The following is a 72,089-nucleotide window of genomic DNA, read 5'->3' as shown; positions in this document are numbered from 1 at the left end:
CTAGTGAGATGGGGCGTGGGTGGAATGGAGACAGTTTCATAGTGCAGTGGGACATTGGCACCCCAAGGGACACATTTTGGCTAGGGATGTCTATGTTTCTCTCCACGAACTCTGCACACTCACATATATGCATACGCTTCATTTGCAGTTCAAAGGATGTTCAATTGTGAGATATTTACACTTGCTGTTCATTCTGCTTAGAACATTCTTTGCCTCCTTTAGTTGTGCAAAATATATCATCTTCTTAGAAAGGTCTTTCTTGATCACCTTCTTCAAAATTGTGCCCTGTGCACACCGCTCCCCCCTCCCCTCCCCACCCCCCCCACCCCCCCACCCCCCCCCCCCGCCCCAGCACTTTCTATCCCTTACCCTGCTTTATTCTTCAGAGCAATTACCATCTGGGTTACCATATAACCGACTATGTTATTTCCTGTCTGTCTCTTTCCACTAGGATGTGAATACAAGAAGGGCTTGTTCTGTTGCTTGTTTTTTTTCACTGCTGGATGCCACTGCTTAAAGCAACATCTACCACAGAGAAGGCATGAATAATATTAGCTGAATGGATGAGTAGACAGACTCCTCTAATTCTCAGAAGCATGTCAATTAAATCCACATTCTGGTTTGCCTTAATGATGGCATTTAAGCTTTCGTGGACTTCTTTGTCATTCCACATGACCTGTAATCACAGAAATCTCTGAGCATTCTGTGCTAGTCACAGGCATGCAAAGAAAAATCAAGGACAAATAGTCAAAGAATACACAGTCTGACCACTGAAATACACACATTAATGGCACTTCAAAATAGAGTGTATTCGTGAGAGGGAGGGTTGTTTCCATTTAAGCAGCAAATTCTTTCATGTTGAAGAGCTACAAGGAGGCATGTCTTTGAAATGAAAGGTGGCCACGATTTGGACGGTAGTCCAAGCAGAGACAGCACTGGGCCTTTGGGCTGATGACAGGGATTCAAGTTTGATCTTACTGCTTACAGTTGTTGGAAGACCTTACACAAGTTACTGGATTATGCCAAACCTTGTAAAACAAGACTTTTAGATAGGGCTGTTGTAAAGACTGAAGAATATAATGTTTTTAAGCTGGTATTGGAAGGCCGGGCACATGAAAGATGCTTATGATGTCAGTGGCCCTCCAATTCAGAGAACTTAACTATCAACTCCTATAGAGCTCAGCTATAGTTTCTCTTAGACAAATTTTAGTAAGTCAGCTCTTATTAGAATGCCATTATTAGAACTTACTAGAACTGCTATTAGGCCAGCAGTCCTCCTTTACAGAGCTGTGAAGATGAAATGAACTAATATATATTTGTGCAGAGGCATTTTGCAGGAAAGCATATATGGGGAAGCAATATGGGCTCTTGAGCGTGAAATACGGGGTCACACAGACTTGAGCTGAGTTCTAATTCCAATCCTTTATAACCTGGTCACCTTTGAACCCTTAGTTAATCCTCCTGAGAATCAATTTCTTCATGTGTCGTATAACACACTTTTTACCTGAAATAATGCATTTCTATAAGATTATGCAGATATTTCTGAAACACAATGTATTTTTAAGGAAATTAGAAGGACATCCGATAATGGCTATTAGGGGTTGAGCATTAAATATTACATTGGTTATTGATGTCATATGATTATGAAGTAGCAGAATTGTCAATATTCTGCAAAAGAGTAAAGAGAATACAATTGGTGGCAATATAGCCCCTCATTACCTTTGCTGTTTTCCTCTGCTAGTCAAGCATACTCTCCTCGTGCACAAGCCTCTCTTGGTGACTCTGGCTGTCCTCCCTGTTCTGCTGACTTCTTTATTTCTCTGTCTTACGCACCATTGCTTTAACAATAATTATGGATGTTTTGGGTCATTGGTATCTTTGGGAACCTGAACTCTGTGGATCTTGAAAGTACTCAAACCTACAACACACACATGTACAACAAAAGAGTGCACATATTTCCATTGTGTTTCCCTGGAGACTAAACATGGACTGTATGTAGGTCACAGGTTCAAGTTTTACTTTAAGAAAGGACTTCTCTGCTGGCCAGTCTTATGCAGAGGCTATGGCAAGCTGCCAGTAAGCATAAGCTGTTATCTAACATTCTTTTTAAATGGATCTTCTGTCTTTCCATCCCTTGGGAAAAACATAAATTTTAGAAGAAATTACACTTCTCATGATTTGCTTTGAACCTGAGTCTAGGGGGTTCTCTTATTCTGCCTCTAGGGCTCTTGAGGGCCTCACAAAAACTTACTTCTTTGGGAAACAGTCTCAAAGTTATTTTTTTTCCACTTTTGTGTCAATTATATAGTTTTATTTTTCCATTTCTTCCTTTATTGCATATTTCCCTTTATCACCACAAATAAGAGAAAAAGCTGTCTTATTTATTTATTTTTTTTCCTCTAGCTGTTTCAGAAATTGCTATAAAATGAAGATAGGGCACGAAAATGAGGCTTTGGACTTCCTACCATATATAACAGAATGTAAACAGCTATTGAACTGTTGTGGGAAAAAAATAAATTTCTATGACAGCAGTAATCACTGAACTGCACAACTTATCAAAATGCATGGCAAGACCCTATTCCAACATTCTAATATTCAAGTCAGCTAGTTCTCGAATTTTCTACAATAGTTGGTAGATTCTGTTAAAAGAAAACCATAGGCCCCAAATGGAGTCACTTATGTTAAGACCCCATGTCAGCAACCAAGATTCGATACCTAACCTAACTACAGTTTCAACTCTACTCCCCCTGCATCAGAAGGTAACCTTCAACTAGTCAGCGTGAAATTACCTGGTCAGCATTAGTGAGATACTCCTCCGGATAGACTCCTTCTTTCCATTCCCCATAGGAAGGTGACCTTGCCTAAAACAATAAATTCTTTGCTAATAGTTTCCCTTTTCTACCTCCTTCCTACTTTTAAACACTTCTTTTCCTACAGCTTGACAGAGCTCCTTTCTATTTGCAAAGTGATATGCTAATTCATGAATCATTTAAAAAAGCTGATCTTTGATCTTTCAAATTACTCAGCTGAATTTTTGTTGTTTCACAATCTCAAGGGGTTTATATCCATGGAATTCCTCATGGTTTTGAAGCTTGGGGGAATGGCAAACAAAGCAATTAAAACTATGCATGGGCAAAGTCAGGTCAACCTTATTTAATAAAGACTCAAAAATGTTTTGTTTAGAGACTGTAATTCCCCAGTGATAGATTTATTTGACCATAGTTTTTCTTCACATTCTATATTGAGTTTTTCTGAATCCATCCATATATGTAAAACAGATATGATCCATATATAAAAATATAATATATATATTTATATTATTTATTTATTATTTATTTTATATTTTTATATTTATATATTATATTTTATATTTTTATTTATATTTATATTATTATTTATTATTTATTTATTATTATTTATAAAATATTTTTATAAATGTAATATTTATATTATAAATATAAATATTTATAATATTTTATAATATTATATAAAATAATATAGTATAAATATATTATATATTACAATATATAATATAAATATATTATATATTATATTATTGTATTAATATTATTAGTATCAATTATTAATATCAATTATTACATAATTATAAATATTAATTATTAATAATTAATCATTAATATTAATTATTAATATTATATTATATTGATACATTATTATATAATATAAATATAATATAAAATAATATTTTATATTATATTTATAAAATATTTTTATAATTTTTATATTATAAAATATAATATTTATATTATTTATAAATATATATAAATATATATAAATATATATATATATATATGGATCGACTACTGATAAACACACAGGTACCGATTTTGTAAGCAGCAGAAGTTAGGTCCCAAGAAGATGAAAGACACATAGCTTTCTGGACATAAGAAAAGTCATTTTGGGCCTCTGGCCATCTTGTGAAAGAATCTATAAGTCATTGTGTTCTGCTAAACAGTCATTATCAGGCCGGGAAATAATGTAATCATGCCAGAGACAACAAATCAGTGGTAAAACTCCCAGTGCTGATTCAAAAGTGAAGACTGCCCTGATATAGACTCTTGAATTATCTTTTCCAGATTTGAACCCCTGTGAGCCCTCAGATACCTCAGATACCCAAGCAACTGGAGCCAGTATAGCGATGATGCAGACCTTTGCCGGCGGCTCTTGTGACTTTGGCAATCTTATGATTGCCACCTGCCCCAATTCCACGTTGGATTCCCCATTGCATAAGCCCCTTGGTGAATGTGTAGGCACCCTTAGCTTAGAACGTCTCCATTTTTATAAGTCCAGGAGGCACTGCTTTGGCAAAGACACCTGGTGTTCTCCTTTACTTGTTACAAGTAAAACCCTTCCTTTTGCTAGTCTTCCGCTTTGCTGTGTTTTTTGGCTTCACATCCACCAAGAGGCTGACCCAGTTTCGGGTAACAATATTTCCGTAGGCAGTATACTAAGTATATTTTCCATTTTCCCTTCTACACGGACTGCCATCCTTTGCCACTCTATCTTCTGCTCCAGGAGACCACCCTGTATGAACTGTATCAGTCAATTTGGCCACTGGGGGAAGAGCTAACAGGAGAAAAGAGATGGTTTGGAACGTGTATTCCCAGACTCTGTCCCTGCACAGCCAATCGAGGCCACATTAATCCCTAGATCAATGCCACAGCTTTTATCCCATCTTCCTCACGAAAAAATCTTTCTCTCCCTCTCTCTCTGTGCTCTGATAATGGCTCTTTCCCCTTCTCCTTTCAGGCCCACATGTGGTAAAATTCTGTGTCAAAGGACTAGTCTGTCCTTTGTGGCTTTTCCATACTCCATTCACATCTTTATAAATAGTCCCTCTATTAAGTCCTCTTCAATTTGGGCCATCTGATTCCTGATACGACTCTGACTGATATGGTAATTAATATGAGGAGTAGCCTAAAATGATACCCTTAAACTGGTCACTGAGATTAGTTTGATTACATATTTAAAGAATGTGCAGATACATCATTTAATAGGGAAATGAGACTCTGGTAAGCCATGGCATGTAGTGGCATCATGATAATTTTTTACGTTATTTTTAATTTAAATTTTAGTTATTTACCATAAACAATGTTGGTTTCAGGAGTAGAACTCAGTGGTTCATCACTTACATTCAACACCCAGTGCTCATCACAACAAGCACCCTCTTTAGCACCCATCACCCATCTAGCCCATCTCCCACCCCCCTCCCTCCAACAACCCTCAGTTTGTTCTCTATCATTAAGAGTCTTTTGTGGTTTGTTTCCCTCTTTACCTTTCCTCGTCCCATATGCTCATCTGTTTTGTTTCCTAAATTCCACTTAATGAGTGAAATAATGTGCTATTTGTCTTTCTCTGACTGGTTTATTTCATTCTTTCTTAGAGCTGAGTAATATTCCATTGTATATGTGTGTATATATATGTATACATACAGACACCACATCTTGTTTATCCATTCATCAGTCGATGGACATTTGGGCTCTCTCCATAGTTTGGCTATTGTTGATAATGTGCTATAAACATCAGGTGTTGTAGGCTCTAAGTTTCAAGCTCTCTTTTGTGTAGCAAAAGAGCAGGACGCAGGATGAAAAGTGAGAGATGGCTAATGTCCCAGAAAAGATAAGAGCCCCGAATAAGGGTCTTGCCCCATATTTATTAAGATCAGAAGGCTTACAAACATGATGGGCATGCACAAAGAGACAAAGAAGCTGGGAACATTAAGTTGGGGTTTTGAATATATATGGTGTTTGGGGTTTGGGTCAATATAAAACAAAATCCTGGCACTGGGAAGATGGGCAGATGGTTCTTAATGGCATACAGGAGGCACCATGTCTGTTACCTTAGCTAGCCTAGGGGATAAGACAGATAGGGGAAATAACTTCAGGGTTAACAAGGCACCTTTTCTGTTGTTAACCATCTCCACTCTAGGCTGCTTTACCTTCAACCCAGCGGTCTATAACTCAATTTATCTGTTTACCTAACTTGGTCCTTCCCTCCTGTGAAAGCAACTTTCTGCTATGGTGCTAAATTGGGGTGGGGGGGCGGGGCGCTTCTGCCCAGAACGCCTAATCTTGCTTACCTCATATACCTTTGTATTGGGTGCCTTTGTGCCCCTCTCTATTCTGGGGCCTTTACCCCTCCCTCTCTATTCTGGGGGCTCTGCACCTCCCTATTCTGGGGTCAAACTCTGGGTTTGAGTTTACCCAAACTTGGGTGTGAGCATCCCATGACTTTGTACTTCTTAATGCCTTGTTAACCCATTGGTATAAGCCCAGGGATTCCTGAGCTTATTCCCCACAATCAGGGTGCATGCATCCCTTTGAATCAGTATTTGTGTATCCTTTGGATAAATACCTAGTAGTGCAATTGCTGAATTATAAGGTAGTTAGTTCTATTTTTAGTTTTTTTGAGAACCTTCATATCATTATCCAGAGTGGCTGTGCCAGTTTGCATTCCCACCAACAGTACAAGAGTGTTCCCCTTTCTCCACATCCTCACCAGCACCTGTCGTTTCTTGTGTTAATCATTACCAGCAACGTCACAGCTTGAAGTGCAGTAAAAGAGCAAAGCACTGAAAAATCAACTGGCGTTAGGATTGATCACAACCACAATAACATTGATTGGAAAAATCATAGGGTCTTTTGAACCCCAGACTGTGATTACCTGATTCTTTTGAACCCCAAACTGTGATTACCTGATGGTAAGCATGAAAGTGCATTTGGAAAGCTTCCACTGTGGGTTTCAGGGAGTTTCCCATTTCCATTAGTCCTTTAGGAAAGATATGGTTGAGGTCCAAGCCAGGGACTGATTGTGAGGACTGCAGAGAAACAATACCAATGACATTGACCTTTGAACAACACATGTTTGAACTGTGTGGATCCACTTAACATGCAGATTTTTTTCAATGAATACAGGACAGTGTTGTGAATATATTTTCCCTTCCTTGTGATTTTCCTCATAACATTTTTTTCTCTAACTTTATTGTAAAAATACAGTATCAAACACATAGAACATACAAAATATGTGTTTATGTTATCACTAAGGCTTGCGGTCAATGGAGGCCATTAGTAGGTAAGTTTTTGGGGAGTCAGAATTTATATACTGATTTTTGAATATGTGCGGGTCAGTGCCACTAACCCCTGTGTGGTTCAAGGGTCAACTCTAAATACTAAACACTGCCAGAGATTTTATGGTAAGCTAAAATAATTGATGGAGGGAAGAATTGCGACCATTAAGCAATGGGATAGTGATATTGGGTAGACAAGGACAGATCCCAAAACAAAAATCCTTGCTTGAAGAGACAGTCCCTAACTTTGCCCACTTGAGGGAAATAGCTTTTCTCTGGACAAGTTTTCCAATGACTGTGCTTAAGAAGTTGCCTCATGGGGGCAGCTGAGCGGCTCAATCGGTTAAGCATTGGATTTTGGCTGAAGTCATGATCTCATGGTTTGAGCCCCATGCCAGGCTCTGTGCTTACAGAGTCTCTCCCTCTCTCTCTCTCTGTCTCTCTCTCTGCCCCTCCCCCACTTGCATGTTCACTCTCGTTCTCCCTCAAAAATAAATAAATGAATGAATTAATTAATTAAAAAAATTAAAAAAAAAGTTTCCTTATGGACTTATGTAATTCTCAACACCCAAATTCACCATACCACATTGACTCTGCAATGAAATTAAATACCATTAGCCCAGATGAAGAAATCAAAGACTTTCTCTTAGAGGAAATTTACACTAAGAAATTTATAAGATCCTCCCTATCTGTATTGGCACAAATTCAGGAAGCATGTAGGAGATTGGGTTCTAAAAGTGATAAACCAAGGAGACTGAAACGTAAGGATTAATCAAGGCAAACTTATCACAAGTGGACCCATGAAGGATTCAGGAATTCATTGTGTTTCCTCAAGAACCCTAGCAATTTATGGTATAATTAAATACTCAATAGAATTGCTTTTTTTCCCACTGATTACTTACTGAAGATAAGACATTCCCAATGCAGTGACGACAAAATATGTGGTTAACATCAATACCATAGGTTTAGTTAATTTCTTCATAATGTTTATATTTAGTGTGCTAACTTCCTAAGATTACTTATATGCTTATTGTAATCTTTTCATGTTGTAATAAACTTATTTGGAAATCTCCTCAAGGTAAATTTACAAAACAAAAATGAATAAAAATATCTTCTCAGGCCAGCAGTCATTTCTTATTTGGAAAATAGAACAGTTTTCCTAAAGTAAATAAAACAGGAGAAACATGTCAAATGATTAATTCTCCTCTTTTATTATTAAACTTTTAATGTCAATATGACTTTTCAAACAGAAGTGTTTTTTTTGTCTTTTTTTTTGAAAAATGATACTCCTAACATTATTTTTTCAATTCTCAGCCAACATTAAATAACCTGTTTTATGTTATTATTTTGCATTAATTTAATACATGAGAATAATTTAAGAAAAATTTAATCTTATAACTTTATTCTAGTTAGTGAGTGTATTCAATCTTCATCTGTTAAATCAAAGATTGAATCTGCATAGTTAGCTTTTCATTTAAGAATTATTATCTAATTCAGAATATCAGAACTACCCTTTTTCAATTGGTTATTCTCTGGTGTTATAGCTGCTACTGATTATTATTAGTAGTAGTATTCCTCAGTGCTGACTATTTCTTTCTGATCTTTGTACAACTCCCAGTTTTACTGGCACTATTTGGAAAACATAGTTCTTTATAGTTATTATTTGCTGCTTATACCAATAAAACATGGACATATTGATATTTATTTGGATTTCTATATATTTCTATGTATTTCTCTCTCATATTTAATCATATTGCTATTTTTTAAAACCCAATCAAAATGAATATTTCCCTTTCTTTTGTTTTATTGCTACCTTCTTTTTTATTTTTAATTTTTTTAACATTCACTCGTTTTTGAGAAAGAGAGAGAGAGGGAGAGAGAGAGAAAGTCGGGGAGGGGCAGAGAGAGGGAGACACAGAACTCAAAGCAAGCTCCAGGCTCTGAGTGTCAGCACAGAACCGACCGTGGGGCTCAAACTCACAAACCACGAGATCATGACCTGAGCTGAAGTTGGACACTTAACCGAATGAGCCACCCAGGTGCCCCGATATCACTACATTCTTACACTCTCTCTATATACTTCTCTTTTTATGAGTATCCTGGACTCCTTGGATTTCATTGGTTCAATATATTGCAATAAAAAGTATACTATTCTGGTTATTATCATGATTTTTCTTTGATACTCAGAATGCCACAACTTCAACCATACGGGACCCTTTAAGTCGGTTCCTTTTGTTCCTGTCCTTATTGTTTTAGAAGCATCTATGTTTTCTAGACACAACAGAGTATTTCAGGCACAAGTTATTTATTTTCTCACTCTAAAACATAGACTGTCCTCTAAGAATTACTGATCCTTAAGTGGGCAGTAGTAGTAAGGATACAAATTTAGATCTTAAGTGTGTGAAAGTCATGCAAAATATCAAGCGGTACAATGGATTGTCTTCTCTGAGCATAGAAAGAGTGGCAGTCTGAGGTGTATCTCTATACTGTTTTATTAACAGTGACTAGTGGATGGACTAATTGAGCAGGGACTGGGAATAAGACTGGAAAGTTAGTGACAAGGAGGTCTGAGAGAGTATATGGATGGAGCTCTTGGAAAGGACAGTGTGAAAGTTCTCATGCTCCATCACAGATGTGAACTGCAGGGCACTGATTGCAGAAAAGGAAATCTGCACTGAGAATGTTGGAAGCCTGTTTCCCTATGTTTTCTCCTCATAGCTTTACAGTTTTAAGTCTTACATGTAAGTTTTTAATCCATTTTGAATTGAGTTTTGTATACAGTGGGTAATTAAGAGTCCAGTTCCACTCTTTTGCATGTGTATATCCAGTTTTCTCTATGTTTACTGAAGAGACCATCTTTCCCCATTGTGGGCTCTTTTGCACCTTTGTTGAAAATAGGTTGACCTTCGATGATCAGCCTTTTCTGGGCTCTGTATTCAATTCCATTGGTGTACATGTCTGTTTTTAGTCAAGCACCATACTCTTTAATTACAGAATTTTGTAATCAGAAAATATGATGCCACCAGCTCTGCTCTTATTCAAGACTGTTTTGGCTGTTCATGGCCTTTTGTGGTTCCATATGCATTAATTTATATATATATATATATATATATATATATATATATATATATATCTCTGGGGAAAATGCCATAGAGGTTTTGATAGATCGAATCTGTAGATTGTTTTGGGGCAGTATGGATATTTTAAAGTAGTATGGAAATTTTAACAATCTTTTTCTTTCTGACCCATAAACAGTGGCTTTCTTTTTCATTTACTTATGTTTTTTCCAATTTCTTTCATCAATGTCTTTTAGTTTTTAGCGTACAGATCTTTCACCTCCTTGGTTAAATTTATTCCTAAATACTTTATTTGTTTTGATGCTAGGGTAAGTGGGATTTTTGTCTTAATTTTCCTTTCAGATAGTTTGTTGTTAAGGTATATAAATGCAACTAATGTTTGCATGTTGATTTCTTTTACCCTGATGCTTTATTAAAATTTTGTAATAGTTCTAACATGTTTCTGATGGAGTCTTTTGGGTTTTCTCTATATAAGATCATGTCATCTTATCATCAATAGGATACCATATTGCTTCAAAAAACCTCCGGAATTTAGCGGCGCCTGGGTGGCTTGGTCGGTTGAACGTACAACTTTGGCTTAGGTCATGATCTCACAGTTTGTGGGTTCGAGCCCTGCAACAGGCTCTGTGTTGACCGCCTGCTCAGATCCTGGAGACTGCTTCAGATTCTGTGCCTCCTTCTCTCTCTGCCCCTCCTCTGTTCACGCTTTGTCTCACTCTGTTTCTCAAAAATAAATAAATGTAAAAAAAATATGAAAAAAAACCTCCGGAATTTATAATAGGTCTTTGTGCTGACCATGGAACCAGACAATGTACATATTAATGTGAGAAAACTTTCAGCGCTTTTCGTATCACTTGTAAACTACACAAACCTATGAAAGTAATTGCTCCTTCTGGATTTCAGTCTAGTGGAGTCCTCTCTGTTTCTCAGAGTTGTGAGGCTCAAATATACGATAACAGATATGTTCCATGTACTGATTTTCCTTTGTATACTGAGCAGCTTCAATTGCAATTCCAAAGCCAATGCACTCTGAGAGGTTGACACCTGGTAAGGATCTACTCTGGGAGTCTCCAGCTTTCTCAAAGTAGAATTGGACATTCCAAAAAATCTTGGATGCAGTACTTTTTAGATTGTTTTCAACAGTAGTTCTTAAAAGTTGGAATACAGTAGGGAAAAAAGTGGAAGCAACAGTATGAAACTCCCTAAGAGGTTCAATATCTTGGGCTGTTTTGTGTAAATCCACAAATGTATCTTTTTTTCCCACTAAAAATGTTGGAAAATCAGGTGTTAAGGGCTCACCTGGAGAGCTTTTAAAAGTACCTATATCAGAGTCCTATCTGCAAGGATTATGATTTAATTGATTCAGGGTAGGTCTGGGCATTGATGAATAAATTGATAAATAAAGCCAAAGAAACTACAACAGCCATTCAGGATTTGAGAATTACCAGATTAAGTGATATCATTATGTGAAGGCATGATTTGACTCAGCTGGCTCTTTGTACATTGGAAGGACTTAACTAATGTTAACTTTTTACTTCCCTCCCTTTCTCTCTTCCTTCCCTATTTTCTTCCCTTTTTTTTTTTTCACTTCTTCCCTTTGGTTCCATAACAAGGGAGCAATATAGTGGTCTAGACTTTTTGTGTCCGTTTTAAAGACGCATAAGCTGAGGCTCATGAAAGTGAAGTGATGTGTTTGAGGTCACATGTAGGAAGTCCCCACGCTGGCCCTACTGTTTCCCTATAAACAGTTTGATTTCATCACTATGCAATAGTACGTGGTTCCAGAGTTTGCTATGATCATGGAAAGGGGAACGTAGGGTTCACATTTGCTATGCGGATGGTTGAGAGTACACTAGCATCATTAGCATCCCTAAATTCCAGTAGGTTCCAGGAAATGACTCTGTGTTTGGTCTCCGAACCCTGGATTTTACGTTTTGCTCTTCTTGCAGTGAATGCACTCACTCATATTTATGATGACTGGTATTAGGCAGCACTGAAGGATGAGGACACCCTGATCACTTGGAAGGGTCACTTTAACCTTGATACAGGTTCATCTGCAGAGCAGGGAGGGGAGGAGGAGCAACCAACAAATGCATCAACCAGGAATACCTCGGAACACATAAGTTTTAATTGCCAATCTGGGACATTATCCCTCAAGAATCTCAAATTCAGCCAAAGGTCCCAGAGCAAGGATACTCAGATGACTTAGGGGCTGCACTCTGTATGCATTCATCATCTTTACAAAAGGGCTGAATGTGATTATAGCACCATCTCTCATCGGTTTTTGTGTACATGAGTATGTGGTGCGGAGAGGTATGAAGCAGGTTATTGCTTTGCATTGGTTATGGCCTTCGGGTAGGTTTTATCTGTTGTGCCTATGATTACAATTGTCTATTAGATGTAAAAGAAAAAAGGAAGAGTGAAATAAAGCTATCAGTTATTTAACTAGAAGATTTTGGAATTAGGCAGACTAAAGTACAAATGATGGCTCAGCTAAATGCTCTGAGAAAACGGCATAGTTTCTCTCATCTTCAATTGTCTCATCTTCAGAATGGATCTAAGTACATTTTGGAGTTATTGTAAAGATACGATTTAATACCAGCAAAGTACCTACAAAAATATTTGTCATGCAAATAGAGAATTATAATGCACAGAATTAATATCATTTTCTTCTTGGGTGATTTTTTTCCTTTTCCATAAAGAAGTTTTTGTTTGTTTTGTTTTGTTTTGCAGGTGGGGGTGGCGGGGTGCCTGTTCTGAATATCACAATTTGTTAGCTTGTGTTATTCATGTTTACTAACATGGTATTCTTGCTGGAGTGTGGGGTTGGCTCCCTCTCAGAGCATGGCCTCCTTGGACCCCTTGCTTTCACATTTTCATATTTGCCTCCTTCTCCTCCATGTTGCATCAAACCCAAACCCCCATTATTTGTTTAAAAGACTTTTTGAAATGGATGCCTGAGTGGTTCAGTCAGTTAAGTGTCCGACTCTTGGTTTCGGCTCCGGTCATTATCTCTGGGTTAGTGAGATTGAGACCCATGTCGGCTCTGTGCTGACAGCATGGAACACGTTTGGGATTCTCTCTCTCCCTCTCTTTCTGCCCCTCTCCTGCTTGTGTTCTTTCTCTCTCTCAAAATAAATGAATAAATAAACTTAAAAAAAGACTTTGTGTAGCTAATTTACACTAAGTGGTAAATTATCATCTACAGTGCAGTTCATAAACAATCTTAGTAATGCTTTTGCAAAAATATGATTAACTCTTTTTCTAGTATAATTTTCAAAACTCACCAATGGATTCACTGGCAAAAATATTTAAGGTCTTCCTGGTTAGCGTTTCCTAAAGTTTTTCCCTAACTAGGTGGGAAACAGGATTTTGATGCTATCTTTACTCTTTTGGTTAAAAATTTTAATGTTTATTTCTTTTTGAGAGAGAGAGACACACAGTGGGAGTGGGGGAGGGGCAGAGAGAGAGAGGGACACAGAATCTGAAGCAGGCCCCAGGCCTGAGCTGTCAGCACAGAGCCCCATGGTGGGGCTTGAACTCACAGACCACAAGATCATGACCTGAGCCAAAGTTGGATGCTTAACTGACTGGGGCCCCTATGCTATCTTTATTCTTAATTTTTTAAACTTCTTAGTCTTTAATCTTTAGCAATAAATTTTGTTGATGGATGAGCTGATAATGGATGCAAAGACATTACAAAGTTTGGCAATACCACACACATGAAGGGACTATGTAGGTTTGTGTAGGTTCTAAACCTTCCTATAGTGATGTATCAAAAACTTCCAATATAATTATGTCTAATAGTCTTTCCACTTTCAGAGCACAAATTTATTTATAGAAAATTGGTTACAAGCCTGGAGTTTATATTGTGAGCTATGATTTCTTAGGTTCGATGTGTCAGATACTATGCTAAAATTGCTAGATGGACTTTGTAATGTAATCATTAAGATAATCCTATGAATTAGATACTAATATAGTTCCCACTTGAGGTAGGAGAAAAAAAAAAAGGCTTAGAAAAGTTTTGAAACTTACCTGAATGACCCACCAGAGAGCCGGTAGAGTCAGAATTCATATTCAGATGGTCTTTTTCCAGAGTTGATTTTTACCCCAACACTACGGTGCCTTGCAACATTATCCCTGGAAAAGGAGGTATGGATTATGCAAGACCGATAATATCATTGCTACACATCAAAATCTATCCTTCAAACTTAATAAACAATTTGCAGCAAAAAATGTTTTCCGTTGCACACATGATTTATATGGCAAAGATTAAAGATGTAGCTTTTAAAAATCCTGAATTTATGAAGGAACAGTAGATTTCTCCAGCATGATGTAAAATATATTGTAGATTTCTTCCTGTGACTTGCAGAACAGAAAGAGCAGCCATTTTTCTGTGAAATATGTAACATGACTGATATGCTGTGTCTATATGAAGACAAAATAACCTGAGCTTAAGTAAAGTATAAGTTAGCACACGTTGTACCTTCTTGGTAACAAGTCACATTAACTATTTCTCTCTCTCTCTCTCTCTCTCTCTCTCCCCCTCTCCCTTTTCTCCAAACTGAATTAGGTGGCTTTTTGAGCCTTAGGCAGTATTGTTTAGAAAAATAAGTGATTTGATAGTAAATGATTTTGCCGGACTCTATTCTTCCACTAAAATTACGGCTCAGATTTATTCTTCATCTGAGCTCCAGACTTAAGAAAAATAAGAAATAAGAGGAGTTTATTTGAGTTTTATCAACATTTGAGAGTGCTTATTATGTGCCAGGGAATGGCAAAACATAAATAAACCTAACAGGATCCCTAGAAACCCAAAGTCAATTGGAGAGATAGACTCACAACTTTGTATTCACTCACATAAGGACAACAATCAAGTATGTTCAAAGGATGAAAAAGGTTCAGCAGAGGGTGCTCTCGTTAACTTTGTTCGGATGAATTAGATTAGGGACAGTTTCCAAGAGAATGTCATACATGCCTAGTATTTAAAGGGCTGAATAGAACTGAGTTTTCCAGGCAGAAAAGTTGGAAGGAGGCATTTAGCAACTGTAGCTTTTTGCCTTGAGAGGTAAGACGGACCTGCGCAGTCAGCTAGGGGGTTGGTTGCTTGCTTGAGATGGCTGTATAGAATCTACAGGTAATTACCAACTATCCAGGGCTTTTCAACCTATATCTAATTGGGTGAGCTTGCTTCCTATTATAGGAGGTACGTTCATCTGCAAAAGTGTCTTTATTCCTCTTTTCCTTGTAATGGACTTGCAACTCTGTGTTCCGATAGGAATAGAAACAGATTTGTATCCTGGAAAGTGACAATTGAATGGATTCTAACTCTCTTTCAGCAGCTGTAGCCATCAAGTAACCAAAAATGCTGTGTGTGCACGTAAAGGAACTAAATGTGGAGCGAGTATACTTATGTTCCTTTATGTGAACAATTCTACATATGCATACATGCCTAGGGAACCAGGACTGTTACATTTGCCGTGGTTTTCTCACTGTAGACACAGCTATATTAGACACATGTGTGTTGTATATATATTCAGTAATTCAGTGATTTAAGACAAGTTGTTTAGCGTCTTAAAGACTTAGTCTCTCTGCCATTTAGGGGAGTAGGTGAAGAATGCCAATAATTCATGATCTGTGCACTTGACGAGACTCTTTAGTGAGAATCACATGAATCATAATGATAATAGTTAACATATATTGAGTTCTTACTATATATGTCTGACTCTGTTTTAGGTGTTTTACTTGCATTATCTCATTTATCTCGTCCGTCAATTTTGAGGAGCGTGCTCTGCCCCAGTCCCACGGATGAGGACAGTTGGGCACAGGTCGGTGTCATGAATTGTGCACGGGCAAGTGGCGGACCCACACGCGTCATCCTGCTCTCCAGTGGCACACCCCATCCACCTCACTACTAACGGTGTGATCTCCTGAGTGTGTGTCACTTTGTCAACAGAGAAACTCACTGTGGATGTCATTTACTGTCATAGTCACTTCTAGAATCACCAAAACGTTTCTTCCTTGCAACAGAACTTTCTTAGTGCTGTTTGAAGGGCCTGGGAGGAAGCTCTGAAACTCCTGCTCACTCCGTTTCCTGCTGCTCCAGGTGAACACAGGACTGTGACCTGACTTCTCCCTCCTCTTTCCAGGTCCGCCCCTCCTGTATCCCTAGACTTCAGATTTTAGATAATTTAGTGTATCAGTTCACTGAATTATTTGATTTGAAAAGCCCTGATTCAAATCAAAATATAAGAAAGCCCTTTAAAAGACATTACACGTGACTCGATACTATTTGAGAAAGGATGTATTGCATAAAGTGGTCTTTTTCATGACCCACAACTACTTGGTTCTTAAAGGTCTTCCTGGTAAGATTCCCCATGCTCTCAGGGATGGGGCTGTTTTCTTCATCACAACTTGCCACTCGACTCTGAGCTCTGAGACTGTCGAAAATGTCTATTGGGTTTACCAGTGTATGCCCAGCATCTGGTACATACTAGATTATTATAAAGGCATTTTTGAAAAAAAAAGAACGAAAAAAAAAGGAAAGACAAAAATGAATGAACAAATGAGTGAATGAATGATTGTCAGTTCTTCTGGCTGCTATAACTGCACCTGCCTCTGGGACTCTTTCTTACCCTATGTATCTTCCTTAAGTCACTGCTTTTGATCTGCTCATGGCTGCAACTCAGTTAGCCAAACACGCTAACTTAGAGCATAAATAAATTTAGAGTAAGTAGGCACAGGGTAGGAGATGAGGAGCTCTCAATGAGTAGACCTGGTAACTTTAACTTGTCTGGATCTTTTTCATTCATATGACTTCTCTGAAACAGTTTTTATTACAGAAGTGAATTCTAGATAAATGTAGCTTCACTGTACATTAGTAGAACAATTACTACTGGACGTTATTTGTGGATTGGCTCTCGCATGTAGATATTGTCTTAAATTCTTTATACACATCATTTAATTTAATCTGCAAAAAATCACTTCTCCCATTTTTTTTACCTAATGAAACTATCCAAGACCCCACAATATGGAGGTGGTGAGGCTGGTAGAATTGGCCATTTGTGTGATCCATGACTGGTTTTGTTGGTGTGTGCAGTCTTCGTTCTTCGGGTGTCTGGGTGTCTAAGCAGGAGAAGGTTGCCTCAGAGTGATACAGAAGAATGTATCCGCCATTCTGTTCCTGCCATTACTTTTAGGTTAGCACAGGAAGCTATGACCTTCCTTGAGTTTTACTTAAGTTCTACGTCATGCTGCTCTGTTGTTGGATGTGGAGCAAGGACATAATTAGACCTTTTTAAAAAGGTAGGGCATGAGGAAGGCTTTGAAGAATGAGTAGGTTTTGAACAGATTATAAACCAACCAAAGAGCATATTCTTGGAGAAAATTCAAGTATATCTGCTTAACTTAAAAGAGTCATTGAGTTTGGAAATCTTAACCTCATCAAGAGAATGTGGCCTCCAAAAGTAGAAGAAAAGCTTTCCATTTGTAGTACAACTCAGATACTCAAGATATGATTCCAGATCAAGACTTTTCTTTGCTTTCCTATTTATGTCTTAAATTTCCAACACTTAGATATAGGACATTTGATGTTTGTCTTCAAGTGGATGCTTCTGTAAAAAGGGGGTGGTTTGAAAAATGGATATGATAAAAACAAACTTCACTGTGACTGAATTTGTGTTCCTGGGCCTCTCATCTCAGCCAAAGATGCAGCTCATTCTTTTTATTATGTTCTTGTTTTTCTATTTATTAACAGTAGTGGGGAATATTACAATTATCACTGTTATTCAGATAGAACCTCGTCTCCAAACCCCCATGTACTTCTTCCTCACTAATTTATCCTTTCTAGATATCTGCTATACATCCACCAATGTCCCACAAATGCTGTCCAACATGGTGGGGAAAAAGACCATCCCATTCTCTAGCTGTGCTACTCAGATGTACTTCTCCCTCTCCTTTGGAATGATTGAATGTGTTCTCCTTGGGGTCATGGCTTATGACAGATATGTAGCCATTTGTCACCCTCTTCATTATACTGTCATTATGAACCAAAGTATCTGTGTCCAATTGGCAACCATTTCTTGGTCCAGTAGCTTCCTTAGCTCCATGGTTATCAATGTCCTCACCTTGAGTTTGCCCTACTGTGGGCCCAATGTCCTGAATCACTTTTTCTGTGAGGTCCCTTCTGTCCTGAGGTTGGCTTGCACTGACACCTCATTTACTGAGCTGGTTGTTTTCATCTTCAGTATTATCATCGTCTTCATTCCTTTTCTCCTGATTGTTGTTTCCTATGCCCGAATCCTTCTATCAGTCCTCAGGATACGGTCAGCCTCTGGAAGGCACAAGGCACTGTCCACCTGTGCCTCCCATCTGACAGTGGTGGCCTTGTTCTATGGAACTGCCATCTTCATGTACATGAGACCCCAGTCGAAGTCCTCCAGGGCTGGGGGCAAGATCATTGCAGTGTTCTACACTGTGATCACACCTATGCTCAACCCCTTGATCTATAGCCTAAGGAACCAAGATGTGAAAGGAGCTTTAAGGAGAGCTATTGCAAAACAGAAGACAGGAGGGGTCTTAATGGGACATAAAGTTAACTGTTAATCTAAGATGGCTGACTTCTGGATATGAAGAAAGACAATAAATAAGACCTTGAACCGTCAATGTTTGTCCTGCCATTCATAAAGAACACATAAAGCCAGCTGCAAACTCAGCAGGAACACATATTCTCCAAGGGCAAATTGCAGCTTTAATGTGCCAAAGTAACTTCTTTCATTGGGTGACTATTTGCTTACTCACTATGAAATTTTAGTTCTCTAAAATCATAGACTATCTGAAATTAATTGCTTGACATTATAACAGTAAGATGAAACATCTTATTACTGCTGGAGGATCTAAAGCATATTCATATAGAGAAACATCCTGAATTTTTAACTCAGGTGGAGAAATTCAGATAAGGGATTTTGGACATAACATTTCACATCTGTGTTAATTTGGTAGTGAACAAGGAAACAAGACTTTGCATCTACTTTGTGGTTTAGACCAATTTTGACTCCTTTACATACATACAGGCTTGCTTTGTAACAAATATATCAAAATATTGCTTCATTTAAAGTTCATGAGGCAGCCAGATCATGCAGGGCTGAGATGACTAATAAGGAGTAATGATTTATTCTTAGTAAAATGTGACACACACACACACACACACACACACATTTGTGGAAATAAATGTTTCCTGTATTTTGAAGCTCTAAAAAGAATTGTTTTTTAAAATAATTATTCTTTGAATTAAGAGAATAGAATATAATTTAGCATTATTATGCTTAATAACCATATATATGGCCTTTGATTAACATGCCATTAAATTAGCTACTCTATTTCAAAAATTTCCTCACTTATTTTTTTTTACAATTTAGAAGAAAATAAAAGTGTAATTCCACTCTCAGATATTCAATAACTAAAATGCAACCATTTCGTCTACATAAATATGAAGGTCATATAAAATCAGTAAATGAAGCATTCTTGATGGACTGGTTTAACATTGATTCAAAAAGTAAAAGGCAAAATCAGTAACCAACTAGTCAAATTCATTACAAGCAGGGCGCTTTTTTTGTGTTATATGTGCCTTAATATATATAACTTTATATGTTTGCTTGAGACATGAATAAGGATTAGAAACATCTACTTCTAATCAACTTTCTTCTGAACAAAAGAAAATTTGAAATTCTCTCAAATATTACCAAATAAGAAATATAACAACATACTTGGTTGGCTATTTATGAGTTAGAAACAATATTAAATTCGTTTTGATAAAGGAACGCGAAATGCCCAAAGGTACATCAAATGGAAAGCTTATTTTTTGCTTCACAAAAATTACCCATCCATTTTACTCTTCGGCTCCATAAATGAGTGGCAAGGTTAAAAACGCAGAAAACATTTGCAAAACCATTCTCACAAAGGAACACATAGCTGAAACATGTAAACAAATGGAAGTGAGTATTTTTGTGTAGTTTTCCTAAAATTGTTTTAGACCAATTGTTTAGATCTAATCAACGTGTTCTGATTAGTTTGTTTTGATCAGTAGCTTGGAGTTGGGCGGACAAAGGGTGGTAAACAGTTCACACAGCCCACGCCTAATTTAGTTCCCATCCAGACCTTTTCAAGCCAACTTTCTTCCTTTCCTATGTTTGCTTCTTTTGACAGAAAAGGAAAATGTAACACTTAAAGACATTTAACTGATAATTCTATGTACAATAGGTTACCTCATTGCTAGAACAAACAACAATTTATTTTAAGATTAACACAAATAGGGGCGCCTGGATGGCTCAGTAGGTTAAACACCTGACTTGGGCTCAGGTCGTGATCTCACGGCTCATGAGTTCGAGCCCCGTGTGGGGCTCTGTGCTGACAGCTCAGAGTCTGGAGCCTGCTTCCGATTCTGTCTCATTTCTCTCTGCCCCTCCCCTGCTTGTGCTGGCTCTCTCTCAAAAATAAATAAATATTTAAAAAATTAAAAAAAAAGAGTAACACAAATAATCATGAACCCAGTTATTGGTCCTTCACAACATCAAATGTCCCATTGAATTACTTCCTCCCTACATTTGTTTGGCATGATGGTAACATGATGACAGCATAGCTAAGAAAAATACTAACTAACACTTTGTTCATATGTAAATAAAATTAAAGCCTAGAGTAAACAAAATAATCAGAGAATGTACTGTTATCATGAGCTACAGTCTCTCAGTACTTGATTAATCAGTGCTTAAGGTATTATTGTGTATTATAAGGGACTACACTTGGAACGAGAATAATGAAATTACAATCGCACAGTTTTAATTTAGCTACGTTAACAGGAACAAGCTATTCCATTGCTGTGAGCCTCATTTCCTTCATTTACCAAATGAGATTGTTGTGGGATTGGATCATCTTTAAGCATCCATCAATCACGTCTTATAGCTAGCTACCTCTTTCTCTCTGGAATACATGTATTCTAAATTTATCATCAAATTTATGTATAATAAACCTATCAGAATCTCTACTGCGATGACATTATATTTGCATTTTTTGGATTTGGTTGATTTGTTTTAAGGATAATAATGTAATGTTGAAAGACTTAAGGTCATCATGGTAAAACAGAGGATATAATAAACCCTGTTGTCCTACGTCATGTTACCAGCTTTCTTAATGAGTATCTTTTCTCTTTAAGTGAAAAACATTAATTTAGTGTTCTGGTTGGTAAAGGGCTGGAAGGGAAACACTGGAAGGGAAGAAGGTCACAGTGAAACTGATTATTCCTCCTTAATACCATTCTCTCAGTGTCATCCGAAAGCTAAACTATTTCTTTGACACCATTTCTTATTTTGCCTCTTTCCCTTGCTTATTTGTGATACAGCGACTCCTCCGGCCCATCTGACCTCGTGAAGATTCAGCTCACTGGGGTCGTAGGCAAATGTGAGTCTTTCAACAAATGCTTCATAATACAATCCTGTCTACATCCCAACTAATCAATCTCACCAACTCATCAGACTGCATGTAACCAAAAACCAGAGCTTTATACCGGTTCTCCAGTTCTAATTGTGCCTGTCACTTTCTACAGGGCTGTACGCTTCTCTATTTTATAAAACCCTGGACTAAGAATAAAAAAAACAAAAAAACAAAAAATTCCAATCTCAGCCACTACTTACTCGCTAAGAGCACATCGGCACACCATTTAAACGTTTATAACTCCAGTTTCATCATCTTAAAATATGAGGTCAGTAAAGTAGTCCTGTGAATTTCAAGATCTTATAGATAGTTTCAGTAGGTTTCCTGAGACCCAGAGTTGGGGCTCAGTTTTGGCAGTTCTCTAGTCCGGGAGGGCGTGGTCATTCATTTGTTCAATGAGCATGTGTTACTTACTTATTACCTTCCAGCATTTGAGGACAAAAAATGAGACTACCTTAAAGTTTCACAGGCTCCCTAGGAAGCCTTTATATTAAAGGACTATGTACACAGTACCACACTAGCACGGAGGAAAGCTATCATTTATTAAGCCCCAAAGTGCTTAAATACCCTACTTAGATTTTTCTTATATTTTAATATCTGAACAAGGGCATTTTTAAGAATGAGAAGTAACCGTATTGATACTTACTCCAAGATAAAAACAAAACTGCCTTGTGCCAGAGGGACAACTGGCCACAGGAATGCTATTCTTTTGTTCGTTCGTTCATTTGTTTTTTGAAATATTTTAAAATTTAAATCTAAGTCGGTTAACATATAGTGTAATAATGATTTCTGGGAAGAATTTAGTGATTCAGCTCTTACGTATAACAGCCAGTGCTCATCCCAACAAGTGCCCTCCTTAATGCCCATCACCCGTAACACTATCCTTCTTAATTCTCACTGCAACCCGATACATTATTGGCACCATTTTGCAGATGAGGAAAAAGTGAGTCCAGGAAAAACCTACAGAAGTGATGATTGATTTGTGACATAAAACAGTGTTTTCTAGGTGGGTTAGTGGCCTTGGAAGCATTGGACTGGTTTTAGTGAAAGTATACAAGGGGGGAAATTGTCTTCAAACTGAAGACACTGAAGAGAGGGGTCTTGTCAAAACTCACATACCCTGTTAGCAGCAGAGCCTAGGTCTACAGCTCTTATTCTCGGGCTTTGCATAGCTCTTGATTTGGTTATTGGTGGTGGCAGTTTCAGAGAGATAATATAGTAACTGGATGTATGATGCACTCCTCATTGGCAGATACCTGTCTTATATTTGTGTCCTCCAGAACCTGGCAAACATCTAGCACTTACAAGTTTTTGCTGAATATATGAAGGGATGGATCCCGGGCTGAGTTAAGTCATCCCTTATACCAGTCCCATTCCCTATATATTTAACTACATTTTCTCTGACTTGTCTTCAGAGTAGAGAAGCTTGCAACATTTGGACCTGCCATTCCTCATGACCTCGAAAAAAATACGCTTTGGTGCAATTGGCTCTTTATTTCCCCTTTCAAGTTTTGTCTCCCTTTCCAAGCAACATGTGAGACAATTTTAAATAAAAAACAAAGACATCTTGCTCAGCACGCTTTTAAAAAATATTAATTTATATTTCCTTCATATCAGAGCGTTAAAGGTTACAGATAACCCTACAGAATTTAAGATTGATGCAGCGAGTGGATGATAGCTTGAGTGGAGTCTGTTGGAATGGCATTTGCATTTTCTATCTCTCGTCGCCACCCTTTTACTACTGCCATTTACCTGTGGTAATAACAACTTTCCATGTTTTGTCACTACTGAGGTTTCCTTCCAGTTAGTTTTTTGAAAGCAGCTTTCACGTCCTTGTTCCGTAAACTGTAGATCAAGGGATTCAGCATGGGGATGATAATAGTGTAGAACACAGAGGCCCACTTGTCTTGGTCCAGGGAGTAGCTGGATGTTGGCCTCAGGTACATAAACATGACTGTGCCATAGAAAAGGGTGACGCCAGTGAGGTGAGACCCACAGGTGGAGAAAGCCTTATGGCGGCCTTCAGCTGAGCGCATTCTGATGATTGCTACGAGGATGAAGGCATAAGAGATGAAGATGATGAGGATGGTGCTGAATTCAATGAAGCCACACAGACTAAAAAGCAAGATCTCGCTGATGTAAGTGTCTGAGCAAGAGAGGGCTAAGAGAGGTGGGATTTCACAGAAGAAGTGGTTGATAATATTGGAACCACAGTAACTCAGACTGAAGGTGAGGGAAGTGTGGGCTACTAAACTCACCAAGCCAGCCAGGTAAGAGCCCAGCATGAGAGCCACACAAACTCTCTTGGACATGAGAGTGCTATAGTGGAGGGGTCGACAGATGGCCACGAAACGGTCGTAGGCCATGGTGGCCAGGACATAGCACTCGGCATCCACGAAACCTACGAAGAAAGCAAACTGGGTGGCACAGCTGGAGAAGGAGATAACTTTGTGCTTTGTTAAGAAGTCAGCCAGCATCCTGGGGGCAATGGCTGAAGAGTATCCCAGGTCAACGAAAGAGAGGTTACACAGGAAAAAGTACATGGGGGTGTGAAGCTGAGTGTCTGTTATGATCAAGATAATCATACCAATGTTCCCCACGACATTGACCAGGTAGATCAGGAGGAAGACCACAAAAAAGATGGTCTGCAGCTGAGGGTCTTGAGTGATGCCCATAAAGATAAACTCGGTCACCATTGAGTGGTTTTCTTTATCCATCTTTTATATTTTATGTGTGCCTGGATTTGCTTTACTGTTTGAAGTGATTTTTAGAAATCTTCCCAGTAATCAGGTTCTATGACCCATAGGGTAACTCAAATGACTTTAATGAAAGTGATGGATATGTGCTCTCTCCAGGTACCCAGTGAAAATAGAAGATGGAAAATTCTGCTTCTCTAAAGACCTTGGTGTTCTGAGGTCATTTATCACATGCTACCAAATGTTTGACCTAATCTGTTCAGTTATCTGTGTTATTAATTAGTAAAGAAGAAAAGTCTTGAATGTCCCTTCCTTCTTCCTAAAACAAAGCAAATATGGACACAGATAATGAATAAACATTAACACTCATTACAAATAGGCACAAAAAGAAACTGAACAACTGAGGGATCTCAAAGTATAACATATCACACACACATACACACAGACACACACAGACACACACACACACACACACAGAGAGAGAGAGAGAGAGAGAGAGAGAGAGAGAGTAAAATACTTGGAGCAGAAGGTTAGCAATATTAAAAAAAAGCAGTGGATAATATTTTCTAAAAAGCCAGGAGTTACTGAGTGTTAACCATATGCCAGAATGTTGAGTGTTTCCACACATTACAAAATTTCATTCTCACAACAGCTCTGTGAAGTAGGTACCTCTGTCATCTCTATCTTATACCTGAAAAGAATAAGGCTATATATTAAGGAACTTCAGCAAAGTCAGCAGCCAGTAAGTAGCAGAGCTGGGTCTGTCTGACTCTGGGGTTCACTTCACTTTATTGTGAACATGTGATATAATGTGATATAATGAAGTCACATCTCTTTATTTTTGCACCTGCATTTCTTTTTCCTGTCTTGCATACCATGCACAGACACAGAATTAGTCCTTTAGTCTCCCTAATATTTAGAAGCATCCAGAGATTTGGCATGGGAGTAATCAGGATGAAAACACAGCTGTGTCTGTGGACAATTCTATTGACTAATAAACGGGTTGTTGCATAGCTCAGTTCAGAGTTGAGATTCAAGGATCCTTCACTAAGGGGGAATGGAGAAAACATTATCCAACTCTGTGGTCAGAAAGCTGCACGTATGAACTTTTTGTGTATGTATGTAGTTGGATTTATATCTGGCCCATTGAAGAATTCTGAGAAGGAAGTGAGCAAAACCATACCAATCCAAACCAAATCAAGCCAAAACATGAGGCAATTTAGAAATAAGTAGGATTCTCTACTGAATGTGAGAGAGAAGTCAGAGTGTATCTCCTTTAGTTGGTTTACTGCTTAAGAAAGACAAGAGCAGAATAGTATAATGTCTTTCATTGGAACATGGAAATTCAGAACAGGTTATCTTAAATCCTAGGGTGGTGGAAGTAATGCCTCCACCTTTCAGTTTCTGCATAGAATATAATCAGTCACAATAAAGAAGGGGTCTAATAATGAATAATCAATACCATATATTTTCCTAAAAGTGTATAGTTTATCAAGTACTTTTTGATTCATTCTTAATATGTTGTTGAATGTGTGCATTGTTTCATACATTAAGCCAATTAGGAAACAAAATGAAAAGATAAATCTTGGAGAAATTATTTGAAAAATATATTTTCACAAAGAATTTCTTTTTCCTAAGAAGGCACCTGGGTGGCTCAGTCAGTTAAGCATCCAAATCTTGATTTTGGCTCAGGTCAGCATCTTATGGTTCCTGAGATGGAGCCCCACGTTGGACTCTATGTTGACAGCCCGGAACCTGCTTGGGATTCTCTCTCTCTCTCTCTCTCTCTCTCTCTCTCTCTCTTTCTCTGCACCCCCCCCCAACTTATGCATGTGCTCTCTCTCTTTCTCTCAAAATAAATAAATAAACTTAAAAACAAACTTGTTCCCATAATATAAAAGGAAACTTAAAATTCACTAATGAGAAAACAAACAACCCAAAAGTAATGGACCAAACACTTGAATAGACACTTCACCAAGCAAGATACATGGTGGGCAAATAAATGCATGGAACATGCTCAAATCACTTGTATTAAGGATACACAAATTAAAACCACAATGAGATTTTTCTACACATCTATTAGAATGGTTAAAATTTAAGGAGATGAACCATATGAAGTGTAAACAAGAAAGTAGAGGAACTGGAAATTTCATTACTGTTAGTAGGAAGGTAAAATAGTACAACAACAACAAAAAATAGTACAACCACTTTGGAAAACACTATGGCAGTACAAAATTAAATATACACATATCTGTTGTATGATCCAGCCATCTTCCCCTTGCAAAACAAAACAAAACAAAACCAAAAAAACACATGGGAGCAACCCAAAGCCCCATCCATAAGTAATAAGAAATAAGGATAAGCACATTTTAGTATTCCATAAGAGAATACTACTCAACAATTAAAAGAAACAAACTATTGATAGATTAAACATGATGGATGAATCTCAAAAGAACTAGGGTGAGAGAACATACTTGATAAAAGAATATACCTTATATGATTCCACTTCTAAAAGTCTAGAGACTTCCAGCTAATCGATAATGACAGCCAATCAATGGTTGCCTGGGTACAGGTGTGCGTGGGGAGAGACAGGAGGGAAGGATTACCAAGGGCATAAGGAAACGTTTTGGCGTGACAGATTAGTTGACTATGTTGATTATGATGATGTTTCATGGCGTATATACATATACTAAAACATTAAAATTTCGGCTTTAAATATATTCAATTCATTGTATGCCAGCTATCGCTCAATAAAGCTGTTAAAAAAAAAAAAAGTACTTGTCCTTACCTCAATTATACTCATTCTCATTACCTGCGGATGTGTATGTCACTTCGCAGGTTCTGTTAATGAGGAAACAAAAACAGGCAGAAGGGACCTGCAGTCACACAGTGAGTTAGGTGCAGAACTGGCAATTGAGTCTAGGACTGCCAGTTTCATACACAGTGCCATGTTCATTTTTTCCCTCTCTGCTTCACACTGGAAGGTGAAAATAACCCATCAGGAAAAGAATATAAGAGGTCTCTGAGTGCTCCCATTTCTCAGCGTATTCTTTTACTTTGGCAAAAGGGAAAATATTCCTATTATTGATACTGGGATGACTCATTCAGTCTAACCTCATAATTTTAGAGAGGAAACAGATGCAAATCAAGCTTGAAAGTGCAGGACGTTACCAGGAGTTACAGGGGTGAGGGATGCCCGCTCAGAACACAGCACAAGGGGCGGGGCTGGCTGATCTTCAGTTGGGCATGTGGAGACCAATTCATTTCACTCACTTGAAGAATGGGATTAGAAAATCATTCTGTGCTCCCTTACGGAGTCAAGGTTCCAGTTAAAAGAGAAGTGTGTGGGAAGGGGTTTCACCAGTCATAAAGTGCTCTACCTGTTCTTGCTTATAGTGGACAGACAAGTCCAGGCTTTGCTACCTGCATTTTTTTTTAATTTCTAGCACATTACTTATCTTTTTTAGAGTCTCAGTTTTTCATATATTGATGAGATTAATGCTATATTAATATCTTATTAACTTTCTGCAAGAAAAACACATCAGTTAGAGTGCATGTATATTCTATTATCTATCCATCATCTATCACCTATCTCTCTCTCTCTATCATCTATCTATATCATCTATCTATCTATCTATCATCTATCATCCATCTACCTACCTACCTACTTACCTATCTATCACCTATCTAGTGCTGAGATCAGTATCTGTCATATGCTACACGCTTAATGCATTCGGCAATTATGTCAGTGTTAATTAAGTTAATTGTGTAAGAGGATTTAATTCAGTAGATAATTTTGTGCTCACAACTCCCAGAAAAAGAGTTCCAATCCTTATCCACACAGGTGATGTACCATGGACTGCTTTAACTTCTAGTGAAGGAGTGATTTTTCCACAACACTTCCATTAAGTGCTAAACCAAGCAGAGACAGATGAGGCTATAAAATTCAAAATCAGAGTAAAGATCAAAGAAAACCATTATATATATATATATGTATATATGTATACTCTCATGAGAATACGTGAGACTATATATATATACCAGTCTATATATATATATATATATATATATATATATATATAGCCTACGTGAGACTGGTATATATATAGTCTCATGTAGTCTCATGTAGCTAAACTTCAACTGATCTGACTCTTGAAGAAATGGTGGAATATTGAATAAATACGAATATTCCATAGTTAAACTCTATTAACAAAAAAGACCAGCAAAAGTATTGTCTTATGCAAGGTAATACAGGTCAAATATATTTTAGACTTCTATGTATCATCTCCTTTTGCATGTTCACATGAAAAGAATTCTAGAATAAGAGTCTGGGATCCTGGTTGTTATCCTGTTTTTTCCACTAATTAGGTGCTCAAACTTGATGAATTGTTGCATTAGATGCAGCTTCCTTATCTGTGAAAGGAATAGGGTGAAGAATCCAAACTCTACGTGACTTTTCTACTCTAGTATTTTCTGAGTGCATACTTATTGTGAAGTATCTAAAAGCCAAACCCATAGTTTATGTCTACTTTTGAACATTTAAAATGGCATGGCCCCAATGCCAAGTAAAGCCATGCTCAGAGGAGCACGGGCAGGGTCATGCCCCATCCCTAATGGTCATGTCTTTTGGCCATCTGTCCCCATACTGACCTGTGCCCTGATTTGTTTTCTACCAGTTGGGGATAAAGTCTCCTCTTCATTTGATGGGTACAATGAGCAAATATTCTGAAAAGAATCCAAAGGTGGTGACTCACGCTGGCAGCGGTCCCTGAACTCCTAGCTCAGCCACCTTTGCTCCTGTGTGCAGGAGGTTTTATCAAGTTTCAGAGTCACACGCTATCCTCAGAAGAAAAGAGCTGACATGATTTCTGCAGTCACAGGAGACTGGAAGTTCTGATGAACGTCACCCCTAAGGAATTTCACTCCTTCCTCTTTCCATCGTAATGATAAAAAGAAGGAAACACAAGGGACTTCTTTTCTGCCGCTCCAGTGTGGTGACTGATTCAAGCAGAAATGCATGCACTATTTTTCCAGCCCAAAGCTGCCTACTGGGTATGATTTTGATGCTAACTGAGGTCTGTTTGTTGATGCCTAAAAGTCTTTTCACAGAGGATGATAGCTTCCATGTGATACGGATGGACCATCTTTAAACTGGACATGAAGACAGTCTGGCATAAGAGTGGCATACAAGTACATAAGATGCATATGAGAGTTCACACACAAATTGTTTCAGTTTCCCATTTATATAAAGAAAAAGAAAATGAACAGTTATAAGATTCTCACTGCCTACCTGATATTTTCAAAAAATCTGCTTTATTTGGAAATGCTATTTGACTTGAGATAAAGTTTCATCCTAAAAGAAGAGATTCAAGAATAAAATTTTTAAAAGAATTAAAAAAACCCTTTGTAATATCTTTTTCCATTTTTTGACTTTCAGCCCATATATGTCCTTAAACCTGAAGTGAGCTCTTATAGCCAGGAGATGGTGGATGTTGTTTGTGTTTGTGTGTGTGTGTGTGTGTGTGTGTGTGTGTGTGTGTGTGTGTGGTTTGTTTTTGTTGTTTTTGTTGTTGTTATTGTTATTGTTGTTTTATCCAGCTTTGTACCTGTATTCTTAAATCTCATTTTATGATTAAAATTTAATTCCTAATAACATTGACATGTTCACTTTTTTATAAGATTTATTGATAAGTCAAAGCTTGATTTGAAATAAATATTCTCTCATTTCTCCAACTCATAATAATCCATTATATGGATGTAACATTGCTTATTTAAAGTATCCTGTTGAAGGACATTTGAATTGGTTCTGATCTTTTACTATTAGAAGAAAAAAAAATGCAGCAATCAATATCCTTGGGCATATCCAGTTGTCTCAATAACATTTCTTTTCTTGGGGCGCCTGGGTGGCGCAGTCGGTTAAGCGTCCGACTTCAGCCAGGTCACGATCTCGCGGTCCGTGAGTTCGAGCCCCGCGTCGGGCTCTGGGCTGATGGCTCAGAGCCTGGAGCCTGTTTCCGATGCTGTGTCTCCCTCTCTCTCTGCCCCTCCCCCGTTCATGCTCTGTCTCTCTCTGTCCCAAAAATAAATAAACGTTGAAAAAAAAAATAACATTTTTCTTTTCTTTTCTTTTCTTTTCTTTTCTTTTCTTTTCTTTTGCTTCATTTCATTTTGTTTTATTTTATTTTATTTTTGAAATGTTTATTTATTTATTTTGAAAGTGAAAGAGCACAAGCAGGGAAGAGGACCAGAGGGAGAGAGAGAGAGACATAGAGAGAATCCCAAGCAGACCCCATGATCAGTGTGGAGGCTGATGTGGGGTTAGATCTCACAGTTGTGAGATCATGACCTAAGCTGGAATCAGAACTCTGTCACTCAACTGACGGAGCCACCCAGGTGCCCCAACATTTATTTTAAAACTTATCTTTTCCCAATTTTTTGAATTGAATTTTCATTTCATAGAGTCTATATTTGCATTTTTCTGTTCTATTCCCTTGTTTCTTCACCATTCTATACAAATCATTCTTCAATAATTCCTTTTTAAATTATACACTCCCTTATATATTTTACAACAGCAAATCTAGTCCCACCTCCACTTGTTTTCTTTTGTTTTTTTTTCCCAGGGTTGCCATGACTATAATAGAATTTTTAAAAATTTTTCTACATAAACTTTATAGTCAACTTACTTAGGGAAAAAGTCTGAGGATATTTTTGAGACTACATTACATTAATAAATTAACTTAGGGAGAATTGCCACATTTATTCCATTAAGTCTTATTATCAAATAGCGTGTATGTCTTCATAACTTGTTCAAGTCTACCTCTGTACCTTTCCATTACCCTGCTTTGAACATTTTGTACTTGGTTTATGCTTAGATCTTTGGTTCAGCAATCAAAAAATGAATATCTTATCTTACATATAAACTTTCTAACTGGAGGTTTGTTTGTTTATATGAGCTTATTAGGTTAATTTTACTTTTTACTAATTTACTAAATTTTATCTCTCTCCGTTTTTTTTTTTTTAATTGATAATATGATAGTAGGAGTAGAAGTAGTAGTTTTTGTGTATGGTGTGGTAGAATGTGGCTACATCTAACACTGTCCTAATAAAGATTTAGTTAAAATGAAATGAGCCTCCAAAGCTTAACAAGAGAATTCTTCTTGGTTTTGCCAGATGATATAAGATCTATTTAGATGAAACTTTTGGTGGCTTGTGAGTAGTATGTAGGTATCCTCTGGAACAATGGATATATATATTCTCTCAGACCCCAATGACATATTTTTATAGCAAGTAGCTTATGTTGCCCCCTCTATGTTCCTGAAATGACATTCATAAATAATTTACCTACACACATAATTTAAAGAGGAGAAATAAAAAGAAGAGAATTTGCAATTTACAATAAATAATTTAGCATTTATTTCGCCATGTATTTATTTATGTATTGAGTATCTTATACCTGAAATAAACTTGAATACCCTGGGACATGGAGAGTTCTTTTTTGTTAGGGACTGTTTTGCACTTTGCAGGCTTTTAGCATTTTTGCCCCTTACCTACTAGATTCTATCCCCTTCATGTGATAACCATAAATTCCCATAATGTCCCCAGAGGAAAAACACCACCGCCATTGAGACCTTCTTGATTCCAAGCATCTGATATTAAATAATAATTCTCAATTAAGGGGTGATATAGTTTACTACATTAGACATCTAGCTTTCCACTCTTCCCCTAATAACTGATGCATTCTTTCTTTTGGCAAACAACACCGCCAAGACTACTGTGCTGGTCAGAGTTCCCCAGAGAAGCAGACCCAATAGGAGATGGATATGTAAATCTAGATAAAAGGAGATTTAGTGTAGGAATAGGCTCATGTGGATATGAAGGCTGAAAAGTCCCACGATCTGTTGTCTGCAAGCTGAAGAACCAGGAAAGCCAGTGGGGTAATTCAGTCTGAGGCCCAAAGCTTGAAAATGGTATGGGGGTGTGGGGTAAGCTGAAGGTTCTGGTCTGAGTTTGAAAGCCTGAGATTCAGGAGTGCTGATGTTCCAGCAGGAGAAGATGGATGTCTCAGCTCAAGCAGAGAGAACAAACTCCCTCCTCCTCTGCAGTTTTGTTCTGTTCAGGCCCTCAAAGGATCAGATGATGCCCACCCACAATGGCGAGAGTGATCTTCCTTACTCACTCTACTGATTCCCATGCTAATCTCTTCCCAAGACCCCCCCACAGACACATCCAGAAATAATGTTTTATCAGCTTTGGGCATCCCTTAGCTCCGTCAAGTTGGCTCATCAAATTAGCCATCAGAAGTACCATATGCATTATTCCCGATTAGTCGATCTTGTCCAGAGGACATCAAATAAGTCAATCGTCATTATTGTAGTTTATATGTTATTTACATTTATCACAGAAGGATATTTTTCACAAACTCTTTGCTACTTTTGGTCTGCAATGACACAAAATGGTTAGCAGTGCTCATTCTGGAGCAATAAAAAAACATGTTTGAGTCCCAGTTCTGGTGTGTATTAACTATTTGGACAAGTCACTTCTCAAGGCCCCAGTTTACTTATCTGTGTGGGGGTGCTTAATAGAAATAAAAAAAATGCATGTGTTTAGCAGGACCCTTGGCAAATAATACACACTCAGTTAATATTAGTTGCTATTATTGCTTGGCTCTACTGTCTTCTGATTATGACCCAGGAGATGACCAGCTGGTTCATAATCCATATTAATATGTAAGCTCCTTTAAAGGGGAGGTCACATCTTTACAGGTTAGTATGGTCTCTGTTAGTTGATCAATAAATGTTTGTTGCCTGCTTACTAGGCTTTAGAGTCCCATGGTTCTTCATAAAAAGTTCATTGCAACCTTATCAATGGGTATCTTTTATGGCACCAACTTCACATTCTAGTATCCAGTGTTAGAATAATCTGAGTGCTCCATGGAGATCACTTTGCAGCCTAATTTCTGATGGTCCCCATCATAGTGGAAGAGAGATAGAGCATCATCTGGTACCTCCTTGAATGACAGTCAAGTGAGGATTAGAAATGAGTTCTGTTCTTATTCTGAAGCTCTTTGAGATTTCCTGCTCCATAGTTACCTCTGTGTGTTTCCTCCAATCAGCCCGTCACCATGATCCAGCTAGCATAAATTCCTGTAAGTACACAAAGTCCTTCCAGAAGGCAGAGGTAGAGCTGACCTACTATTTTGTGGATTCTTTCAATGCTCCTAAGGGTATCAGACCACCAGCTGTAGGGGGAGACAGAAGAAGAATGTTTAGTGGGGGTTAGAAATGCAGAACTGGAAATTCATTCTCCACTAGGCTTAGGTATCCCTAGGGCAAAGGAGAGAACTGTGAAGAGAACATATGATTTCCTTAGCTTCAGAGGGAAAAACAAGTAGATTAACATGAGATGACACTACACAAGGGATGCAGTCCCCAGAGACTGAAGAACAAGAAATATATCCTATTGAAAATAATTCAGAATGCTTACTCCAGTCTTATCCAGAGACTCTACAATTGGAAATAATTGCAAACAATATTACAGCCTCAGTGCAGCAATATATTTTATATTTTAAAATGTATTTTACCTTGATACAACAAATTGCAGTACTTATTGTTAAGGGAAAGTAGGAAAGAATGCAAAGTAACTCTCTTTTGACAGGGAAGGTTATAAAGGTTTTTTCTTATCTGTAATGAATGATGCCGAAAGTCTATTCTAACTGTGCCTACTGCTTAACCTGGGAGCATTGATGAATGTCTTCTCTGAGAAGGTTTGATGTGTGTTTCTTTTTTTGTTTTTGTTTTTGTTTTGTTTTGTTTTTGGAGAATTTAATCATTAGAAACAAGTAAAAGGACCAAATAGAAGTCAAGCAGTCCACAAAGGTCAGGAAAAGATACAAAGGGTTCTGACTGTTTAACTTACTGACATGAAGAAAAATCCACAACTTTGTACATTTCTCCAATTAACCATATACCCAAATCTCCAGGAGCACTGAGAAGCTAAGAAGGTATGTTAAATAAATTCTCTGTTCAAATGGTGTTTTGCTAATCAATAAAGCAAATTAATGAATGTAAATTCTAAGAAAGACAATTTTTAGCAACTATATTTTTGGCAATTATATTTTCTCTTCAGGAGATACACAGACTTTTTTTCTATATATAACTAAACATATTCTAGCATATTACTGAAGCTCTGATAATTACAATATCAATTCCTCTGTGTATTAATGCTCACATCTGTTATTGAGGAGGTCATTCTCAACGATCTCAAATGTTAGGAGAATGAGAGTCGCATTAGCTGGGTATAAATTAGACTCCATTGGTTTAAATCTGTGACTCTGGGAGAGTCACAGATCTTTTGCACCTCCCATTTCTCATGTAAACTGAAGATTATAATACTGCCTTCCTCATAGGGTTTAAATAAAATATTTCAGGAAAAATACTTAACACAGTGCCTGTAAAGCATAGGGAATGCTCAACACGTTTTAGTATTTTAGTACTTTGCTCGTCATTACCTTTCTTTGTGTCTCTGCTATGTGCATGCACACACAATGTCTATAACATTTTATTTACTTATTTTTACTGTTTCTGATATAATAATCCTCTCAGGGAAATTTTTTGATTGCGATAAGAGAAAAAGATCCATTCCTCTTTTTTTAAAAATTTTTTTTAACGTTTATTTATTTTTGAGACAGAGAGAGACAGAGCATGAACAGGGGAGGGTCAGAGAGAGAGGAAGACACAGAATCTGAAACAGGCTCCAGGCTCTGAGCTGTCAGCACAGAGCCCGATGCGGGTTCGAACTCACGGACTGCGAGATCACGACCTGAGACAAAGTCGGACGCTCAACCAACTGAGCCACCCAGGCGCCCCCCATTCCTCTTTTTTAATTCCTTCTGGAGATGCTATTCTTTGAAGTTTAAATAGTAAGAGTATTTCAAGGAAGAGGACCAGGGCTAGACATCTGTACCATGAAATAGGGAGGGGGCAACGCAGTGTTGAGAAACAGCAAGTAATTTGGCATCAACCCAGGGTCATTCTAAGCTCCAAATTCACCACCAGTTAGCTGAGTTCATTACCTCATCCAACAAAAGATAATCTTATTAACACTCTTAGGGTAATATCTGCTTATCTCCACTGATTTGTAGTGATGCAAGGATAAGATAATGGGTACAATCACAGTTAGAAACCATTACAATACTGTGACAGACAATGCCAGGTTTATCATCGAACCCCTATTCCTATTCCAATGGAAACTAGCTGGAGCAGAGCATGGATAGGCACTTCTGAGTATCGCACTATCTGTGAGGATGGGACCAGCTCCTGTGCTCTCTTCTCCCCAACTGTGCTCAAGAGATCCATTGTCTCCAGTGTTAGCAGAGATACTGGGTTACTTTCGTCCCACGTTTTAATTTTAGACAGTATCAAATAACTTCCTGCTGTGAGTGAGAAATGATTTAACACTTTGAACTATGATTTTACAGCCAGCCCAGCACAGTTTTATCTATTGTTTAATACTCTGAGGTCATGGAAGGGGTAGAGGATTGGACTGGGAGTGGGGAAGAATTCCACTGGAGCTGTTTGTTACCTAAACTTTTACTTGGAATCTCCAGGCTGGGTTTTCTTTTTCCTTCTCTTTTCCCTTTCTCCCTTTCTTTCTTTCTTCCTTCCTTCCCGTCTCCTTCCCTCTCTTCTTTGTTTCTTTCTTTCTTTGCTTCTTTCTTTCTTTCTTTCTTTCTTTCTTTCTTTCTTTCTTTCTTTCTCTTTCCTCCTTTCTTTCTCCCTTCCTTCCTCCTTTCTTTCTTTCTTTCTTTCTTTCTTTCTTTCTCTTTCTTTCTTTCTTTCTTTCTTTCTTTCTTTCTTTCTTTCTCCTCCTTTCTTTCTCCCCTCCTTCCTCCCTTCCTTCTTTCCTTCCTTCCTTCCTTCCTTTCCTTCTCCTTTCTTTCTTTCTCTTCCTTCCTTCCTTCCTTCCTTCCTTCCTTCCTTCCTTCCTTTCTCTTTCCTTCTTTCTTTCTCCCTTCCTTCCTCCCTTCCTCCTTTTCTTTCTTTCTTTCTTTCTTTCTTTCTTTCTTTCTCTTTCCTCCTTTCTTTCCCCCCTTCTTCCTCCCTCCCTTTCTTTCTTTCTTTCTTTCTTTCTTTCTTTCTTTCTTTCTTTCTTTCTCTTTCCTCCTTTCTTTCTCCCCTCCTTCCTCCCTTCCTTCTTTTCTTCCTTCCTTCCCTCCTTCCCTCCTTCCCTTCCTTTTTCCTTCCTTCTTACCTTCTTTATTTCTTTTGCCCTGTATTTGGCTTTTTTATACTTTTCCAGGAGCGAATCTTATTTCCAGTTAAATTATCTGGCAGTGTATGATTCCCCCAATACAACACTGTAGCTGGAACATTCCATGTGTTGCTGCTTCTCATGCTTTCCAGTTCTGGTGTGATCCTGGGAATCTGAATGTTAGGTAGAGGGTCTCACTGCTGTGGCTTGCTCTATTACTTTCATCTGGGATGTCTATTAATTCTTGCAATCTGATTCTCTAAATATTGGAGGGAATTATTCAAAGTTCTCAGTACTTAGAAAATACTTTTTTTCCCCTCTGTAGATACTGATACTGGAAAATTCCAGTGGGTTTGCAAACATGCTAGTTGCATGGGGATTTCCTCTTTTTTCCCCCTTAGCTATCAATTTTTAAAGTTCGTCCCATCCCCAGGAGATTCAACTCTTTTCTTTTTATTTGGTACTTTTAACTAATTTTACTAGCTTTCACTGTTTTTAATTCATTCCATTAATACTGAGAAGTAGGAAGTGGTCTGAGTTCATTTTGCCATCTTTCTCCAGAAGTTGTGTCCAGACACTATGTGTTAATATATCAATTAATTTAATTATCATAAATAATGAAGAGAGATACATCTTAAGGTTAAGTTCGTATAATTATCCAATAAACAGTTAATGCTAGATGTGAGCTAGGTTAATGTATATATTAAGTCACTCAACTCAAGGTCATTAGTTAGTAGGCAGTACACCTAGAACTTAGCAGAGTCTTTTGATGTCTTTTGACTTGACATCAAGTCCAACACATTTTTGGAATTTCTGTATATACATGTCAATAAAACGATGTTTATGTCTCTTTCATGTTTATATCTGACCAAACACCATGCTCCATCTTCTTGCAGCTGAAATGAGAAGATATATGAAAGAGGTCCAAGGACGAAATCAAACAGAAGTGACAGAATTTATCCTCTTAGGACTCTCAGACAACTCAGATCTACAGAGTGTCCTCTTTGGATTGTTTCTGTTCATCTATATGGCAACCATGGTGGGTAATTTAGGGATGATGGTGTTAATTAAGATGGATCCTTGTCTCCACACTCCAATGTACCTCTTTCTCAGCAGCCTCTCTTTTGTTGATGCCTCTTACTCTTCTTCTGTCACTCCTAAGATGCTGGTGAACCTTGTGGCTGAGAACAAAGCCATATCTTTTAATGGATGCGCTGCCCAGTTCTACTTCTTTGGCTCCTTTTTGGGGACTGAATGCTTTCTGTTGGCTATGATGGCATATGATCGCTATGCAGCCATTTGGAACCCTCTGCTGTACTCAGTTCTCATGTCTGGGAGAATTTGTTTCTTGCTAGTAGCTATGTCTTTCCTAGCAGGCTTTGGGAATGCAGCCATACACACAGGAATGACTTTCAGATTGTCCTTTTGTGGCTCTAATAGGATCAACCATTTCTACTGTGACACCCCACCCCTGCTCAAGCTGTCTTGCTCTGACACTCGCATCAATGGCATTGTGATCATGGTTTTCTCCAGTTTTAATGTCATCACTTGTGTTATGGTTGTTCTAATTTCTTACCTGTGTATCCTCATTGCCATCTTGAGGATTCCCTCTTTAGAGGGCAGGCACAAAGCCTTCTCCACCTGTGCCTCCCACCTCATGGCTGTCACCATATTTTTTGGGACAATTCTCTTCATGTACTTGCGCCCTACATCTAGCTATTCAATGGAACAGGACAAGATTGTCTCTGTCTTTTATACAGTAGTGATTCCTATGTTAAACCCCCTCATCTACAGTTTGAAAAATAAAGATGTGAAAGGGGCCCTAAAGAAGATCTTACAGAAACACATACTGTAAAGCCATGTTATATATCATCCTGTTATGCAGAAGAAAATACATTTTCACATTAATTTATTGTCTGGTTGCTTAAGCTTTGTGTGTTTGTGTATATTAAAGTTGATTGTTTAAAATGGGGGTATACTTCTAAATCTTCTGGTTTTTTAAATGTGTATTCATGGGCCTATAGGATGAATAAACACAGTGGGGGGAGGTTGGTGCTTGGTAAAGTATCAAAATACTTAGATTTGGCTGACTTGGGCTTACGATCCAATGTCAATATTTAGCTTTTCTTGATCTGATATCTATAATATGGGTACAACTGCAATAACAGAGTAGTATTTTCCTGATTTTGTAAATTAACTGGAATATTTTGAGGGTAATGATTCAACGTACTTTAACTTTTAATCTTCACTTCTCCCAGAGTTTCGTATAGTTTTCAAAGTATTGAAAGTAAATTACCTATCTTTTGTTCATGGTAGTGGGGCAGGGCACTGTCAATGTAGGAACAATGGGGGAACTGCCTTCTTCCATGAGATGGCATGTCAAAGGAGGCCGACAATTTGGAATCAGGTAAATGTCTACTCCCTATTTCTCTCCATCTCACTATCCCTTCGAGACCTTGAGGGAGCACACCAGTACTTCTCATGCTCCAAGTAAGATCACCTCACTCCCCACCCCCCAAATTGGTTAGAGACCACAAAGAATGTGTTAATTCACCATGTCCACTCTGAATAGTTCCATCCCCCTATAACTTCCACTTTCAAGTGTTAATCAACGTTTCTCTCAAAGATATTCAAAACTGTATCATGCTTGGTATCCTCCTTCCTGTTCCCTTTTATTCTGACTCATATGCTATAATATCTGTCCTTCTGTTGCTTCTTGAATAAGTACAACCTGAGACGAGTTGCCCTTGATCAATATTCATCGCTACTCTCAGTGCCCAGCTGAAATTCCATGGTCCGTCAAACAACGACTCATCCTCAATCACCCTCAATTCCATGCTCTACTTTCTCTCCATTCTGCACATCTGACTAAATCCCAACTTAGTGAAACTAAATTGTTTCTTTGTTCTGTCCTCCCTTGAAGCTGCTTAGTACAATTAGAGAACACCTCTCAGCATGCCATTCCTTGCTGCCGATCTTGTGTCATACTTCTTTCTTCAAAACAAAAACATTTAGACAAGATCATCCCCATCTTGCCGTCTCTAATCTTTTTACATATACTCTTATTCCCACTTGTCAAATGGATATTGTATCCTTTGCTTGTCCCTAAACTCAGTTCTGGCACGCATTTGGAGCTTTCCGTAAACTTTACTTCAAAACACTCTACTGGAATGTTCTCATTTGTTTATAAGCATCTTCTAGTATCACCGTTCTTAATAATTTCTTTGGCTGAAAGTCTTATCCAGTCACCAACTCATTTCTCTGCTCTCTTTACAATGAATGTTTTCAAAATAACTACCTGTACCCCTCGTCTCTACTTTCTCAAATCCCACTGCATGTTCCAGTTGTATTTCTGTACTGCCTCTCCATTGAACCCAGTCTTGTCAAGGACACATAAGAGCTTCACATTACTGTCTCTAAACATTGTTCTTCTGTCTTACGTTTACTTGGTATTTCAGGAGATTACAACTTTGTACTACTAGGAGGGTCTATATCTTAGCTTCACACCTATGTATCTTTGAGCTTAAAATATCCTTTTCCACATAAAGGTATAAATTGTGTTTCCTGCTACTTGTCCATAGTTTGTGCTTAGAATAAGGAAATACACACCCTTTACATCTTGAGCCATAATCCATTAAAAATTGTTCATAGATATACAAAACTCTGCCCACGTTTAATGTATATAATTTGTTGCATCTGGGCACATGTATACTTCAATAAAACAGTCAAAAAGCTATTAATGGAAAAACTAGCATGTAACACCTACTGGAGATATAGCAGGTAAAAAATTAAAGGTTCTAATCTTCCCAAACTTATATTCCAGTGAGGAAGACTTTATTTTCTACGCCAAATGTGCATGTATGTGTGCATAGGTGTGTGTGTGTGTGTGTGTGTGTGTGTGTACATGTGCACGTGTTTGACATGGGTATGAGTGGTATTTTGAAGAATAGTAAACCAGGTATTAGAGTAGGGAATGGTGGTGTCAGGGAAGAGTTCTCTGTGGAAATAACATTTGATCAAGTCTTGAATAAAGGTAATATTATCTGAATGTCTGTGGAAAAGCATTTCAGGTATACTTACAGTAACTATAAAGGCCCTGAGGCAAAATTCTCCTCGGTTTGCCAAAGGAATAGCAGGAGACACATATGTGTGGACCAGTATGAACAAATGAAAGGAGGAAAAGACATGCAATGAGGAAGGTGTTTGAGAAGAAGTGATTCATCAAACAAGCCCGGTAGTTCACCAAGTGTCTTTGGACTTCACTTTTTCTGATCACCCTGTGATAACCGTCCACACCCCGACTCCAGACTGCAAGCTGAATAAAAGATTGAACAAGATAGGTTTTATTGGCTACTCTCTCAGTACCAAGGATACTGGTAGATATTTGTTTAATTAATTAATTAATTAATGCACCGAGAGAGCCATATTCTAGTAGAAATGAAGAGCGATCCCATTTTAAGTGGAATTCTGAAGTGTAGAGCCTGGATCTGGTCCATTTCGTACCGTTTAATTTAATGTTATGCTCCATGGAGTCTCAGGACCATGCAATAGCTTCTGTACTTCTCTACGTGCCTAAGTTACTCTCCAGGGTATAAGTTGTTCACTGGGGAGAAAGTAGTTTAATTACTTCAGTGAAGAGCAAATGTGTGTCTTAATTTTGGATTGGCACCTTTCAAGCTTTCAATTTTTAGTGTTTTGCAGAGACTAACTCTCAAGAGAATCATCACAGACTTGATAAGGTGGACCGTCTGCTTTCAGATTCAAAAGCAGCATTTTCTACTCTTCTTTGAATTAACCGTGTCTTAATTCTGTCATAGCTGGATCTCTTCCACCGCTTGCATTTTCATCCCAGCTACAAATTTCACATTGTGAGACAGAAAACTGGTATTCCTCCCAAAGCAAGAAAACAAAACTAAAAGTAAAAACAATTACTTTTAGTGAAGATCTCTTTTTTTTTTTTTTTTTTTTTTCAACGTTTATTTATTTTTGGGACAGAGAGAGACAGAGCATGAACGGGGGAGGGGCAGAGAGAGAGGGAGACACAGAATCGGAAACAGGCTCCAGGCTCTGAGCCATCAGCCCAGAGCCCGACGCGGGGCTCGAACTCACGGACCGCGAGATCGTGACCTGGCTGAAGTCGGACGCTTAACCGACTGCGCCACCCAGGCGCCCCAGTGAAGATCTCTTAAGGCCAAAGGTAAGACGGTTTAATTTATCTGAAAGTGTTCAGATATCGAAAGGTTCTGAGACAACTCAAAAAACATTCAAATAATTAACCATCTCAATTATGATATGTCTGAAACATTAAACTTAATGTTTCAACTAAATTAATTTGGATTTTGTTTTTATTTCGATTTATTTCTTTGTTAATGTTTTTACTTTTTTTTAATGTTTTATTTATTTTTGAGACAGAGAGAGACAGAGCATGAGCAGGGGAGGGGCAGAGAGAGAAGGAGACACAGAATCCGAAGCAGGCTCCAGGCTCTGAGTGGTCAGCACAGAGCCCAACGCGGGGCTCGAACTCACAAACTGCGAGATCATGACCTGAGCTGAAGTCAAATGCTCAACCGACTGAGCCACCCAGGAGCCCCTGTTAATGTTTTTAATGTTTATTTATTTTTGAGAGAGAGAGAGAAAGAGCAAGCAGGGGAGGGGCAGAGAGAGAGAGAGAGAGAGAGAGAGAGAGAGAGAGAGAGAGACAGGGACAGAATCTGAAGCAGCCTCCAGGCTCTGAGCTATGAGCACAGACCCCATTGCGGGGCTCAAACTCACAAACCATGAGAGCATGACCTGAGCCGAAGTTGGACACTTAACCGACTGAGCCACCCAGGTGCCCCCTGGATTTTGTTTTTAGAAGACAGGGATTTAGGATCACTAATAACAAATCAGAATTTTATAGAATTTTCAGTATATACAGACACATACATATATGGATGTATAATACATGTATATCCGTGTGTATACATACTTGTGTATGTGTAAAACAGAGAAAATTAATTTTTTGTAGCAAGAATGCCATATATAATGTGAGTATGTTTGTATATATACATATAGGCATAAAGTAGAGCTTTACAAAATTTTTCAATTGATTATTTTATAGGGTAGGATTTCATCTGAATATAGAGATAGACCTGTTAAAAGACTGTTGTAATAATCCAGGTGAAAGATAATGTTGGCTGAGGTCTTGGTAGGAATGCAGGTGGTAGGAGGTAGTTAATACAAATATTTTGAAGGTAGACCCAACATAATTATCTGATGGACTGGTTATATAGCATATGAGAGATAGAAGAGATCAGTTTCTTCAATATTTATTTAATTGCATCTGAGCAAATGAAAGTATAGAGTTGTCATTAATTTGAGATAAGGAATGCTATGTTTGGAGCAACTTAGGGAAGGGCCTGAGAAATTCAGCTTTGGGTTATGTTGAGCTGCTCTTTGATATTAATGTGGAGATGTGGGCAAGCAGTTGAACTACAAGTCTGGAGTTTGGAAAAGAGGTCAGGGCTGGAGACACAAATTCAGGAGTTTTAAGTATATAGAAGGTAATTCCGTTGGCAAAATTGAATAATCACCCTGGTAGAGTGTAAATTGGAAAGAGAGAAAGATTGAGGACTGAGCTCCTCCAACCTTAAGACTAAGAAAGGAGAAGAGGAATAAGCAGACACTGAGAAGGAACAATCCATTTGGTAGGAGGAAAACTCAGAGTCTGGTGTCTAGCAGATGAGAGAAAAAAGTCTTCTGAGGAGTAGTAAGAAATCAGCTCACTCAAATGTTATCGATAGATCAAAAAGATGAGGAATGAGAATTGACCATGGGGTTTGACAATGTAAACATCCCTGACGCCTTCGGCAAGAAGTGTTTCTGTGGAGTGAAAGGGTGCAAGCCCAATCAGAATGGGCTTAAGAGAAAACAGGAAATGCAGTCTTGCACACAGCATGGATATTCAACTGTATCGTACGTTTAATTGCCAAGGCCAATGCAAAGGAATTGGATCGTAGGAAGTGAAGGCAGTAGGGGCAAGGGGGGAGGAGAGAAAAGTTGGAAGTTAGTGTAGGATATGTATAAATAGGGTCAATCTTCAAAGACTTCACACACACACACACACACACACACACACACACTTTACTTTTAAAAAGAAAATAGGTTACTGAGTTTACTTAAGGAAGTTTTCTTCACTGTAATAAGCAAATAAAGAGGTTTAATACACAGGTCTTCTGCGCATTTAAGAACTAATCTTAATTATAGCAGAGAATGAACTATTTTATTTTCCTGGTATTTTTTTTTTTCTTTGTGCAATTTATTTTCTCGGTTTCTTTCTTATCTTAGCAAACGAGTCATCCATTCTGAGACAAAGATACGAGCAACCATACAACAGTGGCTGAATTTATTCTCATGGGATTCAGGGATCATCCAGAACTACAGTTGCTTCTTTTTATGGTGATTCTAGTCATCTATATGATAACTGTGTTTGGAAATCTTGGCATGATCCTATTAATCAAGAGTGACTCACATCTCCATACCCCAATGTGCTTTTTCTTCGGTAATTTATCCCTTGTTGACTTCTGTTATTCTTCTGTCATTGCCCCTAATATGCTAATGAATTTCTGGGTGGAGAACCCAGTCATTTCATTTAGTGCATGTGCCACGCAGTTCTTCTTTTTTGGTTCCTTTGCTGGAATTGAGGGCTTTCTGTTGGCTGTGATGGCCTATGACCGTTACGTGGTCATCTGCAAGCCTCTTCTTTACACAGTCACCATGTCCCTGCGTCTTAATGTCCTTCTGGTATTGGCCGCATATCTTGCAGGCTTTCTGAAGGCTGCCATTCACACAGGCTTCACCTTTCAGCTGTCTTTCTGCCACTTGAATGTCATCAACCACTTTTTCTGTGACACTCCACCCCTCCTGAAACTCTCTTGTTCTAATACACGTGTCAATGAAGTTGTCATTTTTGCTTTTGCCAGTTTTAATGAACTGACCTGCCTCCTGATTATTCTCAGTTCTTATCTGTACATCCTCATTGGCGCCTTGAGGATCCATTCTGCTGAAGGGAGGCACAAGGCTTTCTCCCCCTGCGCTTCCTGCTTGATGGTGATCACCATTTTCTTTGGCACTATTCTGTTCATGTATCTGCGCTCCAGCTCCTGCTACTCAAGGGACCAAGACAAAGTGGTATCTGTGTTTTATACAGTGATCATTCCCATGTTAAATCCTTTCATCTAGAGTCTGAGAACTAAGGACGTCAAAGCTTCCTTAGGTAAAATTTTTAAAACAACCTATTCTTCTGTACTTAGAATCAACAAAGTGTGAGATTTTAGAACTCTGAAGGAACGTAGAAATGACTAAATCCACCTCCATTCATCCCGGTTCCACTTCATTCTGTCATGAGTTTTGTTGTTGCTGTTTTTGATAGTAGAGTTGGGCCGAATGTCTCGACATCCTGGGGAATATGGTTAAACCTCTATATGAATCCCACTAACTCCACAGAGCCTTTATGCTTGAAACTAATCAGCTGTCACAATACAGCTCCCTGTTCAGAGACATAAAACCCAGTATAAAAGTAAATGAGATAAAGACTGAATAGCAGAAGGAATGACTCTTTTTTTCCTACTCGACAGCTCCATGATTGAATGGTGACTTATGTAACTTCCAGAGGCAGGTGATAAGGGGTAGGCTGAGCCAGAATTTGTCCAGAGGACTCGAAGAGGGCTTAGAGACTGCGTTTTATCCCCAGTGAACTGGGAAAAATCATAAAAATATGACATCATAAAAATATGATGTCACATACGTAGATTGAGAGCCTCCTCAAAAAAAGAAAACTAATGGGGCACCTGGGTGGCTTGGTCAGTTAAGTGTCTGACTCTTGGTTTCGGCTCACGTCATGATCTCACGGTTGTGAGATTGAACTCCACTTTGGGCTCTGCCCTGACAGCATGGAGGCTGATTGGGGTCCTCTCTCTTCTTCTCTCCCTGCCCCTCCCCGCTTATGCATGCTGTCTCTCTCTCTCTCTCTCTCTCTCTCTCAATAAATAAATAAAACTTAAAAAAAAAAGAAAAGTTATTCTCTTATATCTGGTTGGATGATCTGTTGGATGACGTTTTATTCTTTTTAAAACAAGTCATCTTGTTTGAAATTAAACATTTCAAATGATCAGGGCCCCCTCCAACTAACAATGTTAAAGTGACTACATTTTGGCTACTTACTCTAATATACTGAAAAACAAAACCAGAAGCCAGAAGCTTCTTGGTATGTTTGTGATAGTTACAAATAAATGTTTGGATTAAAATAGCAGGCAGACCTTCCTTAGGGGGTACAGGATCAAGAAAAAAAATCTGGCCACAAGGCAGTACAGAAGCATGACTTTTAGGCTAAAACCTGTAAGATGCTGCTCTTATTCCTTTTGTTTTTCTATAGTTCCTAGATTTGAGGGTTTTATGTGTTTTCTTCCTTCTGTTTTTGTCAGATGGCCTAACATAAACAACACCGTCTTTTATTATCCTGTTTGGTTCAGTGTACCTGATCCTCTAAGAATATGCAATTTGTGATGATAGGAATTTGAAAAGTAAATGGTCCTATCCGGCTGGGTAAAAAATCTTTGGGCCCCTGTTCCAGAGAGAAAGCCGATAAATAGTTGCCTTGACAGCTCCTATTCGCTACTGAGAACTCTCTATTTAACTACTTCCCATCTTCCTCTTCTTCTTTCTCTTTCTCCTCCTTCTCTCTCTCTTTTTTTCCTCCCCTTGCTCCTCCCAGGCTTCAGTGACCATAGAAACAAAGACAAGAGAAGAGCTAAGAGATAAATCAGATAGTTTAATGGGCTCCATCTTTTCTTTTGTAAGTTTATTTATTTATTTTGAGAAAGAGAGCGAAAGTGATAGAGAGAGAGAGAGAGAGCAGGAGAGGGGCAGAGAGAGAAGGAGAAAGAGGGAATCCCAAGCAACTCCCTGTTCAGAGACATAAAACCCAGTATAACTCAGAGCCAACTCAGAGCACTGCCAACTCAGAGCCCAATGCTGGGCTTGAACCCGGAACCGTGAGATCATGACCTAAGCTGAAACCAAGTGTGGGATTCTTAACCACATCAGCCACCCAGGAGCTCCTGGGTTCGTTGATGTAATTGTTAAACAAATTTCTAGTAGAGAATGGGTTTGAGGAAAATCTTAGCTTTCAGTACTAAAGCTTTTTGCTCTTCATGTTTATAATCTATAGTATAAGCTGAATCTCATAACATCATACTCTGGTATTAAACATGGATAATTTGATCTGCTCGATTTGAAAGCCAAGTTGATTGCTCAGCCATATTTTTAAAGGTAAATTTATTCCCCAGGAAATGTAGAAATTTGCAGTGAAGGTTCAAGGCAGTCTGACCAATGAGTGCAGCCAGAAAGTTGCAATTCCGGTTTTCAAGGCTACTGTACAACTGGGGAGCTCATCCTTCTCATCAAGATCCCCTGCCATTTTTCTGGAACAAACACTCCCGGGATTGCTGCAAGCCTTTGGTTAAGTCCCAGAGTTCTGTCAACGTTGATTTGGATATCTTTTGCCAGTGTTCTTGTTTCTTTTGCAGAGGAGCAGGGCTGGGTAGTTCATTGCTCTATCTTTCAGGCAGTTGATCCCTCTCTCTATATTTTTGAGATTCATTTACAGTGTATGCGCAGTGTGTTCATTTTTATTTCTGTGCAGCATTCCATTGTATGGACATACGACCCTTTGTTTATCTATGCATCTGCCAGTATACACTTGAGTTTCTTTGAGGGTATGTGTCTTCTTTTCTCTTGGATAAATACTTCAGAGTAGAATTGCTGGGTCAGTTTTGTAACAAGGTATAAGTTCCTCAGTGAATTTTATGAGAAATAACCAGTTTTCTAATGTAGTGAAATTATTTTGCATTCCATCAAGTGGCATATCATGAGAGTTCTAGTTGCTTCCTTTTGTCACACTCAATCGTTTTAGTTCTTGCCATGGAGGTGGCAACTATCCAGTTGTAGTTATAATCTGCATTTATTTGAAAATGATAGGTAACTGAAATTATTTTCTCGTGGTTTTTGACTATTCACGTGTCTTCATTTATGAAGTGTGCCTGCTACATTTTGTTGTTTATTTTGATCAGTGAGTTGTGGAGGATATTTTTGTGTTCTAAATACAAGTCCTTGTCAAAAATATTTCATACGAATATTTTTTTCTAGCTTGTGGCTTACCTTTTCATTATCTTAACATTATTTTTGAAGAGTGCATACTTTGAAATTGGATGGCATAAAATTTATATATTTGTTTCACAATTAGTGATTTTTCTGTCCTTCCTAAGAAAACTTTGGTAACCTTTAGGATCATGAAGACATTCTTTTATTTTTGTTCCTGGGAACTTGTAGATTTGGTGTTTACATTTGGTTCTATGATCCGTAACAAATTAATAGTGGAGTATTGGAGTATAATGTGATATAGGAATTGAAGTTAAATTTTTCTACAGATTAATTTTTCCAGTGGCATTTTCCACTGAAACACCTTCATACCTTTGTTCAAAAACCCACCGACTATATATGAGTGGATATGATGAAATTTTGGGGTGATGGTGGGGTTCATGGGGTCTGGAGCCAACGGCCAAGAAAGAATTCTTAACTGACATCTTTGGTGCAAAAAGATTTTATCAAAGCAAGGGACAGGACCCTTGGGCAGGAAGAGCTGCACAGCATACCGTGTGGGTTGACTGTTTTATGGAGTCCTGGGAGATAAAGTCAAAAGGAATTTCCAAAGAGACTTTCATATGCTAGAAAGACTCAAAGATTACCGAAGGCTTAGCTATTGTCAAGCCAAGGTTGTTTTTCCCTCTAACAGAGCATTAACATTAAGACAGAAGGGAGTTCCTGGACTTTAGACCATTGATGGGATTGCTTTTTTCTTGTAAACCGGGGGAGACTCTTATGGGTTTAATCAGTTGTTTTTTGTCCTTTCCTTCCGTCAGTCAGCAGCAAACCTATTCCTGGTGGGAGTGGTGTAGCTTGTATTTTGCCCTCAGCCTGCCTTACGCTCTCTCACCAGATACATTTCTGGATCCTTTGTTCTGTACAATTAATCTGTTTGTTATCTTTAGATCTATACATTGTTGTCAGTACAGTAAGTTTTTATTAAGTCTTAAGATTGGTTAGGCTAGATCATTCGATAATTTTTCTTCACTCTCAAAATAGCTTCGGTTCATCTAAGTATTTTTTTATAGTTATCTCTCTACATATTTTGGAATCAATTTTCAAAAAGATAAGCTTGCTGCAAGGTTGACTAGACTTGCATTAAAACTATTGATCAAGGGGCGCATGAGCCTTGTCGTTTGAGCCTCTGACTTCAGCTCAGGTCATGATCTCACAGTCCGTGAGTTTGAGCCCCGCATCGCATTGGGCTCTGTGCTGATGGCTCAGAGCCTGAAGCCGGTTTCAGATTCTGTGTCTCCCTCTGTCTCTGACCCTCCCCCGTTCATGCTCTGTCTCTCTCTGTCTCAAAAATAAATTTTAAAAATGCTAACAACAACAACAACAACAACAACAAACTATTGATCAATTCAGGAAAAACTGACAACTTAACAACATCAAATTGTCCAATCCACAAGTGATATATATCTTTCCATTATTTAAGTCTTTATTCCCTTTGCAGTGTTTTGTGATTTTCAGATTAAATCTCTTGCGTAGTTTTTATTATATTCAGTTCTAAGTAGTGTATGCTTCTGATGTTATTATAAGTAATATTTATTTATTTATTTTTAAGTTTTTCAGTTGTGGTTGTGTTAACAGAGAGTTAGGGGTCCCCAGAAAAAGAAAACTTTCCTGACACAAGAGAAGTCATTTTAGGTTCATGATCTGTGCCCTACAAGCTCTACTTACCCAAGCATACTTCTGTTAGAATATCCAAGGAGGTGATAGAATAACAAAGAAATGCAAAAACCCCAGTAGTTAAGGATTTTAAGGGAAGAAAGGGAATGCAGAAATAGTCTCTACCAGGCCAGGAAACAGCCTGGCCACAGGAGACACTGCAAATCCATGGTAAAATCCCAGTGCTGTTTCAAAGGTACAGATCGACATAAAGTGCATTTTGTTGTTTACAGAGAGAGAGAGAGAGAGAGAGAGAGAGCGCGAGAGCGCACAAGTGAGTGAGGGGTAGAGAGAGAGAATCCCTTTGTAATGCCCGAAGTTCCGAAACCTCCCACAAAAGTCCACCAGAGTCGTAAGTCAAAGCCAAGCGGCAAGGGTCGTTTATTGCAGGTTCGAACCTGGTCCTCTGCGCACTCGTCGCCGGTGACGCAAGAGGCCACGATCAGGGTTGGTACAGCGTTTTTATAGACAGAGACAAATAGCACAGGGGAGGTTTCAAATTATGAGGGGCCTGATTAGTTGATTTTAAAGTAAGGACATTTGTTGTTCTCTGATTGGGCGTCCTTTGTCCTTTGGCGGGAAGGCTTTGTCCGTTACTTGTGGCCGGAGGAAAAAGGGGGAAGGGGAGGAATGTGTTGAGCAAGCAGGTTTACAGAAGCGAGAAATGCCGGTTAGTTTATGTACAATTACTCATTCCATTACATATCAGACTACATTTAGGAAGGTTTACAACCCATTCTACTACACAGCGGGTTACATTCAGGAAAGGCCTCACAATGCTCGTAGCAAACCGCAAGCAAAACAGACTTCTCAGCAATTGTATTTCTTACCAAAGATCCATAATAAGCAGAAAAGAGAACCTGGCTTTAAACTAAGGCAGGGCTGTCATTTGGATTGTTCCTTTCACCCTAAGGGGCGGAGAGAGAAAGAGAAGCAGGACTCACCAGATGTGGAAGTGGAGCTCATGTTCACCCGTGAGGCTAGAACGCATGAATTGTAAGATCATGACCTGAGCCCGTTTCAGATGCTTAACCCACTGAGCCACCCAGGCGCCCTACCTGAAGTACATTCTTGAGTTTTTTTTCTGCAGGACTGAAACCATGCCCCATAGGGTTAATGAGGTTGAAACTAGCAGAAAATTTAATTTATTTTTTAATCTTTATTTTTTGAGAGAGAGACAGAGTGCGAGTGGGGAAGGAATAGAGGAGACACAGAATCTGAAGCAGTCTCCAGGCTCGAGCTATCAGCACAGAGCCCGACACGGGGTTCGAACCCACCAACTATGAGATCATGACCTGAGCTGAAGTCGGATGCTTAACCGACTGAGCCACCCAGGCGCCCCAAAACTAGCAGAAAATTTAAAGCTTGTTTTCTCAGGAAATTGATTTGGTTCTGTTGTCAAAAACTGCCCTCTGTGCTCCAGAGCCAAAGTATGTAACACGAAGACAGTTTGGAGATAAAGAAGGAAGATAATTTTTTATTTTGCCAGGCACAGGGGCTGCAGCAGGCTAATGCCTCCAGGACTGCAAGCCCACCGGGGGCTAAAGGCTAAAGGGTTTTATAGGAAAACACAGGCCACTTGAGTCTTATTACTAAGTATACATTGAAGCCAGCGAGGTGTCAATATCCATACCCAGTTCCTGGAAAAAAGATTGTACAAAAAAGCAAGTGAAGGGGAGGGCAAAGCTTCAAGAATGAGGAAGGGAAAAGTTTAAAACCAAGCCTTGCTGAAGTCCAAATGTGTCTGTCCATCTTTCCATCTTTACGTTTCTTTTAAGATAAAAAAAAATGTTTATTTATATTTTAGAGAGAGAGAGAGTGCAAGTGGCGAGGGGCAGAGAGAGAGGGGGACAGAAAATCCAAAGCGGGCTCTGTGCTGACAGCAGACAGCCTAATGTGGGGCTCAAACTCAGGAACTGTGAGATCAACCTGAGCTGATGTCGGATGCTTAACGAACCGAGCCACCCAAGTGCCCCCATCTATATGTTTCCGTAGCAGTTTCTGTTCCAGCCAATGAACAAGCAGGACGCTGCATTTCTTAGCTGAAATAACAAGCCCATCCAGTTTATACCAGCTCTCAGAGCAGCGAGTAGCCCCTTAACCCTGGTCAGACCCTGGCCTCTGCTTCATCATAATGTTAAATCTCTTCCCTAGGAGGAGCACAAGCATCGCGAACACAGCATTCAATGTGTCTCGGCATGTTTCCTAAACACCCTTGTGCAAGCTTATAGCTGCTTTCACATGCCATTGAGTGGGGAAAGAGTATTAGGCGGGGAGAGATAAGGGACCCACAGGGAGGCAGTGTGCACCTGCAAGCTGGAGGCTGAAGGGGTAGCAGGGGTTTGGGGGAAACAAACAAACAAACAGGATAAAGATATTCCAGACCCACCTGAGCTAGGTGCCATGCATGCGTGGAGCCTCACAAACTTTCTGATAAGGTCCCAATAAAAAGTCGAGGACAAAAATCCTTGCGGCAACCCAGTCGGACCCCGCTCACTCTTGAGAATTTTATACTTTTCTCTCAATAAACTCTGTAGCTTTGCTCACTTTCTGTGGCCCCTGAGATTCATTCTTTGACCCTGTCAAAGCCTGGCGTCTCACCACTGTCCTGTAAAACAATGACAAGTTCCCCTTTTTGAATAGTCATCCTAAACCTTAATTAAAAATAACCCGCTCACCCTGCTCACAGAGTCTCCGTGATCTCCTTATGTGAGGTAAATAGTTTTTGTGTGTGTGTGTGAGAATGTCATCTGATGTAATCTCTATCTATAATTCATGTTACTTTGGTGACAATTGGATTTCTCATCATAATATAAATGATTATGTATATTGATCTTGTAATCATGTGACTTTCCCAAATATACTCTTAACTGTTTTTGAATATATATAAAACATAATTATATTACTTTATATGTACAAAATACATATATATTTAGTTCAGACGTACAACATAAGATTCAATATTAATATATATTGCCAAGCAATCACCACGATAAATCTAGTTAACATTTATTTTGCACCTTTTCAATGGAGATTCAATGCAAACTGTCATGTGATCTGTGAATAGCACAATTTTATTTTTTCCTTTCCAATCTGTATAACTTGATTACGTTAAATTTAAAACTTCCAGCATAATGTTGGATCTGCTATAACTTGTCAAAAGATAGCCAATGGAATAATCACAAAAACACAAGTAACAAATTTATAATGTCAGCAGGATGTTTTCAACCATCTGACTATTGTAACACTTTTGTATCTATGTCTTTTTATTTTTCTCCTTTTTTTAAAAAAATAACGTTTATTATTTATTTTTGAGACAGAGAGAGAGCACAAGCAGGGAAGGGACAGAGACTGGACTGGACTTGTTTGAAATTTTGCCAGTTTGCTTGTCCCAGATTGCAATTCTCTTTGTTTCCCGAATAAACCCACCTTTTGCTACTAAAATAACTGGCGATGTCTATTTTTAAGATTCACACCATGGTTTGGACACATCTGAAGATTGGAGCTGCCTCTCCTGTCTTTGGACAGCCTACACTTTGATTCCCTGGATTGTATTGACTTTGATTTCTTGGATTGTATTAACTTTGATTCCTTGGATTGTGTTGATCTGGAACTGAGTGCACTGCAAGATACAGGCTAGTGAAAACATCTCTAGATTCTTTCATTCCTTAACAAATGCAGTGCCGACGTTCAAATATTCTTTATTCTACTTTCAACCCTCCTCGTATAAATCACCAGTTTTACGAATCATCAATTTTATGAATGATCCTGGCTCTGAGACCCATCTTTGATTTTTACCATGTTGATGAAGTTAACTCAATGGGGCAGATTGGTTCCTGTATGAATCCATGGTGTCTGCCCTTTAAAGGGTCCTCACCCCAGAATGATGCTTCTACTTCCTGTCCTTGGTTATGTTACTCTTCTGCCTTGTATATTCTTTCTGCTTCTCATCTCTCTCACTGACCCTGCCTTCCTTCCCTTTGCTCCCATTAGATGACTTAAACTCAGTGTCTATAGACACTGACGTCTTCTGATGAGAGTCCTCTCATCTTTACTATACAAAGAATACAAAACTCATAGACTCATATTTTCCTTCTTCTATGGTGTTAAAGGTGATGGCTGATTTCATTATCACTGCTAAAGATCTCAGTACTCAGTACCAAGATGGACATAGATGTTAGGCAGAGATTTTGGCCTCAAAGGAGAAAGTAGGATCTCAAAGCACCAAATTAAGGCTGTGCTCCTGAGGAACAAAACTATTTTAATTAGTTCTTCAGAATTATTTCTGAAATACTCTAGAGAATGTACCTGAGATATACATTATAAATGTTTCCACCTTGTTTTTACAAAATACAGAAAGTCAGCTTTTACAGGTAGGTCATTTTCTACATTTCTTCAGTAAAAATATGTTTGTTCTTTTGTGTGGAGATGAGTGCCAGTGTGGACCAAAAAAATTAATTTCCTCAATTGTACTTGATATTTCTATTCATATGCTAATATTTTGTAGTATGTCTAAAAATTCAATTATTATTTTTTTGTGTTAAATTTTTTTAATGTTTTTTTATTTTTGAGAGAGACAGAGACAGAATGCGAGTGAGTTGGGGCGGAGAGAGAGGGAGGCACAGAATCTGAAGCAGGCTCCAGGCTCTGAGCTGTCAGCACAGAGTCTGATGTGGGGCTCGAACTCACGAGCTGTGAGATCATGACCTGAGCCGAAGTTGGATGCTCAACCGACTGAGCCACCCAGGCACCCCTAAAAAATCAATTATTTTATTGAATATATAAAAATAGTTTTAGGGAACAGCTCTTGAGGCACATTGTTTTCCAGTCATACCTTATTTTTGTAAAACATTGAGATATAATGGCCCCAGCTGGAAGCGAAGGCCACATTTAAACATCATTTGTGCTTTCCAAAACAAATATGTTCATATATGTGTTTGTCGCTCAAAAAATGGAAACAAACAAATAAGCAGAGAAATTCCACATTCTTCTCCATATACTTGGGGTTTTATTTACTGTTTAAATTCTACTTTCTCAGAAGAGACTTCTCTGAGTATTTATCTAAAAGTATCTCATCTTCATATTTCTTTATACTCCTGGCTTCTAACTGGAATCACATTCTATAGGCTTGTCTGTATGTTTAATATCTGTTCCTTCCCTACAACATAGGCCTCATGAGGATGGGGAATTTGTTCAATGTTGTAAACCCAGAATTTAGAGCAGAAAAAAAAAATATTTTCAGTCATGTGCATGTATATGTAAATGAGTGAGCAACTTTATTAAGCAGAGGGAATGATTCTTCATTCAGGACATGACTTGCCATATACCAAGAGATAAACCTACTAATTCAATGCTTTCTGAATAAAATGAAGACAGACCACAATGGGTTTCAGGTGAAAATGGTGTACTAAATATTTCTTCTATTTTGTATCTAAAATATAGGTTATCAGATCGGGGGAGACCCTAGAAACCCAACTTCCTTTATATTTTCCATTTGAATGATATAAATCGCTGTTTTTAATATCTGCTTTTAATTCTTGTATTTTTCTTTTTATAAAATTTGAAAAAAAAATACCCAATATGGAATTTTCTCTTGCAAGAAGGCAAGTATAAATGTGATTTCACACACACAATTGAGAGCAAGAGCAAAAGTGAGAAAGAGAGAAAAAGTGAAAGAGATCACACGAGAGATACAGGACAAAAATATTTCTGTAGATGTTCTGATGTGTTTGTTAAAACAGAAGAGAAATTTCCCAGTAGATGAATATATCAATGAGTAAATGATAAAATAGGTGGAATAAATGCAGAATCTGGATCAGATGGAACTCCTCACTTTCTCTAAGACTATCAGTTTTCAAGGGAGAAGAAAATGTCTTCCCCAAACCACACTACAGTGACAGAATTCATTCTCTTGGGACTCACAGATGACCCTGTCCTGGAGAAGATCCTGTTTGGGGTGTTTCTGGTGATCTACCTGATCACGCTGGCAGGCAATCTCTGCATGATTATGCTGATCAGGACCAATTCTCACCTCCAAACACCCATGTACTTCTTCCTTAGCCACCTCTCCTTCGTGGACATTTGCTATTCCTCCAATATCACTCCAAACATGCTGCACAACTTCCTCTCCGACCAGAAGACCATCTCCTATGCTGGATGCTTCACACAGTGTCTTCTCTTCATTGCCCTGGTGATCACTGAGTTTTATATCCTTGCTTCGATGGCATTGGATCGCTATGTAGCCATTTGTAGCCCTCTCCATTACACTAGCAGAATGTCTAAGAATGTTTGTATCTCTCTAGTCATGGTGTCTTACACTTGTGGCTTCCTTAATGGTCTCTCCCAGACACTGCTGACTTTTCACTTGTCCTTCTGTGGCTCCCTTGAAATCAATCATTTCTACTGTGCAGATCCTCCTCTTATACTGTTGGCCTGCTCTGACACTTATGTCAAAAAAATGGCAATGTTTGTAGTCGCTGGCTTGACTCTGTCAAGCTCTCTCTTCATCATTGTCCTTTCCTACCTTCTCATTATTGCAGCCATCTTGAGGATCCGTTCTGCTGAAGGCAGGCACAGAGCCTTTTCTACTTGTGGTTCCCACTTGACAACAGTCACCCTATTTTATGGAACCCTCTTCTGCATGTACTTAAGGACCCCATCTGAGAAGTCTGTGGAGGAGTCCAAAATAATTGCAGTCTTTTATACTTTCTTGAGCCCAATGTTGAACCCATTGATTTATAGTCTACGGAACAAGGATGTGATTCATGCTATGCAGCAAATCATTCAGGGAAATCTCTTTCATAAAATTGAAATTTGGTTATCTGTTCATTTGAAATAAGTGTCTGTGATAATATGGGGATTAGAAATGAGTAACAGAGGGGTTCTTCCTGTGATAGAGTCCCCATTCCAATTTCTTTTTGAGGACCAACATCATTTAGTCTGTGGAACACTTGGTTAACTTAAAACAAACTCTCTTTTTTCTTAAGCAAGGACTTACGTTCCCATTCCTAGGAATCAGAATGTTGCTGATATCCAGATTTAGAATCCTAATTGAAAAAGTGTATTTGAGAATCACTGCAAAAGTACTCTCTATTTTGTCTAAATAATCGTATGCTTCCTTTTAAATTTTTTTAATGTTTATTTATTATTTTGAGAGAGAGAAAGAGAGAGAGGGACAGAACTAGATTGGGGAAGGGCAGAGAGAGAGGGAGAGAGAGAATCCAAAGCAGGTTTCAGGCTCTGAGCTGTCAGCACGGAGTCTGATGCGGGGCTCAAACCCGCGAACCATGAGATCATGACCTGAGCCAAAGTCAGATGCTTAACTGATTGAGCCACCCAAGTACCCCCAAATTGAGCTAGTCTTTTTTTTTGTTTCTAATTTTTTTAATGTTTATTTATTTTTAAGAGAGTAAGAAGCATGAGTGGGGGAGGGACAGAGAGAAAGGGAGACAAAGAATCCAAGGCAGGCTCCAGGCTCTCAGCTGTCAGCACAGAGCCCGACATGGGGCTTGAACTCAAGAACCTGGAGATCATGACCTGAGCCAAAGTTAGACTCTCAACCTACTGAGCAACCCAGGCACCCCTCCTTTTATTTTTTAGTTCTGAGAACCACTATGGCTTCCAGGAACCAATGTGTAAATTTCAGGAACCAATCCGTAAACTCAGTCTTGGCAAATCTCTTAAACCAAATGGTTGACCTCTCTAGTCTTTCTTTATATGCTATTTATTTACTTCTATTTGTGATTTATTTTTTTCATTGTTTAACTCCTTGGGTGAAGGCCACTTCAGAAGTTCTTTAGAAATAGGATACAACAAAATCAACATGCACAAAAATAATCATATGTGTCATACAGCTGTATTTTACTGTGCATTTATATACCACTATTTATTTTAATCTTCAGATAACAAATCTGTGAGAAAATTATGCTCTCCATTTATACCATTTGGAGTCTTAGGCACAGAGAGATTAAATGGCTTTCTACAGCCACTAAAGCGCAGAAAGGCAAACCCCTTGATTCCAAATATTCTCTCTTTCCTATTCTCATTGTGGTTAAATTCAGCAAGCTGTAGTGCTGGGGGGAATGTTGGATAATAAAGGGATGAGGTTACTGCACCACATGAAGTCATGGTTATTATCATGAGGGTGTAATAGCTAATAATAGCTAACATGCAATTCCTCTCACATTCAGGTAAACATGATAATTTGTGTGCAATCAAAATAGAATTGTCTTTGTGTTTCATGGAAATCAGGCAGTTTTGATATATGGTAGATCTATTTAGACTATATTTTATGAATATGTTTTCCAGATTATAAAAGCACACATGTGCATTATAAATAACTATAAAATAAAGACAGATGTGAATAAATAACTTTTATCAGTGATATGTCTAAACCAATGGATAATTTGTGTTTCTGGTTTCTGTTTTTCCATGTTTCTTCTCAGCAATTTTAGATGCATATATATTATGATAATTTATAAGACAAAATTGGAATCCTATTCCAAATACAAATTTGAATGTTGACTTTCACTTGATAATGTAAAGTTTGCATTTCTTGCAGACTAAATATTTTTGATGAATACCATTTAAAAAGCATTTTTTTAGTGTTTATTTATTTTGGCGGGAGGGAGAGAGACACAGAGCATAAGCAGTGGAGGGGCAGAGAGAGGGAGACACAGAAACTGAAGCAGGCTCCCGGCTCGTAGTTGTCAGCACAGAGCCTTGACACTGGGCTCAAATTCATAAACTGTGACGTCATGACCTGAGCTGAAGTCAAAGGCTTTGAGCCACCCAGGTGCCCCCACCCCCCATTTTTTTTAAGTTTATTTATTTATTTTGAGAGAGAGAGAGAGAGAGAGAGAGCGAGAGCGAGAGAGAGAGAGAGAGAGAGAAAAAGAGATGAGTGGGGGAGGGGCAGAGAGAAATGGAGAGAGAATCTGGAGCAGGGTCCTTGCTGTCAGTGCTGAGCCCAACAACGTGGGGCTTAACTTGCAAACCATGAGATTATGACATGGGCTGAAATCAAGTCAGGCACTTAACTGAAGGAGCCCCACAGGCACCCCAAGTAAATACAGTTTTTAATGTAGCTTACTACTCCATAATTAAATTATACTTGAACTTAATTACAAACATAACACATTGATTCTAGAAAAGCAAATTGAAAAATATAGAAACATCTAAGGAATAAAAGCAAAATTTACCTTTGATCTCTTACCTAAGACAGCTGCTTTCAACATTCTGGTGTGTTTTCTTCCATTTGGATTATCTTACAAACCATTATTTCATATCATGCATCCTTTTGTTTTTAAGACTGACTCATATCTCTATGTACATATGTCTCTGATTGTTTCTTTAGGATCGGTCTTAGATGTATGATTATTGAATTACATGCTTTGAACAGTTTTCAAGCTCTTGCTAAGTTTTTTGATGTGTAGATTTTCCTCCAGAAAGCATCAACCATTTATACTTATGAGTAGTCATGTTTGAGAGTAAATATTTCACTATATTGTTATTAATATTAGGGAATATCCTCTGAGGGTATTTACTTCTTTGTTGTCTCCATAGCAATTCTTGGGAAAGAAGTCTGTTTTATTTTAACAGAATATTATATATATATATATATATATATATATATATATATATTTCCAAGTATTCTGACTACTTTACTTTTACCTTCATTTTTCTAAAACATAAATGCTATAGACACAACTATTATTACATCCATGAATAATCTTTCTGAGTGATGGAATAAATGCAGATTTCCGAGATGGGCTAAGTCTATAAAACCTAGCTCCATATAGAAATACATCAAAATGATAGCATTGGTTGAGTTATGGAGTTGTTATCTACACACAGCATGTTTATAGGCACGTAATCTTATAACTTGCTATAATGTCATTTTAGGACCTTGGGAAAAAATCCAAATGATTAAAATTTTATCAAATTATGTCCTATAAGTATAAATTTAGCACATAAATGCATGCATTTATTATTATTATTTTTTCTTTCCCTTTTTTTTTTAAATTTAAATTCATGTTAGTTAATATATAGTGCAGCATTCGTTTCAAGAGTAGAATTCAGTGATTCATCACTTACCTATAACACCCAGTGCTCATTCCAGCAAGTACCCTCTTCAATGTAAAGTATATATTTAACAAATAAAGAGACTACATCAGATCCCCTTTTACTTCTGATGATTCCTCACATGAAGAATATTTGCATTATTATTTGGAAAAAATATATATATTTTTGCTTTGTACTGTTCTCCACCCTAAATTTAAATAAGGTTATATCTCTATTACATTTTTCGTTGCCATATTTTATAGGACGATTTTGAATTATTCTTGATACAATTCTGTTGTATGTTGTAATATCATATGTACCTCTTTTCCTCACATTTTAAAACCATTTCCTCCTACTAGCTATTAAGCAGCCTTTGTTTTTCCATTGATTTGTGACATCACATTTATTGCACACTAAGTGAATCTATTTCTGCCCTATTCTATTCCTTTGATCAATTGGTACATACATTTTGAACTAAATTCATATAATTAATGTAGATTTAAGAAAGTGTTAATTTCTGGTAGACAAATTTCATCTTCATTATATGCATGTCTTTCAAATTCATGGGAGGATAATGCAAATCAAATGCTTCTACCTATCTAACATTTTGTAACCAAGAAATTATGCATATGATGGCTCAATCTGGATAGCAGGTGCACCCATACACATGATTTCAAATATAGTGATATATGCAACCATATTCCTTGTAAATTATTGGAAACCATGGAAAAATATTTTAGTCTTCATAGTATTGTTATAGTTTGGTCCCCACATCTGATGGGGAAATGTATGGTATCTCAGCAGTAGAGAGGTCTACTTTGGGATGAAAGGTTACTGGTTAAGATTGTTGTTTTGTTTTGTTTTGTTTTGTTTTTGCCAGAAAAGCAAAGAGATTATAAATGAAAAGCAAAACATTTAACTTTGGCATATTAATATTGTGTATTTGTTAACATTTTTACACAAACGTTTATTTTTGTACCATACCAGTGTCCATAATGCAACATTATTTTTCAGTAAAGATATCTAAACACAGAATCTTATTCACAATTAGGTTGTCCTTTGTCAGTAACTGTCCCCTGAAAGACTGATGTGCCCACACATACTTCTCAACAGTGCATCATTTCAAACACGGCGGAAAAAAAAAAGCCTACGTTGATTTGAATTAAAGTATTAGGGAAGCCTGGGTGGCTCAGTCAGTGAAGCATCAGGCTTCAGGTCTGGTCATGATCTCACAGTTTGTGAGTTCAAGCTCTGCCTTGAGCTCTGTACTGACAGCATGGAGCCTGCTTAGAATCCTCTCTCCCTTTCTCTCTGCCCCTCCCCCGCCTGCTCTCTCTCTTAAAATAAATAACCTTAAAAAAATAAACATTAAGCTTTTAAATAATCAGAAGAAAACATTTCTGAGGCAAATTGCAGTGGACAAATTCACAATGGAAGACCGTAGAACTATCTAAAATCAAGAGGCATATTATATTTCGGGAAGTATTTGCCCCAAGTAAGATAAAGTGGTAAAGGTATTAACACGTGATTCAAAGTACTAAAACACCATCATATAAATAAATGTTGAAGGCTATATGCAGAAAATAGATAAAAATACAAAAATGCTAAAAAATTAATGAGTAAAAATACTAGTAACTAAAAATATGAAACAAATGCTCCAGTGCCAATTTGCCAACTTCAAACCCAAAATACAATAATATGTTAAGATATTGGAACTGGGGTTCACCTTCGTTGGTGGGAACTCCCACACCCCCATTCAAATCACATGTCAGAACTGGAGAACTTATCAGTTTAGTTTAGATGGGGTTTTCTTTACAGATGAGTTGGAGCTGACCCCAGAGAGCCAATTCTTAAATATTCAGATTTGAAAGCCAGTTGTTAAATGGATCCTCTTGGAATTGGCAGGGGAGTGGGAGTATTTACAACAATGAAAAAATTGGCTAATGCTACCGATCAGGACTCCCCACCCCTCACCTTATCATTATACCAATGGTTATGCTTTCAGTATTTATCAGATTAATCTTATGTAGTTTGTAGCTTAAGGGATCATGGTCCTAACTGTGTCTATAGATAAACCTAAGGCACTAATCAATCATCGATAAAGAAATGATGATAATTTCAAACAAAATAATTGAAATAAGATACTTTTGTGGATTTATCTTTGATTTCAAAAAAGACTGGCACGTTCTACATTATGGGTGTCAAGAGAACGATAATACAGTTTTTCTGAAAATCAATTGAACATTATGTTTTCAGGAGTCTTAAAAATGTATACATTTACTCAGCTATTCCAATTTTAGGAATGTGCAAGAAGCATACTAAAACACTTGGGTGGAGAATTTGATGGTAATGTTTGTTTTATAATTGAGGAAAAAGAAATGAATGGCCTATTAAATACAGGCAGCCCTCACTCTGTGTGGCACTGTGTGAACTAAAACTTGTGCTGAATTCAAATGCGACCTGCTTTGCACAGTTCTCAAAAAAATCTGTTATCACAGCTGCCCTGCATTTTGTAACAGTTAGGCATAAGCAGTTGCCAGAGAGAAAACTGGCTGTAAGTAACCATGGACTCCATGAGTGTTGGCTATATCATAAAGGAGAATTTGAGTATCGTGTGACTGATTTTTAAATTATAATGTTCTACAGACATTAAAATAAAGAAATTACCAGTTAAGGACGGGGAAAATGATTTTTTATAGCTTTTTATGAGAAAAGAAGGGTGCATTAATATATACATTATGATGACTTTTTTATCATAGAATTAAGGAAAAGTAAATCTTGTTCCTTGTATCTATGTACCAGTTTTCCTTGATGAACAACTATCTTTTTTATAAGAAAACAAGCAAACAAAAAAAAAACTACAGATTTCCAGTATGATTCAGATCTCAGTTTATAAGATTAAAAGACCTGTATTTATTAATGTCAGAATTTAGAAATAAAAGTAGGAAAAGTACGAGTCGGACTGTTCTATCACTTATTGAATTGGAAGTTCATCTAGGTTCTTTTTAATTCAAATTTTATTATTTTTCTCCTTAAAAATATTGTGCTTTTGAATATATTGAGATTCTTCAGGGGTAAATAGAACCAGGCTGATTTGTTAGGAGTGGGATGCAAGCAAGTCAATATCAATCTCTGTCTACAGAGTTTTAATGTGGAAACAAAACAAAATTTGTATTTAATTCTGAAGTTTGCTTCTTAAAAGACAATTTCTTGAAATAAAGGATTTTTTTTTCTTCTTGAGCTGTAACGTTATCATCATAACATACTGTGACATTGAGATTAAGTGAGACACATTTCTGTTCCAATAAATTGTAACTGATGGATCAGTGTTTTCTGATGTTTTTATACCTACTATATTTATTTTTTTTAAAAAAAATTTTTTTTTCAACGTTTTTATTTATTTTTGGGACAGAGAGAGACAGAGCATGAACGGGGGAGGGGCAGAGAGAGAGGGAGACACAGAATCGGAAACAGGCTCCAGGCTCTGAGCCATCAGCCCAGAGCCTGACGCGGGGCTCGAACTCCCGGACTGCGAGATCGTGACCTGGCTGAAGTCGGACGCTTAACCGACTGCGCCACCCAGGCGCCCCATACCTACTATATTTATACACACAGACAATGAAATGAACACTCCCAATGCTATTGGGGATGAAGGAAAACTTGGGTACCCATTCGCTGAGAGTTACTGTACACATCAAGACATCTAAAAGAAAAGGAAAAAAAAGTTGGAATAAAACTGAAATTCTACCCTAATAACTTTCTGTAAGAGGAAGAATACAAACTGCCAAAATATTAAAAGGAAGAGATAATAAATGTGTCACACTAATATCACGTTACATTATGCACTTCAGTAAAGACCAATTTCAAAGAGTATCAAATAATCTGGAATAATCCTATGCTACAATTTAGTTGTAAAATACTAAAACCATGCTTATTAGGGTAGCTGTTATTTTACAGTAGTTTGTGGGTAGACAAGAGCCGAAAGGTAATATGTAGAATTCTAGAACAAGTTGCTGTCAATAATGAAGGGACAAAATGATAAAAGTGTCTTAGGTAAGCAATAAAAATTCTAAATCAGGAAATGGGTGTTGTTTCCGTTAGAACTCACTTAGTCCCTTTCTGCTACTTTATTCTTAGTACATAGAAATGCAATGGATTTCTGCATATTGATTTTGTATCTTGTGACCTTACTGAATTCATTTGTCAGTTCCAATAGTTTTTGGTGGAGTCGTTAGGGTTTTCTACATACACTATCATGTCATTGTCAAATGGTGACAGTTCTTCCTTACCAATTTGGATGTCTTTTATTTCTTTTGCATGTCTGATTGCTGTGGTTAAGACTTCCAATATTATGTTGAATAACGGTGCTGAGAGTGGACATCCTTGTCTTATTCCTGATCTCAGGGGGAAAGCTCTCAATTTTTCAGCATTAAATATGATATTAGCCATGCGTTTTTCATATATGGCCTTTATTATGTTGATGTGTATTCCCTCTAAACCTTTTTGTTCAGGATTTTTATTATGAATGGATGTTGTACTTTGTTAAATGCTTTTTCTGCATATATTGACATGATTATATGGTTTTTATCCTTTCTCTTGTTGATGTGATATATTACATTGATTGACTTGCAAATATTGAACAATCTTTGCATCCAGAAATAAATCCCACATGACCACTGTGAATAATTTTTTAATGTATTGTTGTATTTTTGCATCTATGTTTATCAGAGATATTCTGTAGTTCTGTCTTTTTTTGCAGTGTCTTTATCAGGTTTTGGTATCAAAGTAATACTAACCTCATAGAATGAATGTGGAAGCTTTCCTTCCTCTTCTATTTTTTGGAATAGTTTTTGTAAAGAATAGGTATAAACTCTTCTTTAATTGTTTAGTAGAACTCATCTGTGAAACCATCTTGTCCTGGACTTTTGTTTGTTGGGAGTTTTTGATTATCAACTCAAAATCATTGCTAGTAATTGATCTTTTCAAATTTTCTATCTCCTCCTGATTCAGTTTTGGGAGATTACATGTTTCTAGGAATTTAGCCATTTCTTCTAGATGTCCAATTTACTGGCCTATAGTTTTTCATAATATTCTCTAAAAATCCTTTGTATTTCTGTATTAGTTGTTATTTTCCTCTTTCATTTATGATTTTGTTTATTTGAATCCCCTCCTGCTTTTTTTTTTTTTTTGATGAGTTTGAATAAAGGTTTTTCAATTTTGTTGATCTTTTCAAAGAATCAGCTCCTGGTTTCATTGCGATCTGTTCTATTGTTTTGTTGTTGTTGTTTTAGGTTCTATTTCATTTATTTTTGCTTTAATCCTTATTATTTCCTTCCTAACTCTGTTTTTGGGTTTTGTTTGTTCTTCTTTTTCTAGCTTCTTTAAGTGTAAGGTTAGGTTGTTTATTTGAGATTTTTCTTGCTTCTTGCAATAAGCCTGTATCACTATAAAATTCCCTTAGAACAACATTTGTCGCATCTCAGAGATTTTGGATTGTTGTGTTTTTTTTTTTTAAGTTTATTTACTTATTTTGACAGAGAGAGTGAATGTGGGAGGGGCAGAGAGAGAGAGAGGGAGAGAAAGAATTCTAAGCAGACTCCACACTGTCAGAACAGAGGCCAACGCAGGGCTTGAACTCACAGACTGTGAGATCATGACCTGAGCCAAAACCAAAAGTTGGATGTTCAACTGACTGAGCTACTCAGGCACCCCTGGACTGTCGTGTTCTCACTGTGATTTGTTTTATTTATTTATTTATTTATTTATTTATTTATTTATTTATTGTCATTTTTATTTCCTCTCCTATTTCTTGGTTGGTCCGTTCACTGTTTAGTAGCGTGTTATTTAATCTTCACGTGTTTGTGTTTTCTCTAGATTTTTTCTTGTGATTGATGTCTAGCTTCATAGAGTTGTGACCAGAAAATATGCGTGGTATAACTTCAATATTTTTGAATTTTGAATTGAAGCTTCTTTTGTGGCCTAACATGTGATCTATTCTGGAGAATTTTCCATGTGCACTTGGAAAGAATGTGTATTCTGCTGTTCTGGGGTGGAATGTTCTGAATGTATCTGTTAAACCCATCTGTCATTCAAAGCCATTTCCCTGCTGATTTTCTCTTTGGATGATCTATCCATTGATGTAAGTGGGGTGTTAAGGTCCTCTGCTATTATTGTGTTACTACTGATACTTTCTTTATGTTTGTTATTAGCTGCTTTATGTATTTGGGTAGCACCGAATTGCTCAGCACTTTCTCTGTGTTGTTCCCTGAAAAGCTTTGGGTGGTAGGCAGGGCCTATGGTTAGACCCAGTATCTGCCCCCAGCTCACTGCTGGGGCTGCAGTAAGACTGGTGTGTGTGCTTATCTCGGCCTCTCCCCAGAGCAGGAGTCACTTTGGTGTGGGGCTGGTTCCCATCAGGCTGGGTGCACACTATTAGACTTGTGGCACCGCTTTGGATGGACTGTGGCCTAGAGCATAGTGAAGTGGGCAGGTTCAGGGGCTCCTGGGTGGCTCAGCCGGTTAAGCCCCCTTCTTCGGCTCAGATCGTGATCTCACTGTTTGTGAGTTCGAGCCCTGCGTCCGGCTCTGTGCTGACAGCTCAGAGCCTGGAGCCTGCTTTGGATTCTGTGTCTTGCTCTCTCTCTGCCCCTCCCCTGCTCACGCTCTGTCTCTATCTCAAAAATAAAGCCTTAGAAATTTTTTTTTGGAAATGGGCAGGTTCATGGGAGCAGGGTGCCCGGAGCCAGCAATATCTGAGCCAGTCCACTGCAGGAGGAGACCTGAAGCCACCTGGGAAAACTTCTTCCCAGGCCAGAATGGAGGTGCTCATCTGTGGCAGAGCATGGGGGTGGAACACTGTTAGCAAGCTGGGTGTCGAGTGTTCCTGCTGTACTGGTTCCCACAGGTGCCCATGTATCTAGACTCGGGTTGGGGGAGGGGGGAGGGCAGTGATCTCCACCAGCTCTTATGTTTTTGGAGCAGTCTCCCAAATATCGCTGTTCCTCCAACACATGCTGAGATCAGTAGATAAATCTTCCCTTATACCCCACGCATTTTTCAGATTGCAGCTTCTATGCTGTCTCTCAGTAGGGATGTTTGTTATGATATCTTTTGAAAGGTAGAAACTCAGTTTTTTCCTTCCCTCCAACCCCCCCACCCAGAGCTGAGTCCCCTGATTTTTAAAGTTGTAGATGTTAAGCACCCCTGATTATAAGAACTCACTAAGTGAGGCCCTTTGGATTTTCAAAGCCAAATATTATGGGTATTCATCTTCCTCATGTGGATTTCCCATGTCTGAGGGGTCTGGTGTGGGCGGTCTGTTCCTCTCACCTCTCCCTTTCTGCCACATCCCTCCATCCTGTGGACAGTCCCACCGGTCCATTTGACTCTGGACTGTATTTTCCACCCTTCCTATCCTCTCTGATGTGGCTTCTTCTCTACATTTGGCTGTGGAGAGTTTATTCTGCCAGTCTTTGGGTCATTTTCTGGGTTATTTCACTGATGAGGCTATAATCTAGGTGTATCATGGGTTGAGGAGAGCCTAGGACCCTACTATGCACTGTCTTCCCAGAGACTCACTGTCATCTTTTTAATTCCTGCCATTGAGGTGGCTGGGAAGTGGTATCCAGCTATAGTATTAACTTGTATTGTCTTGACAATTATAGATGTTGACATTCTTTTTCTGTCATTATTGGCCATTCATGTATCTTCCATGACGTGCCTATTCACTTCAGGATTTTTTTGAAAATGGGGCCAGTTATATTTTCTCCCTGAGTTGTAGAGGATGTGTATGTGTTCTGAATGTAGGTCATTTGTCAGGATTACTCGATGTGAACATTTTTCCTAGTCTGTGGTTTCCCTGGTCTTTGTGCTCCTCAAATCTCTCATATATCTTAACGTCCTCTTCCTCACTCTCGTTAGATGATGCCTCATGTGTAACACCTCAATGTTTACAGGGGAAAACAGGCTTTCTAATAGGAATTCTCACTTTACTATATTAAAAAAGCAAAACTAACCTACCCTTATTTTATACCTTCCACAGTATTAAAACAGATAGCTAATTTTTCTAATTGTGCTAAAGATCTCATGCACAGAACTAAGCAGTGTATGTTTATGTTATGTAGGGATATTAACCCCAAAGGAGAATTCAGTTCCCAGAGCATTAAATTAAGGTTATGCCCATGAGGAACAAAGACTCTTTTAATTGGCTTTTTGGAATTATTTTTTAAATACTCTACAGAATATACTTAAGAAATATATTATAAATCTTCCCACCTTGTTTTACAAAATGTGGCAAATCAGCTTGTTACAGGTAAATCGTTTTATACATTGTTTACTAAAAATATGTTATGTCCTTTTGTATGGATATTAGTATCCCAACAATATGGAAAAAATTGCATCTACACGCATTCCATATTAATTTTTCTTCATAGCGTTTGGTTGTAACTAACATAATGACAGATATCTTTGTCTATGTACTTAAATCTGTCCATTCTCTTACTATATATGCTCCATGAGGTTGGGATGTTTGGTCACTGCTATAATCCCAGAACCTAGAACAGAAAGAAAAAAAGACAGTCTTTACAGTGTAAATGAATAAATGAATGTGTGAATTTTCAAAGCAGCAAGAAGCATTCTTTATTCTGCAAACTCTTAGCTAAATATCAATACACAATATTTATTTCACTCAATAAATTTTCTGAATGGAATTAAGCTAGATAGCAACGACTTTCAAGTAAAGTGCTGTACTAAAGATTTATCTTCTAGAATATATCTGAAACAATAGTATATGAGAGTTGGTGGGACTCTACATATCCAAATTCCCTTTTTGTCCATTTGAATGATGTCAATTGCCTGTGGCTTTTCATATCTGAATTTCATTCCTTTGGGTTTTTTTCTTAGTGTGTAAAAATCAAATATTCAGTTCTTCAAGAAAACGGGTATAAATTTATGAATATGTATACAAATAAAATATGTAATATTATTACATTATTATGTATTAATTAGTATGAAATATGAATATACATATATACACACACACAAACAAAGGTGACATGTGTGTGTACATGTGTGTTTGAGTTACAAAGACAAAGAGATAACAAGAGACACAGAATAAAAATATTTATGTAGATAATGTAATGTATTTTTTAAATAGGGAAAATTCCAAGTAGATGAATATATCAATGAGTAAATGATAAAATGGGTGGAATAAATGCAGAATCTGGATCAGATGGAACTCCTCACTTTCTCTAAGACTATCAGTTTTCAAGGGAGAAGAAAATGTCTTCCCCAAACCACACTACAGTGACAGAATTCATTCTCTTGGGACTCACAGATGACCCTGTCCTGGAGAAGATCCTGTTTGGGGTGTTTCTGGTGATCTACCTGATCACGCTGGCAGGCAATCTCTGCATGATTATGCTGATCAGGACCAATTCTCACCTCCAAACACCCATGTACTTCTTCCTTAGCCACCTCTCCTTCGTGGACATTTGCTATTCCTCCAATATCACTCCAAACATGCTGCACAACTTCCTCTCCGACCAGAAGACCATCTCCTATGCTGGATGCTTCACACAGTGTCTTCTCTTCATTGCCCTGGTGATCACTGAGTTTTATATCCTTGCTTCGATGGCATTGGATCGCTATGTAGCCATTTGTAGCCCTCTCCATTACACTAGCAGAATGTCTAAGAATGTTTGTATCTCTCTAGTCATGGTGTCTTACACTTGTGGCTTCCTTAATGGTCTCTCCCAGACACTGCTGACTTTTCACTTGTCCTTCTGTGGCTCCCTTGAAATCAATCATTTCTACTGTGCAGATCCTCCTCTGTTAATGTTGGCCTGCTCTGACACTTATGTCAAAAAGATGGCGATGTTGGTAGTCGCTGGTTTGACTCTGTCAAGCTCTCTCTTCATCATTGTCCTTTCCTACCTTCTCATTATTGCAGCCATCTTGAGGATCCGTTCTGCTGAAGGCAGGCACAAGGCCTTTTCTACTTGTGGTTCCCACTTGACAACAGTCACCCTATTTTATGGAACCCTCTTCTGCATGTACTTAAGGACCCCATCTGAGAAGTCTGTGGAGGAGTCCAAAATAATTGCAGTCTTTTATACTTTCTTGAGCCCAATGTTGAACCCATTGATTTATAGTCTACGAAACAAGGATGTGGTTCATGCTATGCAGCAAATCATTCAGGGAAGTCTCTTTCATAAAACTGCAATGTAGCATCTCTTCATTGTAATTACTGAGTGTCTATAATAACATAGTGGTCCCTTCACAGGACAAACCTACTACTCTACAGTCATAATGTAGCTTCATAAACTGTCAATGGCATTAGCAAATTTCTCCTCAAAATTAATAGCTTCAGGACAAATTGTTTTCATAGAAACTGTAATGTTGAAATTAAACACCATTTTCCTTAGCAAAAAATATCAGAATATAATTTGGTGTTATTCCAATAATTACATAAAATATTTCAACGTCTTTACTTATTTTAGGGTAAGTATTAGAACTAATTCAGTCTGATAGGAACACTGGAAATCCATCTTCTTTGATCATATGGTCTACAGAGGCATAGTAAGGTTCAAACTGGAGTGTTTAGGTTTATACTTAAAAAGAATATGAGAGGTGTCTGGGTGGCTCAGTCCGTTAAATGTCTGACTCTTGAATTTGGGCCAGGTCATGATCTCATGGTTGTGAGGCTGAGACCTGCATCTGGCTCTGTGCTGGGTGTGGAACCTGCTTAAGATTTTCTCTCTCCCTCTCTCCCCCTGTCCCTCCACTACTCTTGTTCTAGCTCTCTCTTAAATAAATAAATAAATAAATAAATAAATAAAGAATAAAAAATGTGAAATAATCTATTCTTCAATGAGTGATATAGAGCAATGGTTCTGAGGCCTGAGGAATCACTGGACTGACCTTGGGGAAATTTTAAATATATGGATCCTTCATTGTATTATGCTTTGTATGTTTTTTTCCTAACCAATTTTGTAGACATCCTGAGAAACTTTTTGTCTTATTGTAAATACTGTTTATGCTCCTTAATCTTGAAAATAAACTGTGAATACTTGCTTGTAAGTTTCCATAATTATGGATCCAAATCTATCATAGTATAATAGCAATGTAGGTATATTTTTTCATGTAGTAATTCTGACTTAGGTATAATTTATTCAGAGTTAATAGAATCTATCAATTGGCTTTTATAGACCTCAGAATGCCTTGGAACAGTCTAAAGATGAGTGGCATGTCTATATATTTCTGGAGGAAAACACCTGATGTTTACTTTGCTTCGTAAAAGTGTCTGTGACCGATTATTTGGCAGAGAAGGCTCTTTACACTGGTTCTCAAAATTTCTCTTGTGAAAATTAATAGTAAAGGAGATTATATGAAGAGGTACCTAATTCATCCAGATTAACACATGAACCTATGCGTTATTAATTGTCTTAAATATTTGGTATTCTAATATTGTGCACTCTCGTTTTAACTAAGACCACCGCACTAAACGTTTATATAAAACAATTGCTGTATTTACGGTAATGTACTCAAATGGTTTTCCAGAACCATATTTAAATGACCTGCAGTTTTAGTAAGTTAGACTCCATTTCTTCCATCTCATTGGAGTGAATAAGGCTGGTATTACCAAACATGGTTGCTGTACCTAAATAAAAATATAGACAGATATTAGGGAGCAACGTTTATTGGTGAGATGTCCTAAGCCAATGGGTGACATCTGTTTGTATTTTGTTATATTTTTCTCAATGAATTGATATTCATACATGTTCTTATAGTTCCACATACAAGTTTGAACACTGATTTTCACTTGATAGTATAACGTTTGTATTTTCATATACACTGAAGATTCTCAATGAACATCACTTTTAAAGTAGTATAAATCACGAAGTTCTATCATACTTGAGCTTCGTTACAAAAATATTACATACCGATTGTAGAAAAGAAAGTTGAAAAATACAAAAGGATTTTTCCATTTTGGAATAAAATTCAATTTCAATTTTGAAATAAAAGCAAAATTTACTTATAAACTCTTACTAAAAATGTATTTGGTGCACTTTATCTGTATATAGTTTGCTTTGCAAGCCATTATTCCATCATATTGTTGTATCCTATTATTGTTAAGACTGACTCATATCTCTACGAACATACCTGATTTTTTCTTAGAATGGAGAATTGCTGCATGAAATGCACCAAACAATCTTAGAGTATATCATTTAAAATTCCTTGCTCCTTCATTGTTGCAACTGAAACTCTTAGGAAAGGATCTGTTTTAATTGGAACAGAAGAAGAATTGAAATACACATTTAACTAATAAAAAAGGACATGATTGCTGTTGGTGTTATTTCTGATGATTCCTTAAATGAAGATTATTTACCTTTTTATTTAGAAAAAGTTTTGAATTTTATTTTGCTTTGTGGCTTTTTGCATCCTAATATTAAATGTTAGCATCTCTTGTGTGTTATTAATAGTATTTCATGGCCATATATTATAGGAATATCTTAAATTATTCTAAATACAATTTTGTTGCATGCTGTACTATTGTATAACCTTTTCCTTCATATTTTAACC

The 72,089-nt window shown here is 37.8% G+C and overlaps 6 protein-coding genes across 7 annotated transcripts; 5 read left to right on the top strand and 1 right to left on the bottom strand.

Moving 5' to 3' along the window:
- Positions 1 to 17,802: 17,802 nt before the first annotated feature.
- LOC124506065 (olfactory receptor 2G3-like) lies at positions 17,803 to 18,768 on the top strand. Its single transcript, XM_047072068.1, has one exon. It carries the CDS (start codon positions 17,803 to 17,805, stop codon positions 18,766 to 18,768), a length of 966 nt encoding a protein of 321 aa, XP_046928024.1.
- Positions 18,769 to 23,432: 4,664 nt separating this feature from the next.
- LOC124506239 (olfactory receptor 1019) lies at positions 23,433 to 31,878 on the bottom strand. Of its 2 annotated transcripts, XM_047072262.1 has the most exons (2): positions 31,851 to 31,878; positions 23,433 to 24,355 (listed from the first exon to the last, which is right to left on the bottom strand). In XM_047072262.1, the coding sequence occupies exons 1-2, from the start codon at positions 31,876 to 31,878 to the stop codon at positions 23,433 to 23,435; spliced, it is 951 nt and encodes a 316-aa protein (XP_046928218.1). The 2 variants fall into 2 exon arrangements, with proteins under 2 accessions (XP_046928218.1, XP_046928219.1); XM_047072263.1 differs by lacking the exon at positions 31,851 to 31,878 and having other exon boundaries at positions 23,433 to 24,365.
- A 5,616-nt stretch (positions 31,879 to 37,494) lies between these two features.
- On the top strand, positions 37,495 to 38,448 carry LOC124506191 (olfactory receptor 5AP2). Its single transcript, XM_047072208.1, has one exon. The coding sequence runs from the start codon at positions 37,495 to 37,497 to the stop codon at positions 38,446 to 38,448; it is 954 nt and encodes a 317-aa protein (XP_046928164.1).
- A 521-nt stretch (positions 38,449 to 38,969) lies between these two features.
- Positions 38,970 to 44,813, top strand: LOC124506064 (olfactory receptor 1020-like). The gene is made up of 2 exons (XM_047072067.1): positions 38,970 to 39,000; positions 43,948 to 44,813. Exons 1-2 carry the CDS (start codon positions 38,970 to 38,972, stop codon positions 44,811 to 44,813), a joined length of 897 nt encoding a protein of 298 aa, XP_046928023.1.
- A 10,501-nt stretch (positions 44,814 to 55,314) lies between these two features.
- Positions 55,315 to 56,283, top strand: LOC124506063 (olfactory receptor 5M10). Its single transcript, XM_047072065.1, has one exon. The coding sequence runs from the start codon at positions 55,315 to 55,317 to the stop codon at positions 56,281 to 56,283; it is 969 nt and encodes a 322-aa protein (XP_046928021.1).
- Positions 56,284 to 68,786: 12,503 nt separating this feature from the next.
- On the top strand, positions 68,787 to 69,734 carry LOC124506209 (olfactory receptor 5M10-like). The gene has a single exon (XM_047072227.1). The coding sequence runs from the start codon at positions 68,787 to 68,789 to the stop codon at positions 69,732 to 69,734; it is 948 nt and encodes a 315-aa protein (XP_046928183.1).
- Positions 69,735 to 72,089: the final 2,355 nt, after the last annotated feature.

This window comes from Lynx rufus, unplaced genomic scaffold (genome assembly GCF_022079265.1).
Source record: "Lynx rufus isolate CCGP_SWC_20201006 ecotype Redwood Valley unplaced genomic scaffold, mLynRuf1.p SCAF_9, whole genome shotgun sequence".
NCBI lineage: Eukaryota > Metazoa > Chordata > Mammalia > Carnivora > Felidae > Lynx > Lynx rufus.
This window is presented reverse-complemented; position numbering and strand designations above follow the sequence as displayed.

What these genes read in the sequence shown, in the direction of transcription:
- LOC124506209 (XM_047072227.1), top strand. Translation starts at nt 68,787, where the DNA reads ATGTCTTCCCCAAACCACACTACAGTGACAGAATTCATTCTCTTGGGA.
- LOC124506063 (XM_047072065.1), top strand. Translation starts at nt 55,315, where the DNA reads ATGTCTTCCCCAAACCACACTACAGTGACAGAATTCATTCTCTTGGGA.
- LOC124506191 (XM_047072208.1), top strand. Translation starts at nt 37,495, where the DNA reads ATGAGAAGATATATGAAAGAGGTCCAAGGACGAAATCAAACAGAAGTG.
- LOC124506239 (XM_047072262.1), bottom strand. Translation starts at nt 31,878, where the DNA reads ATGCTAAAAGCCTGCAAAGTGCAAAACA. An exon ending in AGCCTGCAAAGTGCAAAACA is followed by an intron (nt 24,356 to 31,850) that starts GTCCCTAACAAA and finishes AGATGGATAAAG; the next exon opens with AAAACCACTCAATGGTGACC.
- LOC124506064 (XM_047072067.1), top strand. Translation starts at nt 38,970, where the DNA reads ATGTCAAAGGAGGCCGACAATTTGGAATCAG. An exon ending in GGCCGACAATTTGGAATCAG is followed by an intron (nt 39,001 to 43,947) that starts GTAAATGTCTAC and finishes TCTGAGACAAAG; the next exon opens with ATACGAGCAACCATACAACA.
- LOC124506065 (XM_047072068.1), top strand. Translation starts at nt 17,803, where the DNA reads ATGGATATGATAAAAACAAACTTCACTGTGACTGAATTTGTGTTCCTG.